The sequence below is a fragment of the Triticum aestivum genome, chromosome 2D, assembly GCF_018294505.1.
Source record: "Triticum aestivum cultivar Chinese Spring chromosome 2D, IWGSC CS RefSeq v2.1, whole genome shotgun sequence".
NCBI classification, from domain to species: domain Eukaryota; kingdom Viridiplantae; phylum Streptophyta; class Magnoliopsida; order Poales; family Poaceae; genus Triticum; species Triticum aestivum.
Genome location: NC_057799.1, coordinates 655888386 through 655960474, shown reverse-complemented (window position 1 = coordinate 655960474; position 72089 = coordinate 655888386). Strand labels below are relative to the sequence as shown.

Genomic DNA, 72089 nt, shown 5'->3' with positions numbered 1-72089 from the left:
TAATTCATTTTGCATTCTCTGAGACACCCAGTATACATTTTTGTTGGGCTTCATAGTCAAAGGATAGAAATCATAATTAGGGTGCATAAGATACCTAATGTTGAAAATATTCCTTAGAGGCAATAATATTGTATTATTATATTTCTTTTTTCACACTACTAGGAAAAGGACTATAGATGGAATGGCCACTAATGGCGCATCAGACATTTGGTGCGCCATTGCTATGTAGCAGTGGCGCACCATCTGCTGGTGCGCCATTAGTGTGAAATATACACTAATGGCGCACCAGACAAACGGTGCGCCATTAGTAACAAAATTTTTATTTTTTATTTTTCCAGACATACTAATGGCGCACCATGGCACAGTGCGCCATTGCTAGTTCTAACTAGTAATGGCGCACCAGCCACATAGTGCGCCACTATAATATATTTTTTTGTTTTTACTTTTTTGCAAAACTACTAATGGCGCACCTGGGGACAGTGCGCCATTACTAGTTTAAGCTAGTAATGGCGCACTGCTCCCTGGTCCGCCATTAGTGTCTGTTTTTTTTGCAAAACTACTAATGGGGCACCACCAGCAGTTGCGCCATTAGTAACCAGGGTTACTAATGGCGCATTAGGTGGTGGTGTGCCATTAGTAACCTGGGACGAGCTAGATATATTTTGGACAGCCACACCTACCCACTCACTTTCCCCACTTCATTCTCTCCTCCTCCTCCTCCAAGCTTGTCTCGGCTGCCTCCTCCTCCTCACCTCATTTGCACCATAAAATCATCCAAATTAAGTGGTTAAACCCCCTTTTTTTGATAGGTAAGTAAGGGGGAAGCTATCTTTATGTTGTTCACCCTCCAACAACAACGTGCACATGCACTTTTTATGTCCTAGCTAGATCTATGTATGTTTGTGGTGTTGCATATGTTTGTGGTGTTGCATATATGTTTGTGTTTGCAGGTACCGGTATTTGAAATGCGATAGTTGCCAATATTTTGCCGGAATGTTGATTCATTTCCGTTTCGGCGAGAATTTTGGCACTATGCATTCTTTTTGGTCCTATTTTTAGGGAAAGTCATGCCAAATTTTTTCTTGGTTCTAAAATATCGTTTTGCTCTAGCCCGCAGGCGACCATGGTCCGCACGATGACCGAAGGCATCGTGAATAGGTTTTTGAGCTCCGCGAAGGCCGAGATGCTTGAAAAGAACGAGACGGAGATAAGATGTCCGTGTCGAAGATGCAAGCTGAAGAGCCTTATTGCGGACCCTGATTCCGGGCAGGTGCGGGACCACCTGCTCTTGCGTGGTTTCATGGATGACTATCAGTAGCAAGGTGATGAAGATGACTATGAAGTCGTCCATGGGGGTCGGGCAAGAAATGAGGATGGGCAGCAAGACAACCACCGCGGCTCGGGCGGGCGAGAAGACGAAGAATCTCCAGGACATGATCACGACGGTGATGCTGTACACAGTCATCATGTAGAAGATGCCAGACATGATGATGAGGAAGATGCGGGAGCAGACGAAGGGCATGATCATGAAGATGAAGATGCCGGCGGAGCAGACGACGATGGACCATCGATGGGCTGGGTGCAGGACCCTCATATTCAAGAGCTGCTTCTCAAGCAGACGGATAACGCAAGAGCTGCCGCCCGAGAGAAAGCCAAGCTGGATCAACTAGAGATAGAAGCGGTTACTCCATTGTATGAAGGATGCAGGCCCGAGGATACCCGCCTGAAAGTAACGCTCATGGCTCTGGAGATGAAGGTAAAACACAAAATGACTGACGCCTGCTTCGACGAGAACATGTCATTCTGGCACGAACGTCTTCCCAAGGGGAACAAGTGCCCGACCAGTTTCGAGGAGGCGAAGAAAATCGTGTGTCCTCTGGATTTACCGCACGTGAAATACCATGTGTGCATGAACAATTGCATCATTTATGGGACGAGCACGCGGAGTCTACCATATGTCCGGTGTGCGGCATCACTCGATATAAGAAGAGGAAGAAAGCTCCTCGAAAAGTGGTGTGGTACTTTCTGATCACTCCTCGTCTGTAGCGGTATTTCGCGGACCCTAAGGTAGCAAAGCTCCTGCGTTGGCACGCGGATAGGGAGGAGAAGAAACGTACGATATCAACGGCTACACATTCTACACCGAGGACAAGGACATGAAGAGCGATGGTTATCAGAACACCGGGGTAACGATGGAATCCTACACCGATAACGACAAGGACAGATACTACGGAAGGATCGAGGAGATCTAGGAGCTGAGCTAAGCTGGCGAGAAGGTCCCGATGTTCCGTGTCAGATGGGCCAAGAGTGTCATAAAAGAAGACCGGTATTTCACCACCATGGTTATACCCGAAACCAAATCCAAGACCGCAGGCGCGAACGTCACCGCGAAAAATGAGCCATGGGTACTGGCTTCCCAAGTGGACCAATGCTTCTTCATTACCGACCCGCCAAAGCCCAGTCGTATTGTCGTGAGGAGAGGCAAAAGGAAGATCATCGGAATGGATGGAGTCGCCAATGAGCAAACTTCGACAAGTACGGCGACCCAAAGATGGAACATGACGACGACGATGAAGTATCAGCATACACCACAAGAAGAAGCAGGACCACCCTACCCTAAAGGACGTCCGTTCAAGAGAAGAACTCCATTTACGAAAAATAAGGGCAAGAAGATTGTGAACAGATAGCTAGCTAAGATCGATTATATTTAAATTGTAGTCTTCATTTCTCGATTGTATTTCATGGGCACTTTTTGAACTCATGAATGTTTTTAAATTTCATGGACACTCGATCTCGATCCCCCTCCATCTCGATCGCTATCCCACCTCGCCATATCCGGTCCCCCTCGCCGCCGAGCACCCCCCGCACCATCTCCCCCGCTCCACCGGCCGCCGCCGCCGACCCCCCGCATCCTCCCCCACTCCACCGCCGCCGACGACCCACCGCACCCTCCCCCGCTCCACCGCCGCCGAGCACCCCCCACACCCTCCCCGGCCCGCTCCACCGTCACAAATGAATGCAACTAAAATTGCAAAAAAAAAAACTTGATTATATTTTCAAATAACAAATTTGATGATATTTTCAAATAATAAATTTGATGATTTTTTCAAATAATAAATTTGATGATATTTTTAAAAAAATTATTACTGTTTTTATTAAAAAATATTACTGTTATGATTTAAACAAGTTTGAACATATTTAAACACAAATAAATATCAAACAACATTTTAAATGCATAAAAACAAAAATTGGGGAGCCTGGGAATCAAACCCAGGACCTCCTAGTGTGTGTGCTACGTGCTGACCAGTCGGGCTAGTGGGCGTGTTCTGATGGAGATAGGGTTAGGTGGAATATAACCTGACCAGTCGGGCTAGTAATTTCTAATGGCGCACCAGGGTGAGGTGCGCCATTGCTATCGTCGTACTTATGGCGCACCAGGGTGAGGTGCGCCATTGCTATGGTCGTACTTATGGCGCACTTGGGGGAGGTGCGCCATTAAATAGACATCCCGCACTCCACCTATTCCCCTCGCACTGTGGCCTCCCTCCCTCCCTCGCCAGATCCCCCACTCGACCCCAACCGTACGCCGCCGCCCCCTCCGTCCGCCGCGCCTGCACGCCGTCGGCGACGCCGCCGCCGCCGTGGTCTTGCACTGCCTCGACGCCGCCGCCCCGACCCCCGCGGGACTCCACCCCCACCGCCCCCGCGCCCCCCGAACGGGATCAGCCGAGCGCGCGCCGCCCGCTCCTCTCCTCTCCTCCTCCCTCCGACGAGCGAGGGCCTCCTCCGGCCCCTGCAGCAGCCGGCGAGCGCGGCCCCGACGCGCCCATCCCGCCTGCCCCTGCTGTCCTCCGCCACTGGCCCCTGCTCTCCTTCGACCGCGGCGAGCGAGGACCCGGATGAGCTCGGACCCCGACCGCGACCCGTTCGCCGACCCCGACCCCGACCCCTCCGGCGACCAGGTACCTCTCCTCCTTCCTCCTTCCTCCCTCTCTCCACCATTCCCCATTCCCTCCCTCCCTCCCCTCGACCGTGGCAGTGTAGGTCATCTGACCGTTGGCAATTTGTTCCATGTATAACCATTGATTATGCCTTTGAGGCAGTTAGTTAACCTCTCACCTATGTTCATGCAGGGATATTATTCTTGGAAAAGCCACTGTTGGTGACGGAATAGAAAGATAAGCAGGTACCTATCTTCAGTCCCAATCTAACAGGGTAGTCCATGGATTCAAACTAGCTAAAGGAGATTCAAACTACCGAACCTTTAGGGTAGCAACTCAACACAAACCAATCCCTGAAAGCAAAAACTCAACACAAACCAAGTGCATTATTTTTGTGACTATTTTCATGTTTGCAGAACCAATATTTTTGTGCCAACAATCAGTTTACTCCCTCATGCCAACAACCACTCATTTTTCAGTTAACTCCTTACAGTTCAGATCATATTTTGATTGTCAACAATAGTGGACTTTTAAGGCTTTTTTAGAGGCAATACTAGTGGATATTAGGCCTTTTTACAGGCAATAATAGTGGAATTTTAGGCTTTTTCTTGGAGGAGTGTGTTTCATGCTGGCCTACAGTGATGAATTAGTCAGAATTGTGTATGATTGTGCCTAAAGTAGATAATCTAAAGATACAGACAAAATAATTAGGGGAGCATGTGTGAATCTAAAGTATATTGTCAACTTCCAACATTTTCTCTGTTGTCCATGTGGTTGAAGCAATGAAGTTGAGTGTGTCATTCTTGCTATGGTCATGTAAGAGAAATGCTCTGCCTTGCTAATTTTACCATGAGATTTGGGGTAATCAGCTAGTTCTGGTCAAAGCAAGTGGTTTTCCTGAGCTATGCCTTGGTTAGAAAATGATGCATGATGGTTTGTTCAGAAGAGGAATAATCCCAGGATAGCACCTATCATGGGGTCAAACCTGGGACCCCTATTGTAATTTGATTTTGATTATTAATTTTTCTGTGAGCAGATGAATTACAGTGTTTGTGTTGTAATGAAACTTGAGCTGAAATAGAACTTGACAGCCTGTACAGTGAATATATGCAGTGAACAGAAATTGACAGGTTTTCTTGACTGAATTCAGTCCTGTACAGTGAATATATGCAGTCAATATACAGTCATTGTAATTTTTGGGAGTAATTTTTGGTGTCAAATCACTCAAGCAGTAACTGAATTTTCAAACTGAACTTGACACAATACTATTCAGTTAATTTTCTTGGACAGTAGTATGTATGCTCATCACTTTATGTATGGTGTTATGCCCTGTTATCTCTGTTCAGTTGACTAATGAAGCACTAGGCTCATCCATGGTACAAGTTCACCTGTGAACACTTGAAATTAGTCAGGACATCCCGTACTGATAGATGTAAATTGTGTCCAGTAGGCTTTGAAGCACCGGTTTTTCCTGTTTCTACCTCTGAATCTGATATAAACCATACTGTTGGCATAAGTGGTCTTTTGTATATGTGTTGATGCTTTGTTAATATAAAGCTATAGATGATGTTGTACTTGTGATGATGCTACTTGTGATCTTCTGAAATGACCCATTGGCGACTTCATTACGCGGGGATAATGATATTGCAGGTACCCCGAGAGGCCCTTGAGTTTGCCGGAATGTCGATTAACTTCCGTTCCGGCAAATTCGGGTACTCCATATGTCCTATTTTCAGCAAAGGTCATGCTGAAATTTTCCGTGATTTTTAGCATGACTTTGCTAAAAATAGGACATATGGGGTACTTGCGACTAATGCATGGTCCGGGGTATCTTAGTACTTAGTTAAGTAGGATCAACTGCCCCGCCATTCTTGCTGCATTAAACCATAGGTGGCAATAGAGCCCAGTGATTAGTGCCAAGTGATTAGGCCCAACCTAGGGTTCCTCGGCATCGATAAACCCTAAATGATGAAAACATAACTTAGCATTTAGGGTGCCTCGGCGTCGACAAACCCTAAATGATGAAACCTTGGCTTCTATAGGGTGCCTCGGTGTCGATGAGAACCTAAATGATGCACGCTTAGGCTTTTAGGGTGCCTCGACGTCGACAAACCCTAAATGATAAAAGCTTAGCTTTTAGGATGCCTCGGTGTCGACAAACCCTAAATGATCAGACCATGATCTTGTTCCTTGACAATAACCAACTTTTTGACCAAACTTTTTTCCTATTTAGAGCGAAACATGGCCCACAACGATGAGGCCGGCGGTTCGGGCGGCAAGCAATTCTGGGAGCTGTCCCAGGAGATGGAGGAAGAACCTCACCGCTATGAGGACGCCGCGGAAGACACCGATCCTGACTACACAACCCCTAGTGGCATCGGGGATGACACCACTGATGGTGCCGCCGAGGATGCCACCACTGATGATGGCGGCGCACGCACAGATGGCAGCCAACCGAAGAGGCAACGGAAGGACCGGCGCCCGAACGTGCTCGGCACCGTCAAGGAGGAATTTACTGAAGTGAACTCCGACGGGCATCCAACGGCGTCCAAACATGTAGTCAAGGGGTACTCCGTTCAGCTCGGGTGCATTCTCCGGAGCACAGTCTCGATCAACACCGAGAACCTAAGGCATAAGGACCGAGGGAATTTGCGCAACCTCGTCTTCACGAAGCTGCACGAACGATACAAGTTCCCCGCTGAGTTTGCAAACACACACCTCTCAGGGAATAAAGTGAACAGTGCCGCCCTCACGAGGATGAGCACGGCCCTGTCTACATGGAGAAGCACGGTGAAGGCAATGATTGAAAAAGATGATAGTTATGACAAGATCAAGGCGAAATATCATTTTTGATGAGCGAAGATGACTACAAGGAGTTCAAGATCAAGTGCGAGAGCAGCGCAACCTCCGAATCAAGTCAGTGGGGGAAAGAAATGCGGGAGTTGAACTTAGGGGTCCACCAACTCGGTCCCGGCGGTTACAGAGTGGCGGAGCCTATATGGGACAAGGAGGACGCGGAGCGTGCCGACCAAGGCCTACCGCCCCGCTTCGAGAAATTACGTGCCAAGCAGACCAGGAACTTTGTCAGGGCCCGGTACAAGGAGGACCCGGTAACAAAGGAGCTTACCACGGATCCGAAGACCAGGGCGCTTGAGCTTGTTCTGGTAAGGAATACACCCCCGCGTAATTAGCTACATATGGTTGCATTCTAATTAATGAAGCCAAATTTCTAAATGGTTCACATTCCTTCCGCAGGAGGCTGATAGCAGTAGCGCAGGGTCGTCTCAGAGCTCCCCTTTTGACACACCTTTAAATAGGGCGTTGAACGTAATGAAAAACAAGGATAAGCTCAGTAAGCCGCCGTCAGCTGGTCGTGTGGCCGGCAAAGGCTTGTCCACAAAATGGTCGTCATACTATACCGCTGGTGGGCGAAAGGAGAAAAAGACCAGCTCGGAAAGCCAGTCGCGCGAGGTTCAAGAACTCAAGGCACAAGTGGCGCGGATTCCGGAGATTGTCCAAGAGCAAGTGCAACAACAACTGGGAACGACGCTCACCGCCATTGTGCCTACCTTGATTCAGGGGCTGACGACGTGGATTGCGGGCGGCCAACAGGGGCCTCCCCCGGTTCCTAGCTTCACGGCCAGCAACTCGCACAACGCGCAGGCGGCGCCATTGGTGTCTCCGGCGGAGGCGGTATTCGTGTCTCCGGCGCCGGCACGGGCATTGGAGCTTAATGCACCCGGGTGTACGCCGGCCGGCACCTCGCCAGCAAGCGGCCCCTCCGTCAGTTACACGCGCACGCCCACCGTTGGCGGTGCCTCGACATTAGCCGAGCTCGACGGCATCACGGTAACTAAGCCTCTCGTCCGATGACTTCATCTCCTTGCCTTTGACTGGGCATCCCTGACACCCTACATGTTTTCGCAGGGCGCCACCGATGTTCCTTGCACTCTCCTGCACTTCGTGGGCGGCGAGTTGGTCGATGTCGCCAAGGGCAGAATCGTTCAACCGGGCAACCGCGTGTTCCACGGTAATCGATGCCACCCACCTTGTATAGGGTTGAACTGGTTCGGGTGCTACCAGGCTGCGACGAGTTGTTACCTCCGATTCGACCCGCTGGGGCCGACGAAGATGATGTGATGACCCTCGGCGCCTGTGTAAGCTGGCCCCTGCTTTGGCCGAAGAGCCAGATTCGTTTGGGGGCGGGGGACACCACCCCATAGACAAGACCGCCAGTCGTGCCAGCGCCAAGCCATGGTAAGAACACCGCAACGCTACCGGACATGCCGGACATCCCTATGGCACAGGATCCAGACATGCATATGGCACAGGATCCGGACGACGACGACAACGACGGCGGTACATTTTCCAACGTCGATAAGTACTTTGCCGAACATGGCGGTGACGAGTTCTGCGGGCCTCCTTCTCAAGAACCCAACCCTGAAAAGACGACCGCGATCTAGCTGGTACGGTGGAGAAACCCAATTGCAACAGGCGTCGTCTGGCGTTCAGTTCTCAGGAGACGCCTCCAGCTGCCGCCTTCACCGAGCCTCAGATAGCTGAGGTGCCAAATATTATCAGCCCCAACACGCTCAAGAAGGCGGTCTGTGAGCAGAACTCGATCCCATTACAGCAGATCAGGAAGAAGGGACGGAAACGAAAGACTAACAAGGGCGCCAGTGCGAGCCAGCCGGCACCGAGTACGATCCGTGCTCAGGACGGGCCACCTTCACCTAAGGATATCTCGAGGAGGGTGCATGTGGTGGGTAGGCCGATGCTACCGACAAATATGCTCAATGCTGCAACCGGTGCTATGCGGAGTCTCCATGACAGTGTTCTTTCTTTGGAGAAGCGGCGTCTCAGAGAGAATGATGTGGCATACCCGGTTTTCGTGGCCAAGGTGCCAGAGGGCAAGGGCTTTGTGGATAGCGCCGTCGGGGGTACAATCGTCCTGCGGTTTGATGACATCTTTGCTATGCTTAACCTTCATCTGCTGCACTACACCTTCGTTCGGCTGTTCTCGCTGAGTATGGAGATGCGGATCATTAGAGACAAGACCCCGGACATTGTGATAGTCGACCCCTTATACATGCGTGCCAAGATCTTGGGCAGCGCTGGGGACCGGCAAGTCGCGAGTTCACACCTCGAAGGCGTCATTCTGGCAAACCCAGATAAGGATAACTTCCTCGTGCCTTACTTTCCCGAGTAAGTCATCTCCTAACCGCCCCGTAACATATGATTTCTTAGATTTCGATCGTTCTTTTTTTTCTAACATTCCGTGTTCTGTGCAGTGACACACATTGCACACTCATCCTCTTAAGCCCAAAATATTCCATGGCCACGTATTTCGACCCGGACCGTGACTCCAAGATAGACTACACAAATATCAAGAAAGTTCTTGATTATGCTCTCCCCGGCTACGCCGCATCTGGAGGCACCTTTAAGAGGCCAGTTCGTAGGTACGGCAGGCACGTGTTCACCCACAATACGACGTTCCCCTGCGTCAAGCAGCCGCCTGGCGGTCAGAAGAATGCCTACTACGCCGTCCATCACATGCGGGCAATCCAGGACACGGACATCCGACAAGAATTCTTTCGCATCCAGTCGGAGTTTGCAGAAATCATCCATCAAGATGTCCTTCGTACCTCGGGGCAGTTCTACCTCAAATATCAACCGTCCAACAGTGAGATAGACACAACGCTACAAATGCAGGCTGACAACGCCCGCGACTTCATGACCATCACGACAGACGGCGGCTTCATCCACGCTCTGGTCCCGTGAGTCGAGTCGAAAGTAGTGATGCTATGTGTAGTTCTGAAACATTGATTAGCTCATGTTGTAATTAAACTTTAATGAACTTGTATGTCTCTTTGGTTTGGACAGTCGTTCAACTTAGATGTAATCGATGCTATTTGTTAGTAGGACCATGAATCGTGCTATTAATGTCTTGCTTTTCTCTTCCGATCCTTTTGTTGCATACTTATATATTGCTTATGTATTGTCTGTTGTTTGGCTAGTGCATAGAGATGCCGTCGTATGTCGTGTACAAGGGTAAGGTTCCCGGAGTCTACGACGACTGGGAGGAGTGTCGGAGACAGGTTCACCGTTTCAGCGGTAACAGTTACAAAGGGTATACCACTAGGGCGGAGGCGGAATCTAGATACGCGCGCTATCTAGCGGGAGAGAGGAGGGAGCGTTGGAGGAACCGGATGAAGACCAGTTTCATCGCGATGATGCTCATCGTGATGACCGCAGCTCTCTTCTATGTGATGGTAGTTTAGATGATCGATATCGACTTGTAATGTGAAGACAAACTCGCTACTCGCGGTCTCGAGACTTGTAATGTTCTATCTTTGTTCGGTCTTTTGAATTCGGAGACTAATATGATGAATTGTATTCGGAGACTAATCTTCTATTGTATTCGATGAATCTGCTGTTGCTGTGTGGTGTTGCTTATATTCTGTCCAATAATATATTTTGTAATCTGTGCAAAAATCAGAAAAGAAAAATAAATCCCTAATATACATACTAATGGCGCATGCACCATTAGTATGCCAAAGGATACTAATGGCGCATCACACCGCAGTGCGCCATTAGTATGACATAGGATACTAATGGCGCATCACCCAGCAGTGCGCCATTAGTATGCCGAAGGATACTAATGGCGCATCACCCTGCAGTGCGCCATTAGTATGGAAAAGCACATGGCTATATATGGCCCCCTGGGAGGCATACTAATGGCGCACCGTGGCCTATACTAATGGCGCACTGCCTGGTGCGCCATTAGTATACCAGATACTAATGGCGCACCAGCGGTGCGCCATTAGTAAAAAATACTAGTGGCGTGGTGCTAGTGGCGCACCAGTAGTGCGCCATTAGTAGGCAAAACTGGTGCGCCACTAGTAAGCCTTTTTCTAGTAGTGTCATAATAAGAGTTTATATTCTATGTATAACTGCTATGATCCTGGAATATGTGATTCAGTGGAAAACTCATATGCACGTGCGGAATGATAAACGGTAAAATTCCTAGTATCGCCTCTAAGACTGGATGAAGTGTTGTTCGTGATCATGCTTTATGGATCTTGAGATACCGTTAAGTTTAATGATAGTCTCAAAACAACATTGAGGGTATGACGTTAGAAGAACAATCATATTGAATCGACCCAAACTTCTTTGTTATACTTTGACATAATATCGCCAGAAATCAATTGTTATAACACAGAGTGTTAACATGTGTTTTAGTTCCTTATACCATGAGAGCATTGTTGCCACTTCTCACCATAGGATTTACTTTGGGGTTGCTCAAATGCCATTTGTAACACAATGATCATAACGACAACTTACAGGTGCATCGGAAAGTTTGACAATGGACTAGATAGCTCGAGAGTGGAATTTTTCCTCCAGCGATGGAGATATATTGTTAGGGCCCTCTTGGTGTGACAACATCCGTCACCGTCTGGCCAGACATAGGTGACTACCTCACAGGGATTCCACAACACGTCAACGAGAAAGAAGAACAAAACCGGTAATGAGGAGACTGGTATAGTGAGCATGTGTATGACTCAAGAGGATACCGATATATCTCAAGGGATATGGACGTCCACGGTTCTGCTATCGGTCATTCAACGAAGGGGTTTCGTTCATGTCTATGTTTTACCGAACCTACAAGGTCACAAGCTTAAGGTAATCATGATCTGCTGACTATTAGTAGAATGAGAGTATCAATGATTTATTTGTGAAATAATTCAGTTAATATTCGAAATAGTTTCGAGAGGAATCGGAAGCATTTCGGGGTCACGGAAGGGTTTCAGAGTTTATCGGGCAATATCGGGTACTCCCGATAAATAATATATACGTGGAAAATGATTTCGGTGATGTTAAATTAATAATAAAAGGCTCTCGCAATTGTTAGGAGGCTTTTATATTTAATTTAATATCAACGGGCCTTAAAAGGCCAAGTGGTGGAAGGAGAATTGGGCCACCATGCCCCATGTAGAGGAGGTGCCCCCTATTCCGTTGTGGGGAGGCCGAATTGGCAAGGCCGGCGCACCAAGGAGGGGATTTCCCTCCTTGTGTGGCAGCCCCTCCTCCCCCTCCAACCTATATATACTACAGGCATTGGTGCTATTTGGACATATAAGTTTTGGAGCCTCCTCTAGTTCTCTAGTACTAGTTCTAACTAAGATAAATAGAGCTAGTTCTTGTTCCTCTAATCCTCATAATTAGAAGCCCCGTGTGGCTCTAATCTCCTCCTCTAATTCTCTGATGGCGATTAGTTCCGGATGGCGAAGCGCTGCCAAATCGTGAAGACCGTATGTTTGCAATCTGTAGAGAGGCCTTGCTTTCGGTCTTCTGTACGAGGGACTGTTCGTGAGCGATTCATGGGATTGTTCATCTATGGTTCGAGGGACTCCAAGTACCATCTACGCCGACTCGTCTACTTCCGCTGCTACTCGGAGTTGGTAACAATCATGATTGAAACCTCTTATTCATCTTCATATTATTCATGGGTGATCCTAGAGAGAATTTTCTTTTGTTTTGTACTATGTTTCCCAACACCTACAAGCATCACAAAGGGAGATTTCCCCTCTTGTAGATTTTCTCCGTCACTTTATCTTCCCCCTAGAAATATTCCACATTGTTACTCTCCTTGGCCTTTCTCCTTGCCCTTCTATGGTAGCTCCAAAGGCCCATGAGGAGGAGGTGGAGGTATGTCTTGATTTCTCTTTTGAATACATTTTGATGGATTTTTTTGTCCAGCAAACCAATTCCAATCTTCGCATTCCTTTTCCCCCTGGCTTTGTCCATGGTTGTTGGGACTGAAGTCGCCCACAGCATGGAGGACACACTTGAGACACTTTGAGTAGATCAATTTAAGGTGCCTCTATTTGACCCCACCCTAATCAAAGGTTTCTTAAGAGGTTTGAGAGATATTTCTCACAAGCATAGATCTGCACGTACTCTCCCTCTTTTAACCTAAGATTATCGTGCTAGAGCAAGTTCCAAATTTTACCCTTTGATCTTTTTACTGATGGAACTTGGAGATTTATGCACAGTAGGAGTCTTGGTAAGGAACTAATATGCAATTTACCCCTCAAAGTTTGTGAAGGTTTGGAGGCTGCCTCAAGGTCTACCACCAGTGGTACAGAATCGCCTTCATCCTGATATCTCAAGGCGAATAGGGTGAGACTTCGTGGTGTTTTGTGACTTCCTGGTAACACCCAGCCCTTCAACGGTGATTAGCTTTCCTCCAAGGAAGTGAACACTGGGATACATCTTTTTCTTTGTGTTGTTATGTTATTCCTAACACTTGCTCATTTACTTGTGGTTTACTTTGGTCACTTGACCTTACAAGAATCATGTAGGTTGTATATCTCATCGTAGCATTGTTTAATCTCACACCATATATTTGCATAGCCAAAACATGCTAATACTCTATGTAAAATTTGTAGTTGTCCCTATTCATCTCCTGTAGATCCATCTCAATTCAATTGGCACCAGAGCCTTGTGCTTCATCTTGTGGCTTAACCTCCCTAGTACAAGATGACTAAAGAGGGTAATCAAAATCTTATCAAACCCGCAGAGCTTGTTGACCTCAAAATGGGCCGAACCTTGGATATCAATAAGTTGTTGGGAGATCGCATCACAAATATGAAGGAAATTCTTGAATTAAGATGTCTGAAAGATTGGCAAAAGTGAGTTCTAGTGGTTCCTCCATCACTCCAGGAGTGACGGGAGCACCACCGACGACTAGACTTATATTTGCTATTTACCACCCCTCCCCTTCGGGTGGAAATCATGACGAGATTGATTGGAACTACCTAAAATCACTTCCATGAAAACCCAAGCAAAATTATGAAGGCGTCCCTCTTGTTTTCAACGGGAAGTGTATCTCACTTTGAAAGTATGACATGTAGGATCATCTTACAAGTCTGTGGGAATATGGAGGGTTGTGCTTGGAGGTTTCAAGCCCGTTGACCCCAAAAACCTCACTTCACTAGAATATTTTGATGATCAACTCAACTCCTTTGCATGCACCATGACTAGAAAGGGGCTCTCCAATGAAGACAATGGGCCCTACCTTCATATCACTTCTTCCAAGGTGTTGTGGGATAGCTTATTGTTCATAAATGTTGGAACCACTAATCTTGAACTCTCTAGATAAGAAATGGATGAAAGTGAGATGCACTTATTTGTATTGGAACCAAGTGAGAAGCCCCAATCTCTCCTTGCCTAGCCCAGGGATCTTATTGTGAATCTTCAAAGTTTTGAGTGTAACAAGGACAGTGATGGATTCACTATCACGAAGAGGTTTCTTGAGGACAAGTTGTTCATTGCTCTTGCTCCCCACTCTAGAGACATGGTTTTTGACATAAGACACGACAACATTTTCGGAGATGAATCCCAAAGATGTTTGGACTACCTTCGTGTAACATGAGGAATAGATAACCAATGGGAAGCATTTCATGGTAGTGACAAGGTGTTTGACATAGAAAAATCTAGCATTGAAGGCCAAGCATGTTTGTGTGGTGGAATAAGAAGAAGAAGAACATGATGATGTCTTTGATGAATAATGGCCAAATGATTTCAATGAAGATCTAGCACTCCTTGTGAAAATATATGGTAATATTTCTTTCGATAAAAAGGGCAAGTTTGTCATGAAGAAGAGTGGTTTTCTTGGTCTTGAAGACCACGTCATCCATATGCCTCTGCGTTGTTCCGATCTGTGACTGCAGACACATTTGGATCATTCGTTGGTATCTGGCTCCTACACTCTTTGACCCGAAAGGCATTATGATGAAGCAGAAGGCGCCGTAGGGTATATTAAATGTGGCGGCCACTTGATCGGCCACCTTCATCTTAATCTGGTGGTACCTAGAGTACGCGTCCATAAAACATAGGAGGTTGTGACTCGCCATTGTGTCGACGATCTGGTCGATGTGTGGCAGAGAAAACAAGTCATTTCAGCACACCTTGTTGACGTCCTTGAAGTTGACACAAAAATGCAAAGATCGGTCCTTTTTTGGCACCATGAGCAGGTTTGAAAACCAGTCCGGGTGCTTGACTTCCCAGATAAAGATGGCCCCCACAAGCTTAGCCAGTTTCTCGGCCATAGCTTTATACTTGGGTTCCAAGAACCTTTGCAAGGCCTGTTTCACCGGCTTAGAGCTGGGAAGGATATTCAGGCTGTCCTTCGCATACTCCCTTGGGATCTCGGACATATCGATTGGATGTCAGGCCAAGATGTCCCAATTTTCTCGGAGGAAGTTGATACGTCAATTTTTGGTGACTCGTATTTTTGGTCTGGTGTGATGGCGGTAAAGAAATATCTTTTACGCTTTGGATCTTTCGCGATAAAGGACGTATTTGACATACATTTCTGGGAGGACAAGTGGCTAGGAAATGCCACTCTCTGAGAACAGTAACCAGTCTTGTACCGCATTGTCCGCGATAAAAAATGATACTCCTGAACATGTGCTCAGCTCCTCCCCGCCGAATGTATCATTTAGGAGGGATTTGATTGCCCCCCCCCCCCCCCCCCCCCCCCCCCGCCTTGTGTCATGGCAACATCTTCTATCCCGTTTGGGTTCGATTAACTTGACACAAGGGCGGGATGTGTTGCATTGAAATCTAACTACATCTGGGTCCTTCGTAAAAAAAAGCATGAACACTATGATTGGCGAATGCTTTCCCTATTTAGTAATTAAACTAAATTTATTGCTGCCTGCCTATTGAAATATCCAATAATTTTACGAGGGTGGCCGTGTAGCCCATCCCTGCCTTCTGATTCGGTGCAGCACGTGTCGTTCCGGCCAGCTGCATCTCGTCTTTCGCGGCCGAGGGGAAGGCCCCCTGCCGCCGCTCCTCTGGTGCCTTGCCTGCGATTCATGAGGTGTCTATGTACCTTTGTTTCAAGAAGGTGAACAACAACCCTCAAAAAAAAGAAAAAAAAAAAGAAGGTGAACAACACAAAGTAAGTAGTTTGGGGAAAAGAATGAAGTTGGACTACTAAAATTAAAGAAAACACTCCATGAATTTTGTCACCTTGTCTCTGGAACAACTTGTAAAATGGTGCACTGCCATCTTGTCTCTAGAACAGCTTGTAAATGGTGTGCACAGGTTTCTTAGTTCTTCTACTGCACCCCATTTTTTTTAGAAATTGAAACTATTCCAGTGTCCAGTGTTAGGTAAGAGCTAAGATGAGTACAAGAATTTTCTGTAGAGACTATTGCAAGGAGACATCTCTGTTTTTGGTCTCAACATTGGTCTATCTATGCATTGCTCTCACATTTTTATTTTCAGAACATTTGAGTACTCTTGAAATATGCATACACTGCATATTTGCAGTGGTAGTCTGAAAATATGCATACACTGTACAGAGCCACAAATCCACTTCCTTTGCCCGCTTGCCCTGCTTCCATCTTGTCTGTTGCAGGAAAGATCTTATCATTTTCCTTTGTTTTGCTGCAATGATGGTGTGGTACCTAGGAAAATAAAAGGAAAAGGAAAAACATTAACAAAGAAGTGAAAAAGGAAGTAAACATTAAAAAGGAAAAATAAATGATAAATAAAAGGGAAAAAATCAGGTAATGAAGAAAAAAGAATAAGTACATACATAAAAAAGAAAATGACAAAACAAACAAACAAGCTAAAAATAAAAGAAAATAATAAATAGAAAACATACAAGCTACGTTTGAGAATTTTCTTGACATGCATCAACATTGTTTTAATTTTAATGACATCTTTAATATTCATGAACATTTTTTACATATCTTTGAACATTTTGTGAAATATATCAACCTTTAAAAACTGAGAACAATTTTATTGTAAAAAGGGACTTTTTTTAAATGTGAACATTATATTGTTTATAATCATTTTGAATAATTTTTAAAGTTGACGATTATTTTGAAAAATTCCCATTGTTATAAATTACGTGAATATATTGTTTGTCAACATATTTTAAAAATTTGACCACTTTTAAAAGTCGGCGAACACTAGAAGCAACTATTTTCTGTAAAAGTTTGAAAAGAACCGAAGAAAAAGAGAAAACCAAAATCTGTCCATAACACACATCTGCATCAGTGGCCACGGAGCCCATGTAGTGTAGATTTGGGACAAGAGAGGAGAGTGAGGTTTAGAGGCAGGCCTGCGAGTTATAGCGAACTTTTTTTAGAGAAAAGACCTTAGCTCGACTTTAAATTAATAAATCCAAACAGCACCAACACAGAGTTTAGTATCCAATCTATATCTATATCTATACCTACTAATAAAGCAAGGTGCGTTTCGCTAATTTTTTCATCCGTTCACCGTCGAAATTTATATTTTTATCCGAGTCTGTCCGTCTGTTTTTTATTTTACAATCCAGATTTCGACTTGGGCCCAGCCAAGCCAGCCCACTTATTTGCCCGCTCATGAAGCTGCAAAAACTCTATTTGTCGCCTTAAGCGGCAGATAGTCAGAGCTTCGCACAGGGACCCCAAAACTGTGCAAGCCCGTTTTTTTTCTTCCAAATTTATTTTTATTGTTAAATTATTTCGTAATAAAAAATGAAAAAAAAACAGCATTTTTTATTTTTCAAATTTCCGAAAAAATTTACAGTTAAATATTGTGTTCCCGTTTACATGTTCCATTTTCAAAAGTCGGTCACAACTTCAAAAAATGATTGTGTTGTCGTAAAAGGTTCATGTCTTCCGAAAATGATGTTGTTTCAAATTTTGTTCATGTTTTAAAATGGATGAAATATTAAAAATATTTGTTTGTAATATAAAAAATGTTCTATTTTCCAAGAATATTCGGCAATTCATATTTAATTTTTTTTTTAATCTAATGTTGAGGTATGTTCTTAAATATTCACGTCGGCCATTGGTTAGCAGTAGGCATTTGTTGCCATGGCCAACAACATCTGGTCGAGTCTTTAAGGTCATGTGTTCGATCGTTCAACCAGTCGTTTTTCTGGATTATTACTCGTGCCTTGCAAACACAGGTCATATCGGTGCCTGGCCCAGACGCGATCGGTTGTGCCTTCCATGCGCTATTTGACGCAACTAGCATCATATAGTAGCTCACACACAACTGCCCCAAGAAAAAGCAAAAATATACGTATAGATTTTGTTTCACCCATTCCACACGTAGTTTCCCATTTTTATTTATTTATCCCCAACTGGGCCTACCATGCATTTCTTTTTCTATCACACTAACAAGCAGCAAAAAATTAAGGGTGCGAGGGGATTGAACTATGAACCTTCCCTATTGTGCCGACGGACAAACCCAACTCAGCTAGCTTGCCATTATGATAGGAACAATCCCACCTTGGAATTTTATACTAAATCACACAAGTTTTTATATGTCCCTAAGTTGTTAAATAAGAAGGTTGTGTGAGAATATGGAAGTTGTCTCGAGAATCATGTGCAGAACGCGACACTCCACAAATTATTGCCGGAGGTAACTTGCACGTGCCAATAAAAGACAATATGCTGGTTAGCTATAGTCTATAATTAAAAAAATTGTTGGCACGTGCTAATAAAAGAGAATATGTTGGTTTTTTTCTAATTAATAAAAAATTCTGGGCACGTGAACGCAAAAATAGCCGAAGAGAATAAACCCTGATAATGAAGGGACATTCATGCCTGGTTATGCGCTAATTATGCCAGTCAAACAAAATTTATGCGCTGCAAGAGGTGACAATAGGCGAGGCGATAACCGACGACACCCAACCGATGCGGCCATGCACTATTGCTGACTATCTCCTCCCATTATTGACGGCCGCCGCCCACATCATTCCAGAGACCACCACCGATGATGGCAAGAAGGAGGATAAGCGACAATATAGATCAGGCGATGTGTTCACATAAAGGGTGTGGAAGAGTGTGTGTGGGCATGTGGGGAATGCTGAGATATTATTTTTCTTCCGTTACAACGCACGGGCATATTTCCTAGTAGAACGAACAAAAGTTTAGCAACTAATACGTCACCAACAAAGTAACAATCCAAAGGCTGACGCAGCAACAATTACAATGACGGGCACGCATGCCCCTACGTACGAGAGTTTAGCGAACTCACTAGGTAATCCCTTGCAAATGTCACTTCATACCTTCTCACATGATGGCAAGTGGCACACTATAACTTGAGAGTTTTTTTTTCTTTTTGTAGATTATTTTTTTAAATGGTTTATCCCTTAAACCATGTGTCAAAAATAGGTTTCGAGGAACTTGTTTTTTTCAAAAAGAAAACCCAAACAAAAAAAGCAAAAAATACTCGAAAAAAGGAAACCGAGAAAACCGAAAAGAAACCAAAAAAGGGGCAACCGGGAAAAAGGAAAACCAGAAGAAAAGAAGAAGCTCAGAAGGATAATTGTGTTTTTCTGGGAAGCACAGGCTGTGCTTTTTTCCTTTGTTTTGGAGACACATAGGGTTGTGCTTCTCGCGAAAGCACAAGCTGTGCTTTCCATGGCCGCACATGCTATGTTTAGGTTGTGCTTCTTGTTGCTGTGCTTTTTTACTTTGCAGAAAGCATAACTATACTTATTGTCTGTGCTCCTTGTGAAAAAGCACGATCTTTGAAAAAAATAAGGAAAGGAAAAAAAATCAGTCAAAACCAAGGAAAAACCAAAAATAGATCGGAAAAATGAAAACACATGTAAAAAAAATTCATGAGCATACGTCGCGCGTGACACGTGGCAAGCGGTTGGATGCACCATTTCCCAAAAATGATCTTTGCGGAAGTTTAGAGGTTCGTCGGGCCCTTTGAGCCGCTGAGCCTCACTAGTCTACACTCTACACCGGTAAGAGCAACTCCAACGCGTCGACTCAAACGGACGACGTTTTTGTCCACTTTTTATCCATTTGGGTCGGCGCCCGCTCGGCGTCCACTCTTTTTTTATTTGGGTCGGCAGTACGCCCAACGCGTCGACCCATATTTGCCGACGTGGCCGCCCTTTTTCAACAAATATGCATGCAGTTTTGCATTATGTCACAAACAAACATATAGTTCCACAACCAAATAAATAGCATAATTTCACAACCAGATAAATTAAGCATAATTTTACAAGCCGAATAAAAATAAAATAGTCTCACATAGTCTTGCAAGTTGAATAAAAAAGATACATTTATTGGTTGCCAACATGAACCCACATATGCTTAACCAAATCATTTTACAGCTGCATATGAGTTTTCCAATCACGCATGCTATGATGAAATTGGGTGAACTGTACAAACATTGCCGCTCCTCCATGCTCAGGCACAACATTCTCACTCTGAAACTGAAAACCTTGATCGTAAATACGTTCCGGGTGCTCATCTTCAACAATCATGTTGTGCATGATCACACGAGCAGTCATCACCTCCCACAGCTTCTTCGTGCTCCTCCTAGCAGGATACTGAACGAAGCCCATCGAGATTGCATAACACCAAAGGAACGCTCGACGTCCTTCCTAGCACTCTCTTGCTCTTGGGCAAATCTTTTCCTCTTCTCTCCGACAGGGTTGGGGATTGTCTTCACAATAGTGGTCCACTGAGAATAGATACCGTCACCTAGGTAGTATCCTTTGTCGTAGTTGTGGCCATTGATGGTAACACTCACCGGTGGGTTGTTGCCTTCAACAAGCCTAGCAAACACCGGCGAGCGTTGAAGCACGTTGATAACATTGTTTGATCCGGCCATGCCAAAGAAAGAGTGCCAGATCTAGAGATTTTGTGAGGCCGCTGCCTCAAGTATGACAGTGCAAACCCTGACATGGCCCTTATACTGTCCTTGCCAAGCAGAAGGGCAGTTCTTTCACTCCCAATGCATGAAGTCTTGGGAAACCTCTGTTGGCATTCATCGCCAACAAGCGGGTTGTATCTTCAGCAGTCGGCTCTCTTAAGTATTCAGGGCCAAACACAGTAATCACAGCCTTGCAGAACTTGTACATGAAGTCTAGACATATAGACTCGCTCATACGAACGTACTCATCAATAAGATCACCAGGCGCTCCGTATGAAGCATCAAGACGGCTGCAGTGCATTTCTGATAAGATGAGAAGCCAATCTTTCCAACGGCATCCTCTTTGCACTCGAAATAGTCATCGTATCCGACTACCCCCCTGTCTAATACGGTTGAAAAGATGCCTACTCATAAGGAAACGCCGCCGGAATTTCTGATGTTTGAACAGCGGGTTGATTGTGTCAAAGTAGTCCTTCCAAAGAAGGAGATTTCCGCTCTCTCGGTTGCGGTTCAACGCCGGAAGGTGCCCCGGGATGGAGCCACGGAACAACGGCCGCTGGCTATTAAGGTGGTGATGGACCAACACGGCAGCCAAAATATCCTCCTCCTCATCGGATGAGGAATCGTTTGAGTTGCGAAGGAAATTGTGGAAAAATAACTCATCGACGGAGTCCATTTTGTACCTTGGCAAACTGTCGAACAACTTGTGAGTGTTGACAAAGAGCCGGCCGGCGAGGAGACGCACGCCTCCCTTGGACCACGTGGCTTTCCTGGAGGCGTCTGACGAGCATGCCTCCCTTGGACCAGGTGCCTGCCCTGGAGGCGTCCGACAAGCGTGCCAGCGTCAGGCCGAAGAGGCTGGCTGGGGCGGCGAGGCGGATTCCTGCTCGCGTCGGCGTCGGGAGGTGTGGGTGGGAAGCTTCCGTGCCTCGCGGTGAGACGGTGGTGGCGGCAACGTGGGAGGTGGCGGCGTTGGGGGGAGGTGTGTCGGCACCGGCTACTGGTAGAGGCACCGGAAATGGGTGGGGGCGGCGACACGGCGGAGGTGGGCGAGGGTTCGCTGTCGATTTTGGGGTGAGAGAGGATGATCAATGTGCCACCGATTAGCAGGCCAAGGGGAGGATGAGGCGGGCGCCGTGCGCATCCATTTTGTGTCAGCGTCGACGCAAATGGGACTCAAAATTGGGCCGGAAATAGGTCAACAGGCGAACAAAAAGTGGACGCGTGTCCGTTTAGGTCAGCGCATTGGGCTAAATTTTCTGTCCGCGCCGACCCAAACAAACGCGCGGGGACAAAATGGGTCGCCACGTTGGAGTTCCTCTAACGGAAACCCCACCGGCACAAGCGGCGCCCGGCGATCCGGCACAAGCGGCGCCCGGCGATCCGCCAACTGTGTCGGGGCCACCGCCGCTGCCGTTGTGGTCGTCAGGTTGAGTTTCCCGGCAGGCCAGTGGAGACCATAGATGCTCCGCCGTGTGTTTCACTTGTTTTTTTAGAAAAGGAGGATGACCCCCGGCCTCTGCATCTGGGCGATGCATACGGCCACTTTATTAATTATACTCACAAGACCTTACAAAGTCATACAACAGTAAGACTAAGCTGCCGTCTAAACAACAAACTGTCGCTACACCTATCCAGTTGATGAAGGGGCGCAGATAGCCTGGACCTTATACCAAACAGACATCGCAGCCAATCCTAACATCTAAGATCTGAGACCCCAACCTAGCCACTTGCTGGGTCTGGGGCACACACTGGTCCCGCGTGCTCTCAGAGGCCGCCGCCGCCAACTGCCACCGCTCCATCTTCAGAACTGTATTGATGCATCAACCTTGCTCGGTCCAGCTATCATCGACGCCACCACGGCGCCCAACAACACATCCTCCCTGCGCGCAAACAGCTGAACACGTCGCGGTCGCCACTGATACACCTTAGCGCCATGCTGCCAAGTACCACCAGCCGACACAGCTGCTTGAAGCCCTTGGAGGATCTGTCGTGCGTAGCACCTGCCGACCAGGCATGACCAAGCGTAGCACCTGTCGGTCAGGCATGACTTGACATCTCCACCGAAGCTCCGTGCAAGACGAAGCCGCTCCACCTCCCGCCTCTGACTTCCAGCGCTGCTCCACAAAACGATGCTCCCAAGAGAGGAACGACACCGCAGTGCCGCCATAGTCCGGTCTGGAACACCAGATCCTAGGGTTTCCCCCGGAGCAATACGAGTGGGTCGACGGTACTCACATGACGATGCCTTCATCAAGGTAACGACGTGGAACGCCGCCATCGCCCGCCGTCGGCTCGGTTTTCACCGGCAACTACGTCTCCCCGACTCGCGGCTGGTGCCAGATGACGGATCCCGAGATCCGAACACCCAGCCTCAGGCCGACCACCTCTGACGGAAGAGATGACCACCGCCGGTTGCACCGGTCAGAACAGATCTGATCGGAGGTGCCACCGACGAGACCATCAGGCCCTCCACGCCGCCGTCGCCGATCTGAAGGCGGCATGCACGCCACCGCAGCCAAGCCGGCTGCCGCCGACCGCAGCCGCCACCGCCGCCCAAAGGGCCATCCGCAGCGCCCGCAGCCCTGGCCTCCGCCGCGCCAAGCCGTCGCCGTCCGAGGACGGGCCGGCCTCCCACTGCCTGCAGCCATCTGTCGCGCCGCAGATCCCAGACCGTTCGCGCCACCACACGCCTTGGGGTCAGCCCCACCCCGGAGACGCGCGAGAGAGGAGATCCCCCGCCACCGCCGTCGGCCCCCGGGCTTAGCCCGGCGGCGGCGGAGGGAGAGGAGGAGGGAGTTTGCGGCGGCGGCGGCTAGGTTTCTGGCCGCCCGAGTCGCCCTAGGGGGAGGACGACGCGGGGGTGGACGTGGTAAGTACCTACAAAACCGGAATACAGAAATATAATTTGAGGTGGGGCCGTGTGTTTCACTTGTGCGTTGTTTCTTTCTGCTATTGCACATAGACGGATTTTCAACGGGAGAAAAGTTCGTCGGGAAAGATGGATGCATATACCTTTTTTCTCCCCACAAAAGTCCGTGTTGTGCTTTCAATCTCGATGCAGGAGTAGTTTCGCTGTATTTTCTTCATTGGTAGCTGCCATTTGCTTCCCAGGGTCTGCTGCTGTGTCGACGTCGCCCCGTCGCCATTTCCATCCCTTTCTTTTTCCTCCTCCGTTTCACATCTGCGCGGTTAGAGGTTGGAAGCTTCGTCAGGGATCAGTTTCGTCTTGTGCACAGTGCACCGTATAGTGTCCGTGCATTTTATTTTACATTACTACGGCTGTAGAAATCCTCTAGTGGTTGTGCAAAGATGATTGATTGATGGGACACCTGTTTTGTGAAGGTGGTTAATTATTCAACTGTGCTAACATAGAAAGCTGTTGACAATCAACCTTTACAGAATCCGTCCGCACATTTAATTGTGCTAATAAACTAAGATACCGGGCGGCTGTTACACTAAGAGCATGTTCGGTCTCTCTCCGCTCTTCAACTCCGCTCCGGAGCGGAGCAATATCTAGTTTTAATTTGGGTAGTGGCTGAAAGGACGCTCCGCTCCGTACTGAAGGAGTGAAGGGTTGCTGAACAAGGCCTAAACTTTCACCTTCCCGTGATAAAAAAAGGGGCCAAGCGCTCGGCACCTAATATTGTGTCGATGCCATGGGTGACTCTAGGATTTGAATGTATAACCGCTGATCGGCCAGGATTCCTATCCTAGCGCGGCTCCTAGCGTCTCGAGTTGGAGATGCTCTTAGAGCATCTCCAATGGAAGCCGCTTGTACAGACGCTAATGAAAGAAAAAATAAAGATTAAAAATTTTAAAAGTCATCTAAGCGCCCGGGCTTACAACGGCAGATGCTAATTGCATAGGCTAATCAAACAGCTTGGACGCTTACAGCGGGAAGGAAAAGTGCCTGGCGCTCGATGCACACTTTTGCGTCAACGCTTCACCTGGCACCAGGATTAAAGAAAGCAACCGCTAATTGGCTGGGATTTAGACCCTAGCGCCAGTACTTAAGCGCCCCGTTGGACATGCCCTTAGCGCCTTAATTAGCGGCCAGCATTGCGTAAGGTGGCGCTTATATAATTGTTTAATTTTACGTATTTATTCTTTTGTCTATAAGCATCTGCGCAAGCGCCCTGCGTTGAATATGCCCTGATTGCTCCATAAGGAAAACTGAAGACCGGTATCACTCAGGAATTTTCAACATCGACGAAAAAGGCCGTGCAAGTTGTCGACGGCCATAAGTAGATTTTTCTTATTTATAATTATGAGATGGCAATGTTCAATTAGTTGAAACAGTCCTATCCATGTGTGGATGATTGAGCTCCTTCCGTTCCTATCTCCAACTAGCCAACCAACTTTGATATACATGGTCTCATCATGAATTCTCCTACTACCTATTACTAACTCCTAACTACCTGAACTATATATGCATAGAACCTGCAGCCTAGCCTTCTCCCCATTCTCTCAAAGCTAATTGTATCTCTTTCCCGCAAAAAAAAAAAAGCTAATTGTATCTCTAGTGATGGATCCAATTACCATTGCTGCCGTAGGATGGAGCGTAACCATGGTTGGTTGGGTCGCCTCCACTACCATCTCTAAGCTCCTCACCAAAGGCTTCGATTACCTCGAATATGACACAGCAAAGAAGCTAGCACAACTTGAGCCAAAACTCTTGGTGCTGGAACGGGTCATGGAAGTTGTCGAGACGAGCCCATACAAGCCTCGTCTAGAGCAGCTGTTCAAGGAGCTTAAATCTTCTTACTATGAAGCCGAAGAAATCTTGGATGCTGTCGAGTATCACTGTCCTGAGAGACAGATCAAAGCTGACAAACTACAGATTGGCGGTGTAGCACGTCCACCTAATAGGGATCCTAAGAAGAAGCTCTGGTATGCCATGACCAAGTTCTCCCCCTTGAAGAATAAGGTAATTTCCTTGCTTCCATGTTCTTTCATTTATCTCAGTCCCTTCAATTTTGTTGTTCCATGTACACATAAGTTTGATGGAAACTGCTGTTGTAGTATGCATGTTTTTTTTCAAAAAAAAACATGCATACTACAACAGCAGTTTCCATCAAACTGTTGTTGTTCCATGTTGTTGTAGTATGCATGTTATATGCCCGTACCACAGCTCTTGCCTTAGGGCATATTATTGTGTTATTAGTTTCAGGATTAATAAATCTCTAGCTCCTCAAGTTGAGAAACCACTCCGTCCAAGCAGGGCCTTAAGATTTTCCTCAAAAAGGGAGATTCCGTTGACTCTTACATCGGTTCAACGCGATACAAACATTAATAGTTCATACTTGGCCTCTGCATAACAAGATGCACACAACCCAACCTATAGATCGGGATGAGTTGTTACCAATCAATAAAGCACACCACATGGTCAAATCATAGAGGAAGTATCATCTAGTATTGTCTTAGTTATCTGAGATCGGGCAGTGGCACGTAGAGGAGGTCCAAAACAAGTTCCCATCCATGATAAAGATTTTTTTTCTGAGAAAGGTCGGATTTTATCGGCTTAGAATGAAGCATTAAGAGGATACAAATACAATGAGCACACACCTAGCCTCTGCATAGTTAGGATGCACACAACTAACACCAACACACGCAAAAATATCGCCAGCAAATAGCAAAATCAAATAAGACCAAAGCTATGCATAGACGATAAAAAAGTAAATCAATAAGATCTGCAATCAGCAAGCTATAACAAAGACCATATCCGCACCAACCATTTAATAACACCACACAGACGACGAAGTTCTTCAATAGCAACGCCTTCAGGAAGTGAGCAACGCTTATGCGCCACCTTCACCGGATCCAACCACCAAAGGCAAGAATCTAGGTTTTCACCCTGAAGAACCAGTCCTAGCAATGCCTTCAACAAGGTAACGACTTAATATTGACATTGCCAGGTATAACCAACTCGGGTCGGACCTAGGCTTTCACCTCGGATCTCGAGACCGGCAGCTCGAGTAGCACGACCGTCGATGTCAAACATGTGTTGTGACCACCACTTTTCCGCGATCCCAGCAACGATATGCACCAACGTCACTACACCATCATCCCTCTGCGTCAAGCCGTCTTTTATAGTTTGCATCTCACCATCGAAGTAAACCATCGGATCTGAAAGAAGGAACCCTCACAAAGACCTTTCGATGGCCACCGCAATCTGCAGCGAGGCGGCTGCTGTAGGCCGGAGTGGTCACCAAAGGACCAACCAACGGCGAAGCACACCACTGCCAATTACCACCTCGTCAGAGAGAGCCATGCACAGGCTGTCAGCCTAGGGGCCAACATGGCCAGAACCGGGACGCAAAAAGCAAATCACCATCACCGAAGCTGGCTGGCCAGACAGTGCCGTCACTAGCCGTATGGCGTCGACCATATGAAGGACGCCACAGCAGGATGGATCGAGGCATCAGCTAACCACCACCACAATGAGGATCGCCATCAGGAATCTGCACCGCCCTCAAGAAACCGCACTGCAGCAGACCTGTTCGGATCCGTCATGTTCGATCCCAAGGTCCGTCCATGGCGCTATCCACGCAGCCACACTCATGTCCGCCGTCGCTGCAAAAGAGCCCGTGCTTTGCTATGAGCAAGCCCCATCGAGCCGTAGCCCACACATGCCTAGATCACGCTTTGTAAGCCGCGGAACACAGCCGCCATTGCTACCACCCGCGGCACCTCGCCTCGCGCTGAGCGCAGCAGCACCGGGAAGGACGAGAAGTTCCACGAGTAGCTGTCGATGTGATGCGCGGCATGGCCGCTGCACCGGCTACTGCCATGGATGCCACGCACCCGTCAACAGGGCCGCACCGGGGGAAGATGCCGCAGGCCGCCGGCAGGCCTTGCCTAGCGTAGAAGTCAGTGGCGGCGAGGGGGAGATGCAGAAAAGGAAGTTCCGGCGGCGAAGATCAGGTTCCGCCCGTGCCACCCGTGCGGGCGACGCGGACGTCAGTTACGCGGTCTACCGGCCCGGCCAAGTTTCCATGATAAAGATGTTGTGTTGATCCAACATAACTGGAGATAATTAAGTGACTAGAAACAAATCCATGACAAGTCAAATCCATATGTATTTTGTACCAAGTCATTGGCCAAATTTGATGTGGGCTAAACCTTCACCGAAATGTTGGCAAGCCAAACTTTAAATTTTCTGGCAGATAGTGTTAGAATAACGGTAATGATAACTCCCGAACGTTCGGGAGTTAAGCATGGCAACCTGAACGGGTTTAGATGGCAAGTTTAGTTTGCGTGAGGTTAGGGAAACATGGCAATTTTCTGACAAAAAAACGAAAAAGGACAAAGTTGCCATCCCCTATCAACTAAAGTTGCCATCCCCTATGAACTAAAGTTGCCATCCCCTATGAACTAAAGTTGCCATGTAAAAATGTTCGGGACGAAATGATCAAAATCCGAACGTTCGGGAGTTATTGGATTCCTAGAATAAAGACAAGACGCACAGTCGATCTACCGAAGACCAAGCAATCACACGAGCACGACACCGAGATTTGTTAATGAGGTTCACCATCATGGCTACATCCCGGGGCCTGACTACGCACGCTCCTCCCCATGACACCGCTCTAATACCGCACGCTGGCCGCTCGGGTGCCGGCACAAGCCGCCAGTTCCCCCTGCGTGTCTGTGCTATTATGTTGGCATAGGTTACATCATGTGTTTACCCCCTCATTATATAAGATGCCTAGGATACAAGTGTCCTACTTGGACACGACTCCATATCTAGTCTACACATCATACGACTCCAAGTCCAACTATAACCTACCTTGTACAATAATATTCGACACAACTCTAACAGATGCAAAGTAAGCATTTCGTCATTTGCCACAACGCACGTCAGGCGATGTGTAGTGGTAGAGATGGCTCCCTTCTCTTGCATTTTCCCACTTCATCGGGAGATAGCACAAAAAGGTAACAACACAGTAGTAGAGAATGTTTATTTCTCTTGTATCTAATGATGCTCTCTCTTGTATACCTCAATTCTTGGCCCATGAGCATTTCCTTTGATTTTCCATTGCAAAACAAACTTCTCTCTTCCAAATCAGCAAACTTGCTCATGAGTACGTTCAGATAATGCACAGATGGCGTGAACACGTGTACGTTTGATATGTTTGTGTACTAGTATGTGTGTGGCTGCCCTGTGTTCTATGAAGGACTAGATTGATGGCAAGTCAGAATAGATGCGACGATGGATTTTTAAAAATCTTGTCAATTATTATTTTTCCTTATATTACATTAATCTTCTTTCATCTTTTAGTGTGTGGATAGTTCTTGTAAACAATTCTCTCATCTGTATGGTCACCTATAATTTATTTTTGAAAGATTTCTCAAGTGCTATTTGGTGTCGCAGGAGAGTGGTATGTCAAATAAGATGTTGATAAAGAGCCTAAAGAAGATAGAAGAAGTTATAAATGAAGCACACCAAATTCTGGATGAGCTTAATTTGTCCAGCATAAGTAATGACAACAGAAGACAGAAAATGGTTGCCAATGCTCCTACTACAGCAGTTTCTCCACACAAGGTATTTGGTCGAGGTAATGACCGCGACAAGATCATAGCAATGCTTCATGAAAAGGAAGGTGATCATCCAAGCACCAGCAATGATCTGTGCTTTTCTGTAATTGGCATACATGGAATCAGCGGGTCTGGGAAATCTACCCTTGCACAGTTTGTTTGTGACAACGAAAAGAACAAGAAAGGCCATTTCGATCTTGTTATGTGGGTTAATCTTTCTCAGAATTTTAGCGTGAGCGACATTTTCGAGGAGTTTTATGAGGCAGCATCACAACCCAAGGATACTTCCGAGCCTAAGGTTGCATGCCCTCAATTTCATAACCTGAATCAATGTTTTAAATAGCGGGCTATTGCCAAATAGTGGCGGACCTCAAAATCAGCTATAGCGGAGCTATAGCGGGCTATAGGAGGCTATAGCGGGCTATTTGTACATGGGACCATTTAGCGGCACCCTAGTGAAAAGGCTATATAGCGGGCTATAGCGGAGCTATAGCCGGTTATTTAAAACATTGACCTGAATACCCTAGAGAAAGAATTGGAGAGGAAACTAGATGGAAAAAGATTCCTTCTGGTGCTAGATGATGTCTGGTGCGATAAGGATGTCGGTGATCAGAATCTACCACAGTTACTTTCTCCATTTAAGGTTGGTAAGAGAGGAAGCAAGATCCTAGTGACAACTCGAAGTAGATATGCATTATCGGATCTATGTGTTGGTGTGAGATACACTGCCATGCCGATAACTGCGGTTGATGAAACTGCCTTCTTTGAGCTATTCATGCATTATGCACTCGGATGTGGCCAAGACCAGAGCCTGTTCAAGACCATCGGTGAGGAGATTGCAAAAAAACTGAAGGGGTCACCTCTAGCAGCTAGAACATTGGGAGGAAATTTACGTCGACAACAAGAGGTTAACTATTGGAAAAGAGTCAGCGATCAGGACCTTTTCAATAAACGAGCAGGACCTCTGTGGTGGAGCTACTATCAGCTTGATGAGCAGGCTAGGCGTTGCTTTGCATAATGCATCGATTGCATCGTGATGACTTAATTAGACTATGAGTGGCAGAAGGATTCATAAGAAACACAGATGAAGGGAGGGATATTGAAGAGGTTGGTCTGGGGATCTTTAATGACCTATTGTCGATCTCGTTTCTTCAACTAGGAAGCTGGGACTGGAACTACCATCATGGAAAGGAATATTATTTAGTTCATGATCTGCTGCATGATTTAGCAGGGGCGGTAGCTGGAAGTGAGTGCTTCAGAATTGACAATAACATGAGCGGGAAAGCAGAAGGCTGGACAAAAGATGTTCCTAGAGATGTTCGCCATCTTTTTATTCAGAGTTATGATGCAACATTGATTACTAGTAAGATTATTGAATTGGGAAATTTACACACTCTCATCATTTATACCGTTGGAAGGGATACACCAGTTGAGGAAATAGTCATCGAGAGCATACTCAAGGGTTTGCAAAAACTGCGAGTACTAGTAATAGCAATGGCTTTATTTAATCCAGAACATGTTACATTTATTCAGGAACCAAATATATTCTCTGTCCCAGAATCTATGGGTCAATTAAAGCATCTACGCTATCTTGCTTTTCGGACAGGTGGTGGATGCAGGGTAGTTTTACCAAGCACACTAAACCAGCTTTGCCAGATGCAGGTGCTAGATTTTGGTTATTGCAGTGATTTGGTATTTTCCTGTGGTGATCTGATCAACTTGCGGCATGTATTCAGTGGTTCAAAATTGTTCAACAGTTCAAAATCAAAAGTTTACAATTCAAAGAAAGAATCAAGTTTTTTGAACATTAGCAGGCTGGTCTCACTCGAGACATTCCCATATTTCAGGGTAGAGAATGAACAAGGGCATGAGGCAATGCAGTTGAGGTACCTAAACAGGCTCAGCGGCCAACTGATTATGTCTGGTCTTGAAAATGTTAAAAGCAGAGAGGAAGCTCTTGAAGTTAATGTAGGTGCCAAGAAATGTCTGACAGATTTGTCACTGTTGTGGGATGGTGGTGAAGGTGATACAAGGTGCAGTCCAAAAGTTGAAGCAGTGGTACTTGAAGGCCTTTGCCCTCCCGTGGGTCTTGAAGTTAATCTAGGTGCCAAGAAATGTCTGACAGATTTGTCACTGTTGTGGGATGGTGGTGATACAAGGTGCAGTCCAGAAGTTGAAGCAGTGGTACTTGAAGGCCTTTGCCCTCCCGTGGGTCTTGAAAAACTAGACATCTCATACTACGAAGGTTCGACATACCCGAACTGGATGGTGGGTAGGCAAAATGGCGGACCAAAGAACCTGAAAGAACTTTTGCTTTTGAAATGGAGCCAACCAGGACCTGCTCCTGAACTGGATGCTTTCGTTCATCTTCGTTCGCTCCGTTTAACACTAGTAGAAAACAGGGCTTTGGTTCGGCCAGAAAAAAGCATTAATCCCGGTTGCATTACGAACCGGGACTAATGTGAGCATTAGTCCCGATTCGAGCGGCTAGGCCACCGTACAAGCATTAGTCCCGGTTCAAATGGGACCTTTAGTCCCGGTTGGTGCCACGAACCGGGACTAAAGAGTGCAATGCCCATTAGTACCGGTTCATGGCACCAACCGGTACTAAAGGTTAGACCTTTAGTCCCGGTTCGAGCCACCAACCGGTACTAATGGGGTTTGAGGCATTAGTACCGGTTCATGGCACGAACCGGTACTAAAGGTCTCATTTTCAAACTCTACCCCCTCTCCCCCCGTGGAGCGCCTTTTCAGTTTTGTAAAAAGCAAAAAAAAATGATAAAAACTTCAAAAATTAAAATCCTTCCTGATGTAGTTATGTTACTACATGTACTAGTTAGGAAAATTTAAAAACTTAAATTTGGACATGTTTTGCAAAAAGTGTAGGGAAAATGTAAAACGGCTATAACTTTTGCATACGATGTCAGAAAAAAACGTATAATATATCAAAATGTTCAGCACGAAAATCCGTATCCGATTTTGACCGCCTACGGCCTGTTTGCAAATTTTTAGAATCCTCAAATTCTAAAAGGAAAAAAAGTTATGCTCAAATTTCTGTTTTTTTTTGAATTTTTGTTAAATCTGGTCAAACTATGGTCAAACTACTTATTCAAGAAGTATTAGTGTTACTAAATAATTATTCAAGAATATTAGTGTTACTAAATAATTATTTCAGTTTTTTTTGAATTTTTGTCAAATCTGGTCAAACTGTGGTCAAACAATGGTCAAACTAATTATTCAAGAAATATTAGTGTTACTAAATAATTATTTCGGTTTTTTTGAATTTTGGTCAAATCTGGTCAAACTGTGGTCAAACTATGGTCAAACTACTTATTCAAGAAATATTAGTGTTACTAAATAATAATTCAATCTCAAAAACATTTGCACAACAAAACATAGTAGCATGTAAGTTGATCATCTCTCCACGTGCGTCATTGCTTCATCATCATGCACGTATATTTTCCTATCCTGGTCTATGTTACCATCATCATTCTTTCATCATCATGCATGTATATTATCCTATCCTAATCCGTGTTACCACTGATGGTACCTCCGCCCTCCCAGTTTGCCCGCATCAGTGCTTCATTATTGTGCAAGTATCTTAACCTACTCCCATTCATGTTACCATGTTCTCACTACCCACTCATTTGCTTTTGCCTTTAGATCAACAGCTTAACCTAGCATCGCTCTGCCACCCCTATGTGACTTCCCCTACTTTAATTAGTCTATCTTTGATGAGGTTTATGTCGCCTCTTATACCCTCTTCACCTACCTCTGAACTCACCTCATTTTCCCATTGTTGTGATGTTGCACCACTCTAGCATCATCTCAGTCCACCCCACCCTCTCATTACATGTACATCTAATATGGACAATATGCAATGAGGTTTTTGTTGCCTCTTCCATCCTATTTACCCAACTCTGCTTGGGTTTTCTTAGGAACCAACAGGTGCACTTATCATATTGAAGAAGAGAATGAACCATATCTTCAAGCAGGGGGGGAATGGAACATGCCGAAACTCCTAAGGAGCACGACAACTCCTCCTGTATATAAGCTACACTATGGGGCTTTGGGTGGAAAGCCAAACCCCATTAGATGATATCAACAAACTAAAAGTATGCGACCTCCATGGAAAATGCAATGATTCTGGTTCTTCCAGACACAACCATCTAGGTAATTTTATAATGCACAAGAAATAATACAGATCTTGAGATACAAGCATCCATTCATTACTCCCTATATTTTCTTAGGATACATTCATGGTAAGAACGAGAAAAATCTTGATGCTTCTACATCATCCATTTCATGAGTTATTCGGCATGCATTCATGCAAAGAGGCAAAATAGGAGGTGACATCCTACATAGTGCAGCTAAAAATTTAGATAAAAGGAAACGAACAGAAATAAAATACAAGTGCTAGCATAATATGTTTTCAAGCACCTACTGTAAGTATCTGAAACAAGTAAAATAAAGGATATGAAAAATAATATTTTCTTTTTTAAATTTAGAGACCGACATTTGAAGGTATAACACGAAAAATACATGGCATGTCACGATTCTCCAGTAATAAAGAAAATAAGAGAATTCCTCTGTTGTCACCATGGTTAAACTCTATAAATAAATCATTAAAGTAAAAAAATATCAATCTAGAATGAATCGGAGATGTCCATACAGCCAAGTAGTATCATGGTAACTGATATCAATTCATCGAGATTTAAGTGAGCCCTTACATCATGGTCTTAACTAAGACGTTGTTAGAAAACTACTGGGAACGTTACGTATCCCGTGACTTCATGACAACATTACCTTCAATCATGCTTGGAGTAGAAGGTTGCAGCAATGTCGCGAGAACATGGTGCTAGACACAGGCATGGCAGCTGCAGCAATGCGCGGTAAGATGGCCGTCCTCGGCACCATTGGCTTCCTTTGCTGTCCTGATGTCCATACATCGGTTTACCAGGTTTCACTCCGAGACAACGCTGGAGTATTTTTTGAACGCTTCGGGCCTCCAGGATTGTGTCGCGTCATCAAGTACAGTGCGCGCCATCTCCCAGCCTGCCCATGCACGCCCTACTCCTCATATATGACATAATTGATTAAGCTACATAGCCCAACATATGTGCGTAAGTAAAACTGGAGCGACTTAATGGTTTTAGTTGACGTTTTTCAAACCTCATGTCACAACTATACACATCATATATAACATTTGGGTATTAGATAAAACATTAAATCTAAACAATATACCGAAAAAGGCTTTCGCCCCGCTTTATAAATAAAGCAAACCGCCCAGAGCACACATACAAGGTCTAGTACAAAACACACACACCCAAGAAACACACCGAGATCCAAAGGTATTGCTGAGGGCACAGCTCAACAAGCCCAGAAAAAAAACACATAAAAAAAGGCCGAAGCCAAGGCGAGCGCTCGCCAAGCATCTAGTCAGGCTCTGGAGGAGGCGGAGGGGGCGGCGGCGACAGGCGGACGGCCATCGAACGAATGTCGGCGATGAAGGCGGAGATGGCGTCCCGGTCCCGAGGGCGGCTAAGCGGCCGCCAGAGCTGCAAGAAACCAGACAGTTTGAAGAGAGCGTCAGTAAACCGTCGAAGCGGAGTGTGCTGAATCACAAGCTTATTGCGAATCGTCCAGATGGTCCACGCGAGAGCTCCAATCTCCAGCCACCTAATGTGGCGAGTGGGCAGGGGGAGTTCTGGAGTTCGTCGAAGAGGTCAGGGAAGTTGGTGTGGCTCCAGTTACCACCCACCGCCTCTCTAAAGCAACTCCACACAAACTGGGCAGAAACGCAGTTGAAGAAGATATGGTTCGAGTCCTTGGGAGTACTGCAAAGCGGGCAAAGGCCGGAGCCCGGACCATTGCGCTTGCGGACCTCAACCCCAGACGGGAGCCGACCGCGGATCCACTGCCACATGAAGATCCGGATCTTCAGAGGAACGCGAATGGGCCATACAGCTAGGAGGGGGCGATGGCTGAGTAGAGGGACTTGGTGGAGAATTGCCCCGATGGTTCAAGGCACCACCGAACCTCGTCCGGGCCAGCATCGACATCCGGCTCATGGAGGGCGATGCAATCAAGAAGCTCCTGCCAAGCGGCAGCTTCCGGAGGCCCAAATGGCCTCCGGAACGCGAGGCGCCTAAGTCAATAAGGGCCCGTTCGACGGAGATCGTCGGGATGATAGCAATGGAAAAGAGATCGGGGAACCGAGCTGCGAAGGGGGAGTCACCCACCCAGCGGTCAAACCAGAACATGGTCGCAGAGCCCGATCCAACCGCTATGGAGGTCCCAATACGGAGGATGGGAAGCAACTAGATGACAGACTGCCAAAATTGGGATCCCCCAGACCGCTAACAGAAGGCCAAAGGCTGGCCACGCAGGTATTTATTCCGGATGATGTCTAGCCACAGCCCACCATGACCTTGCGAGATGCGCCAAAGCCAGCGGGAAAGGAGCGCGATATTCATGCGCTTCGAGCACATGATACCGAGGCCACCTTGCTCCCGAGGCTTACAGATGTCGGGCCAACTAACCATATGGTATTTCTGCTTGTTATTGTCCCCGGCCCAATAGAAGCGGAATTGGACCTTGGCGATCTCGTGGTGAAGGGTCTCATGAAGGCTGTAGAAGCTCATGAGGAACAAGAGGAGACTGGAGAGCGAAGAGTTGATGAGAATCGTCCGGGCCGCCTTTGATAACCACCGACCCTGCCAACGCTCAATGCGCGTCTGCAACTTGGCAACCGCCGGACGCAGATCAGCAATAGTAAGCCGAGAGTCACTAATGGGCGTTCCCAGGTAAGTGGTGGGAAGGGACCCAAGGCGGCAATTCAGGCGGTTGGCAATGTCCCGGGCCTCGGCCGGAGAGTAGCCCATCACCATCACATCACTCTCGTCGAAGTTGATCTTGAGGCCAGACACATGTTGGAAGCAGAGGAGGAACTTAAGGTTAGCGATGTCTGCGGCCGACCCTTCGACCATGATGATGGTGTCGTCAGCGTACTGGAGCAGGGAGATGCCGGTACCATCGGCCAAGTGGGGCGCGAGCCCCTGAATATGGCCTGCCGCCTTCGCCTTGTCCAGGATGGCAGCCAGTGCGTCCACCACCATATTGAACAGGAACGGGGAGAAAGGGTTGCCCTGCCTCACCCCACATAGAGTGGGGAAGTAGGGGCCAATCTCACCATTGATGTTCACGGCAGTGCGACCACAGGAGACCATCTGAATAACCCTAGAGATCCACCAGTCATCAAAGCCTTTCCGAAGGAGAACTTCCCGAAGGAAGGGCCAGCTAACAGTGTCGTAAGCCTTATGAAAATCGATCTTCAGGAAGACAGCCCCTGCCAAGAACAATATAGAAGACGAAATATAGAAATATCGGATATCTAAATAACAACTGATGCAGATTCTCAGTTATTAGTATTACCTTTTGTACAAAAGTTATGATCAAGCATCCCCTGCCAAGAACATAAACGAGAGCAAGCTTGCAAAAGAAACAAAATATATGTTCAGTACACAGTCCACTGTCTTGCAGATGGTAGGGCATATCATCTTAGCTTATATTTTTTATGGACCACACTACACATGTGACAAAATCCTGCATGTAGAGGTATATTCAGTTGGATGAAACATGTAAAAGGGGGGCACCATACCATATAACTGAATTCATGTAATGATAATTGATAAAGATATATATTCTGGAAGATGATAATAAGGGCAAACCTAGGAAACTAAACTTTGAAAACATGAAAGTAGAAGAGTTCCAATTAGTCTCGTTAGTAGGCAAAAACATCAAGGAATAAATGACTATCAGGACACTAATTGGGAGGGTCACTATGATTGATCAAAAACATATATGATGTCATTGGCAGTCGCTCAACAACCCCTGGCCTCCTCCAATGTTGCTGCTCTGTTAACATGTTCTCCTTCGTGATATATATTGTGTAGCACTAAGCTGTCCGTCAGCCTCGTCATGAATCGACTGCCGAGTGGTTTAATGGGAGGATGGCCGTAGTTTCCTTTCGATGCAAGCCATCCTATATTTGTGCGTACAAACTTTCATCAGTGCAGCTGCTCCCGTGCTGCATCAATAATTATTGGAATTAATAAGCCTACGAAATAAAAAGGGACTGTCTATTTAACATTTGACTGTTTTTCAATTGGATATCATTCAAATTTTCTGAGCAATGTTCTGTTGACATCTGTATTTGCCCAAAACCACTGATGCTTCTCGTTCCCACTAAACGGGTCGGGCTAAAAAAAGAAGACCCAGTTGTCAACTAAACCAAAAGAACAAGAAAACCCCACGTGATCCCTCCAAGCAGCTTCCCTGTACCACACCTAACAACAAAAGGTAGAAGCAAAAGAGCCGTTAAACATCTCTGCTTGAACTTGCCTCCCAAGAAACAAAATGGATCTCACTTCCCTGGAATATCATCAAATCTCAGACTTTGTACTGGGGATAGCAGATTGAATAGAAACACTCTTATTGCCTGTAAAATCACAGAAAAAAACCAGCAGTCAATTGAATTATGAACAAACCAAAAGAAAAAATAAACAGGGAAATAAAATGAAAGCTAAAGTAAAAAAAGATGAAACTAACCAAATGAGAACTTGCTCAGTGAATGATTCTCACTGCCAAAAACTTCCAGGGAAGCATGAATGTTTGCAAGAAAAGAAGATTGCAACACACAATTCAATACATCAACAATGAGAGACTCTGACCATTCAACAAAAATCTTAGGCTTCTCTTGATGTCTGGCCTGAACAAGATCCACAAGTTCATGAGCAAACTGTAAAAAAGAAAGAAAGAATAAAAGGAGTTAGAATACCACTAGATAACATATAATCAGTACGAATAAAAATAGTAGGAATTACAGTAGGACTACTACAGCAACAAACAATAACTAGGAAGAGCAATTACCTCATAGCCAAAATGACCACCAAAATTTGACTGAACTCTTGTAGCAAATGGAACATCAGATGGATCAAAATCCATACTCTTACTTGCTGAAGATATTTGAACAGAACCCTGAAACAATAGAGTAGTACATGAGAAATATAAAACTGAACCACACAGCACAAAGAAAAAAAACAAGCAAAACAAACTAATCTGAAAACTAAATGAAGTACAAGCTCGCTTCAATGGCCTCTTTCCATAAGAGCGGCTATTGTTTCTGTCAAGCTCTGAAAACTGTTTAACTTTGTTACCTCTCCACGCAAGAATCCGAGGTTTCACATCAGAAAATTGAGTGAAGACCAAAATTAAGTGGCCATTGAAGCGGGGAAATAGAACAAACTGGAAATCAGTACACAGCTTCATTTTCTACAAAAACAAAAAGAGAAATGCATTACAAATACAGGACTGTAATAGTGCATTGGAGAAAATTTGGCAACCAATAGAGAAGATAACAAAATAAAGTGTAGAGAGAGATCAATATCAAAAAAGGACTAACCATGTTTCTTCTTCCAGCACATGATAACTTCCTCTTCAAACATTTCACTTTCTGAAAAAATTAGGATGACAACAATTTATAAGCCATCAGAAAAAAAACACTTAAAGTTAAACCAACAAAAACAAAAACACATACATGATCCATATAGAAGTCAAATAGAGATTTGTCAAGCCCTCCTAGAGACTTCCTGAAATAAAGTTAAAGTGAACATACACATAAATTTAAAAATGAAAAGAAATAGTTCAAATTAATTAAAACTAGGGAAGAAAAAGAAATAAATACCAAAGACATAGGATTAGAACCATCATCGCAAAATCATTAGGCACAAATGGATCATTCAGAGAATCTGCACTATCAAGAGAGAGACTAGTGGTACATCCTTGTGAGAAACTTTCCGCAGCCACCCCATTGAAGCAAACCTAAAATCACAAAGGCAAAACAAATTAGGCAAATGAAGCAGAACCAACACAAACACTACAACCAACAATCCCCAAACCTAGATCTAGAAGCTACAAAACCACAAACCAGACAGCTGAATATTAAACGCATGTACAAAACTTGAGACTGCAAGCCCTGCCTGTCATACTTTAATTACAGTCTTCAACCACAAAAATTACAGTGAAATACTCGAAGAAAATACACTGTAAAACTCTGGAGAAATACATTGTAAGTCACACTGTAATTACAGTCCTCAAGCACACAAATTACAGTGTAATACTCTAGGGAAAATACAGTGTAAAAGTCTGGTGAATTACATTGTAAGTCATACTTTAATTACAGTCCTCAAGCACACAAATTACAGTGTAATACTCTAGGGAAATACAGTGTAAAAGTATGATGAATTACATTGTAAGTCATATTGAAATTACAGTCCTCAAGCACACAAATTACAGTGTAATACTCTAGGGAAAATACAGTGTAAAATTCTGATGAATTACACTGTAAGTCACACTGAAATTACAGTCCTCAGACATACAAATTTACAGTGTAACTCTAGGGAAATAGAGTGTAACACTCTGATGAATTACATTGTAAGTCATACAAAAATTACAGTCCTCCAACCATACAACTTACAGTGAAAAACTCTAGGGAATTACATTGTAACCATACAAATTACAGTGTAAAACTATATGGAAATACACTGTAAAACTCTGGTGATTTTCAGTGCAAGCCCTATGGTTACAGTGTAAAACTATAGGGAAATACACTGTAAAACTATAGCGATTTACAGTGTAAGCCCTACCACAATTACAGTCCTCAAACTAGGTTAATTACAGTATAAAACTCTAGGGAAATACACTGAAAAACTCCGGTGATTTACATTGCAAGTGAATTACTCAACCATGCTAATTACATTATAAAACTCTAGAGAATTACAGTGCAAAGCAAGGATGAATTACAGTGTAAGCCCTACCACAAATACAATAAATCAGCCATACAAATGTAAGTCAAACATACTATAGTGAACTTCAGAGATACATTACAGTATTCATCGGGCATAAAGAACAACACTGAAACTAGGGGAAATACAGTCTAAATCAGGGATACATCAAATAGAAATTCAGAAAGAAAAAAATTACAGTGTAGAACAGGGGGTATTACAATGTGAATCAGAGAGACAATACAGACTACAAAGCAAGCGAAAATACTGGGGGATTACAGTTTAATTCATGGGGTTGAGTACCGTAATTGGGGGGAGGGGGGGTATTACAGTGATAATACATGGGGCACGACAATACAATACCGCAAAAACTGGACCAAGCAATCAACAATAACCCTAAGCTACAAAACCAGACAAGTACACCTAACAGCGCCAACGAGACCTAAAACATAAACCTAACACCGGAGCACAAGGGATCTGTGGCGAACTGAAGCAAGTACAGGGGACCCGCGACAATCTGACGCGAGCAGAGGGTATTCCGCGGCGAACTGACACCAACAGAGGGGAATTTCAGCGGGGAACTGACGCCAACAGAGGGAATCCGCGGCGAACTCCATAGATGAGCATCGGCTAACAACAAACTACACTAACCAACAGCTAATAATCATCAAAAAGCAACAGGATCCACAACAAGAACAACAAATCGACCGCGAGACCTAGATCTGGAAGCTACAGGACCAAAATCGAAGCAAATCTCATGGGGGAAAGGGAGAGCGACAACGGGAACTAACCAGGGAAGCACTAATCGAAGAGAACACACAAGCTCGAGGAGAGAGGGATCTCGCAAACGCCATGAACCTGACACCAATCGCCTTGCCGCCTCCGCCGCTCGAGCGCCACCTATCGCTGCCTCTCTGCCCTTTCGAAACAGTTCTGCCCAAATGAAATGGAGAAGAATTCAAAAGGGGGGCAAAGGAAAAGAAACACGGGCGTCCAGTAAGTCAGTACTCAGTAACGGGCAGACCCAAAAAACCGCGTCCGGTAAATAAAACCAAACCCGAGACAAAGGAAACCAGCCAGAAAACCACAGATCTTAGCGCGAATCACAAAGCACGATCAGACGGCCACAAATTTGAATGACAGCCAATTGAAAATCACTCGACTGAAAAATAGCAAAACCGAATAAAAATGTATTGCAGCATGATCAAAACTTTGAATTAGAGGATTCAAAGCTTATGGAGGAAGGGGTCGGCGAGATGCTGGGTAGGATCTTGGCTTATATTGTCGATAGATCGCGACACCAATAGAGATATGATGTTGAGGACGACATGGAGAGCACACATACCGGCGACCTCCATCTGACCACCCGCTGTCATTGAACTCCTGCCGCACATCCTCCTCTGTTGCTGCCTGGCATAGCTCTCCCCGGCCAATGACGCTAGCAGAAGGAGGGACGGGGGAGAGGATGTCTAGGGCGATGGTGGCATCTTGGGACTCAACATGGCCGCCATGGATCTCCGAAGTGCGCCGCCATGGATCCGTAGAGCGCGCATGTACGGCGACATCTAGCCGCACATCGTCTGCAAAGTATGTGTATTGCAGCATCGGCGGCAGGATCGGGCCCTGGTGCGGCAGCTGCCCTCCCGCTCCCCGGCAGACGCATGGCGGCCCTCATGTCGGCTATGTCTGCAATGGAACGGCCTGGGGTATCACGCTGAGACAAGAAACCTGAACCATAGAGAGAGAGAGAGAGAGAGAGAGAGAGAGAGGAGAGGGACGTATGGGAAAAAGGAGAGATCAGAGATATCTTACCATTGCATGTTTGTGATGCATCATCAGCGGCAAGACCTATGCTTGAGAAATCCATATTCTATCGGCTGCAACAGCACCATATCGATAAGATCTTGCCGCACAAACTGGTCCCCTTCATGTTCCAAGACTATCAGGAGCAATCTGGAAGGAGTATGTACATGAAGGAGGGGATCACGTCCCGAATTTTTTTCCTGGGAATACGTACGTGATGTAGTACTGAGTTTCTCTAATGATTGATATATAATTTGATTCGATTGAGATATGCTAGGGAAGGAATGCCAGGGAATCCGTGGCATGAAAAGCTTTGATTTTGTTGTGATTTGGAAAGGTTTGATTCTGTTGAGATTTGTGGGGAGTAAACTTGCGCCGGTATGGAAAGTTCTGATCTGTTCAGATTTCTTTCGTTGTGTGAGAGGGTGACGCGAAAATAAACCGATGAAGTGGGGGGAGGGGACAAAAAAAATCTACGAAAAAAAACCAGCGAAGGTGGGAGGAGGTACCAAAAAAACCATGGGAGGTGAGACGAAAAAAAACCTGGAAGCGAGACTACCAACTGCTCCATTAAAAGTAGAGATAGGTGGTTTCTGCATCAGGCGATTTATGTGTTGGATTTAGGGCGGCCTAGATGTGGTTTGCAATTGCTTATTTTTTTAGGGTGTGGCGCGACTTGGTGGCAGGGGTGAGGCGATTTAGTATTTTGGACTAGGCGACTAGCTAGGTGAATGGATGGCAGCGACTAGATGTATGGATTACGGCGTCTATAGAGATGGATTGTGGTGTCATATTGTATAGGTGTGTGGCGAAACTTGTGAATTGGATGAAGCGATTTAGTGTGTTGGACTAGGTGAGTGTACGCAACTTAATGGTTTGGATGAGGCCATTTAGTGTGTTGGACTATGCGTCTTATGACCATTTTGTAGGCAATTTAGTGTCGTATTATAGGCAGTAACATCTGTTGTTTGACAATTTTGTTAGGCGACATATGCACACGAAAATACAGTGGACATTGAAAAAAAAGGAACACTGATGTATTGTTGCCTACAGGTTAAAATGTCCCTAAATGTTGTGTTGTTTTCTGTGTCTATGAGATTTACTTCCTAAATATGTCACTTGAAAATTTTATTGTTTTGCCTATGACACTCATGTATATTGTTTGCCCCCACTTGAAATATTATGCTGGCTGCAAAAGTTTGTGTATTGCTTATGACACTCATGTATACTTGCATCTGCATGTGTGTTTGATTCTCATCCTTCTTGCTTTCTTACACAGGCATGTCTGTGTCCGACCTGAACCCTCTCCCCTACTGAACTAGATACCGGAGATGACTACGAGATAGTTGAGGACACAATGGGGCCCATGTACTGCACGCAAAAGCCGTCCAATTTGGCCTCGGATAAGCAAAAGTAGATATTGGATTTTCATGCTTTGTTCCCCATCACCAGGCGTCCGGCACCGACACTGTGGACATTTCCGATGATGAAGCATAGTTAGGCTAGCATGATGTGCATATAGTACTCCCTCCGTTTCTTTTTAGTCTGCATATAAAATTTGGTCAAGTAAAGCTTTGTAAAGTTTGACTAACTTTACATTAGAAAATATCAACATTCACCAGATGCACCATGAAATGTATTTTCATACTAGTTTTAGTATTGTAGATGTTCATATTTTTTTATATGAATTTGGTCAAACTTTGTATAGTTTGACTTCAAACAAATTTTATATGCAGAGTAAAAAGAAACAAGGGAGTACATAGTAATTTTTTTGGATGGTTTGTATGGATCTAGGGGATGAAAGATGAGGTGCTCAGATGCATAGCGCCAGGTATGAGGCGTGACCGGTCAGTGCCCGCGGACGCGCCCGGTTGCGTCCGCAGGTGATTGAGAGGCCGGATTTGTCAAGTCCGGCTGTAGATGCTCTTGGAAGATGCATGTCCAAACATCATTTCCCCAGTTCTCCATTGTACCATACTGCTATACTTGTGTTCACGGTCGTGGATGGAACTGTTTAATTTGTGGTCCACCCCTGCTTTAGGGTCCTAAACATTCTTTGCCCCGCTTTTGAGGAGGCTATCAGTACAAGATCTGGGATGTGAAAATTAGAGTCTTTCAGTTAAGTTGCTATGCTTGCAGTTACTATTATTTTGTTGGTTGATTCACATTAAGTGCATGTTATACTATGACCTGCAGAAAAATGTGCATGTTACACCATTTGCCTGATACTTTCAGTTTATAACTACACTTGTTTAGTTCTCAGGATCACTCAAGGCTGACAACATTGTTTTCAAGGTCAATGTGTGAACATAACGCAATTTCTAAAAATAAAAAAACTTCTCTTTAAAAATCAACAGATCAGACCATGAACCACTGTCGTCGTCCAGACATTCGAACAGCGGCCCAAAATTTTTGGAAACACAAACAAGCTCTCGGTGCTAGAAAGAACATATAAACAGTATGGCAAAGAGTTTACTCCCTCCCCTTTCATAAGCAAATTGCATTTTATCTATTGTCATGACCTCTAAAATACATACTTGATGCTACTACCTCCGTCCCTCCGTCCCATAGTATAAGAACATTTTTCAAACTAGCAAAGCTTAAAAAGTTCTTATAGAAGGGAGTATTTTTACAATATATGTATCTGCTACAAAAGCTTACTCTGGCGCGACTAGTTAAATGCATTTGAAGGATCATGGCATTTGTATCCGTCATGCTCAAATTTGTAGTGTTGAATTGACGTACATTTCAAGTTATTATCAAGGCCCTATCCGTGTGCCCCCATTCGTGCCTTTGTAGTGTAAATGCATGGCTGGCGCCCTACCCATTCATGTTTCTCTTCTATAAATTCATGTCAATTACTCCTTCCGTCCCATAATATAAAAAGTTTTTGCAAGCTAATATAGTGGGGCGGAGGAAGAATCAAAGTTGTTCCAAACCACGAGGGTCCGGATGAAATCAAAAGTCACCTGTCAGCCCACTAGTAGGCGAGGTTTAACACATGGAAGGGGCCATATATAGCAAAGCCATAACAGGAGAGGACAATGTATCCTTTGAAAAGAACAAAGATCATGAAGGATCTGCAGCCTGCTGGAAAGTAAAGAATGGGCGAAAAAGAAAAGAAAAGGTTGATGCTCTGCCTGCAGATAACGTAATGAGGACACCTCGATGCCCCTACTTTCAGAAATATGTTCTTTTACTTTTACTTCATTGGCGCAGTTCAACCGTGGCAAGGTTTTAGATCTAGACGGCAATTATATATGTGGACATGAACTAGTGACAACAAGGCCATCTCAGAAAAATCACGAAAAAAAGCCCCCGCGGCGCCCTTCACATCGGGCGACTCGGGCGGCCGCGGAGCCCTCCCTCCCGTCTCCTCCGCCCCTTCTCCTTTGCGCCGCCGCCGCTGGCCGGAGCAAAGCCCCAAGCGGTGGCCGGTGGTGGTGGCCGGATCAAAGCACCATGCTTGACTCCTGCTTGGAGCAGATTTTTGAAGTGTATCTCACCCATTGCTTCTCTTAATAAAACCGCCCTAGCTATTAGGTGGTAGTTCCTGTATTTAAAAACATTCATTCGAATATGGAAAATAGTAAGAACGAAAAACTGGATGGCAATCAAAACGGTTCTTCTCTCCAGAGAAAGGGTGGAAGGATCATGCTAATCAAGACTGGATGCCATTGTTTAGCAAAAAAACAACTCAAAGAAGATCATAACTATGTACAGTTTTTTTTAGAACTATATCTATGTATAATCATTCGACCTCTTAACTGTGTGGTGTTTATATAGACAAATAGAAATACAGGCGAACCCCTTTGTTCTATGAGGCTACTCGTTGTCAGACTAGTGTTCCTAGGGACACTATATCATGTGATGTGTGAGTGCAATTTGAAGATGTTTATCCATTAGAACTACTATTCTTTAGCAAGCTCATCAATGTTACTACTGTAATTGTCCCAAGGTGCATGCTTAATAGTGCAGCCTCTTGGATGCCTTCCAGGAGCGAAATGGAAGCAAAAGAGAAAGAAACACAGATGCTCTCTCCTTTCCAAGGACCAAGGATCGAATGAAATCAAACTCACTTGGCAGCAAAGCAATCGAGTTGCCGACAAGTTTATCACACGAAAAGGACCAGAGGAAAATCATAACAGAGGAGAGGATCACTTGTCAGCAACGCAATTGAGTTGCCGACAAGTTTATCACACGGAAGGGACCATAGGAAAATCCTAACAGAGGAGAGGATCACTTGTCAGCAAAGCAATTGAGTTGCCGACAAGTTTATCACACGAAAGGGACCGTAGGAAAATCGTAACAGAGGAGAGGATGAGGAATCAATTAACGATCGATGTATCCTTCGAGAAGATCAAAGACAAAATGAGAAATCATGATGAAGGATCTGGAGCCTACTCAAAAGTAAAGAATATATAGGGAGAAGCGAAAAGGAAGAAGTTGGGTAATGTGCTGATGATGCTCCACCTGGAGACAGCGGAAAATCGCATTCCCGAGGTCCCCTACACTTTGTAGGTTCACCATGAAGTCTCTGCAACCTGCTGAAAGAAGTAAATGATGGAGAGAAAAGAAAAGAAGAAGCTGCTTTGCTTGGGCTCACGTAGAATACAGCAAAGGGGTCCTTTTGCTGGTTACCCACGGCACACACACACGCGCAGGTAGACGAGCGAATGCAATGCAAGGCCACACAGCCGCATGCATGCTAGCCTAGCCTGCTTCCCCAACCAACCAAACTCTTGAGACAGCATAACACATACCAGGGCCAGGCCGCCGGCGGAGGGGGAAATCTATGGCGGAGCTGGCGACGGGCGCCGTGACCACGCTACTGGGGGTGATCAGCCATGAGGCAGTGAGGCTCGGCCGCGTCCGACGCGACGTGCAGTTCATCCAAGAGGAGATGGAGAGCATGGGCAGCTTCCTGGCCAACCTGTCCGGGAGCAGCCGCGAGCACGACGAGCAGGTCCGCACCTGGATGAATCAGGTTCGGATCCTCGCCAACGATTGCAACAACTGCATCGACCTCTACCTCTACCGTGGCGACCCCGGATTCCACCGGCCCAGGGGGGGCCTTCGCCTCTACCTCTGGTGGGCTCCCTGGCTGCTGCGCAAGCTGCTCGCGCAGCACCGAGCAGCCGGCCATCTGAGGGAGCTCAAGGACCGGGCACAAGACATTGGAAATCGCCGATTGAGGTATGGCGTCGAGGTCAAAACGGCGGAGTTGTCATCATCTTCGGGTGCTGGTGTTGGGCTCACGGAGCCATTGTTGCTGCCGGCCACACAAGACCATGAAGAAGACGACGACGACCAAGACGGAGTGGATCCACTCAAGGTGGCCTTGTCCATGACTACTATGAGTATGACAATGGACATGGATGAGTACTTTAGGACGAGGTTAGACCACTGGATCGGATCGGTGGTGCAGGCGGAGGCAGGGGCGGTGGCGGCGGAGGAAGACATAATGCCAGAATCGTCGACCGGATCAAACCCATTACTACCATGCATCGTCTTTGTGGTAACCAAACCCGAGGATGCTGACGCTCTTGGGCGTAAAGCCCTGGCCGTGGCAGAAGCCCATTTGAAGCGGGTAGAGGACGCCCATGATAAGGTGGTTGTCCCACCGGATGGCGCCCTTGCGCATGAAGTTAAGGCTGTTGTGCCATCGGAGACCAACGACTCCGACCCTCTTGTGCATCAAGATAAGGCGGCAGGACCATCGGAGACCAAGGACGTCTGTGCTCTTGCAAATGAAGATAATGAGGTTGTGCCATCGGAGACCAAGGACACTGGCACTCTCCGCACAAAGACAAGGCAATGCCATTGGAGACCAAGGACGTCGGCGCTCTTGCGCACGAAGATAAGGCGTTTGTGCCACCCAAGACCAAGGACAATAGCACTCTTGTGCATCAAAATAAGGCGGCTATGCCACCGGAGGCCAAGGACGGCAGTGCCACCGGAGACCAAGGACGTTAGTGCTCCTATGGATGAAGCTGAGGTGGATGTGCCACCGGAGACCAAGGACCAAGAGAAGACAGTTGTGCCACCAATGACCAAGGACGCGGGCGCCTATGCGCCTGGAGATAAGGCTATGCCACTGGAGAACAAGGATGTCAGCACTCTTGTGCACCAAGATAAGGTTATGCCACCAGAGACCAAGCACACTACCGACCTTGCCCATGAAGATAAGGTTGTGCCACCGGAGATCAACGATCCCAGCGCCGTTGTGCATGAAGATAAGGTTGTGCCACCGGAGACCAGGGATGCCGACGCTATAGCACAGGTTGTAGCACCGCGGAATGTCCTTGTCTTGGTCGACATCTCGGCGGTGCATTTCGACTTTGTACCGCTACGGCCCTACAGGATTCTCTGCTACATCCTGCGTCAACTCAACCGGCAGCAAGGCACGACTCCTCCTACAACAAAATGGGGTACTTATGATTACATAAAGAGGATGCTTCGTGCCATCAAGGACGAGATAAAAGAAATCAAGGTCGACAAAACAATTGAAGACATCAATTGCAACCTTGTGGATGGTAAAGACCTGATAAAACCAAAGGAGGATGGAAAGGATCTTGAAAAAAAAGTCACCAATAAACCATTGGGGCAACTCCTCTCGCTGCTCATCTACTGCTCAACGACGACTGCAGCTGAAAAGGAAGACAAAAAGAAGAAAGCCATGATAGCAGAAGTGTACGATGTCATCATCAAGCAAACAGCCAAGAAGCTTAAAAGGAAAATAGAAGCAGGCGGCTCAAATACAAAGCAACTCAAGGAGCCCGAATATGAAGACATCCTATGGAAGGTGTTCCCAAGGCCAAGCAGCATCAGAACCATCGCTACAAATGGTACTCCTGGCACACTGGTCGAGGATGAAATCAAAGATATAGTCAAAGAGGTTAAAGGAATGTTGCATGAGCTGCGGGAATTAGACAAATCTGAGAAGAACCAAGAGACAGGCAGTGAACCAGCTCAAACTGAGGAAGATTATTTCAAAAAAACCATAAAGAACAAGAAAGAAGAAATCGAATGGAAGATTACGAAGCAACTGATGGTTAAAAGGATCGTGGAAAAGATTCAAGAATGTTTGGGAGATGATCAAAGGAGGATTTTGGTCATTCTCAAAGTTGATTACAAGTATGTACCCAAATGGGAGAAGACCAGAAAAACTTTGGGCCTGTTGGAGTGCCCCATCACCGGTGCTGTGATTGTGGCCACAAAAACCACTCAACAGGACACCAAGCAATATTTTCACTGTCCAGAGAAGGATCTTGTAGAATATTCTCTTGTTGGCCTCTACCTTGATACTGTGCTCCAGCATACAAGCCATCATATGAATGATGACAAGATCCGCAAGATTGTTCACAACATTTTATGCGAGTGCAAGTCAGATGAATTCTGCATGAAGATATTTGCTCATGCATTGTACGCTAAACCCAAGAGGGGCAGTGAAGAGTTGAGCAAGTTGCATGGATCCTTGCAAGCCAGTGCCGCACAAAAATCATTGCCCAGTAGGATGTTCAAGTTCTCCTACAGGGATCTACCTAAAGAGTATAGGTCTTGTTTGTTGTACCTCGCTATCTTCCCTCCAGGAAAACCCATCAGGCGGTCAACCTTGATCGGACGATGGGTTGCAGAAGGGCTGATTACCACCAAAGAATGGCACTGGTCCTCTTCAGTGGAGGAAGCCGATAAATGTTTTGATACACTAGTTGCCCGGTGCCTCGTTTGTCCTGCTGGCATTGGTGCTACTGGAACGATCAAGAGCTGCACGGTTCATAAGACAGTTTATGGATTCATTACCAAGATCGCCATGAAGCAGCACATTCTGGAGACACGGCTGTCACATCAGTTGGCTCACCACTTCTCTATTTTCAGCGATGTTCGTCTCCGCAGCTCTCAAAAGATCGAAAATTTCTTGGAAAAGTCATCTCAGTTCTCCAAGCTCAAGGTGCTAGATCTAGAGGGCTGTGATTGCTTCCCGGAGTACCAGCACTACTTGAGGAACATATGCAGGAAGATGCTAATGCTCAAGTATCTCTGCCTAAGGCGAACCAATGTTACCGAGCTGCCCAGTGAAATAAACAATCTTCTTGAGCTGGAGGTATTGGATATACGGCAGACCAATATTCCTGCGTCTGCAACAAGACATGTCCTGCTCAGAAAGCTGAAACGTCTGTTAGCTGGTAATGTTGATTCAAGCCCTGTTGACTTCCCTGAGAAGATCAAAAAGTTCAATGTCAAGCCGCAGAATCGTCTGAAGCTTCTGTTGGCCGGTCATGTTGGTTCAAGTACGAGCAGTCGTGCTGACTTCTCCAGTGTTCAGATCCCTGAGAAGATCGAGAAAATGGAGGGAGTGGAGGTACTGTCCAATGTCAAACCGAAGAATAACCAGGACTTGAAAGACATTGGAAGTCTAAATCAGCTCAAGAAGCTCGGTGTGGCTATCAACAAGGAGAGTGACCTCCAGCCGTTGCTTGAAGCAATCAGTGACCTCCTAACCCAGTCCCTCCGTTTTCTGTCAATTACTCTAGACATACCTAGACACAAGGGCACTCCAGCAGCTCTCTGTCTGAAAGAAGACTGCCCCAATGTTCTTGAGAGACTAAGTATCAATGAAAGCACTGGCGCACAAAAGGGGCAGCTTCTTAAGATATTTTCCGAAAATGGAAAGCAACTTGCCAAGGTAACTCTAACTGGCACTTTGCTGAGCCAGGAAGATCTGAAGGTCCTTGCCGAGCTTGAGAACTTACTGTGTCTCAAGCTTCGACACAATGCATACACTGATAGTAAGCTTGTCTTCAACAAGGGTAAATTCAAAAATCTTAAGAACTTCCATGTTGAGGGAACCAGCATAACTGAAATCAGATTTGATAATGGGGCTGCTAGTAAGCTCGAGAGGATCATCTGGTCATTCACCAAAATTGATTCTCTGTCTGGAATCGACAAACTTCCTGCATTAAAGGAGCTGGAGTTGAATGGTGACACTGTCCCTAATGCGGTGAAAGAAGACATCAAAAGACTAAAGAGTAGATCAGCACAACCGAAGGCCTTCCCTTTACTTCCTCGGTGCATCATCAATTCCTCCCATGATTTGGGTTTGTGAGTGCCCGTGTGGTTTGCCATCGTGTGTTTCTGTCTACCATTTATGCCGATTGAGTGGTGTGTAGGTGGGTGGGTGTCTCCAGTTACTTGTTCTGCAATGAGTGCCTTGTGATTGTGGTTGAGCAAAATGGTTGTGCCTATGCTCATGTGTCTGGATCTGTGTGGCTTTCCTCCGGACAATATGGTTTCATGTAATAAGTGCCTTCTATGCACATTTGACTTCTTACCGATATATTATTGTGTGCTATATAAAATATAATGTGCTTTGGCTGGGTTCTGCAATAATATAATGAGCTTGTGTATGTGATATATGTATACATATATAACGCAGCTACCAGATGTAATATCAAGAAGAGTTAATTATTAGCCCTTGAAGTGGAGTTTTATGCAGATCGATAATATAATGAGCTAGTGCAGTACTCAAGTGTTTCATTGAAGTCATCATTGATCTATTGAAGCATTATAGAAAGCCAACAAAAGGTTTCAGCGAGTGAAAAACAAAAGGTCAGTAAAGTCATTGGTCAAACAAACAAAAGCAAGTGTATCCGTGTTGGGATCCCTGCATGCAGATGCAGGAACGAACAAGTGATGGACGTTAAAGTTTCACCTCGCTCCACTGTACACATATATTCCTCTTGACAGAACAATTTAGTAACAGGCGCAGAAATGCAGGAAGTTCGCAGATACAAGTTGGGAAGCGCTAACTTGTTTGTGTATGTGCAGAATGCCAGTGAACAAAGTTCCAACAAGACCAGCCACCTGTGTTGAGTACCTACACATTCAGATTCTACTACGTATTAAACCAACAAGGCCATCCAGTTCCTTCCAGTATGCCCATAACTTTGTTAGATCTTCTTTTGGGAGTTACACCACTATTCGGTTCTCTAATCTCAGAAGTAGACTAATTACAGCTAGCATAATAAGTGCCGTCACCGTCAGAATATAATTTTTAGAGAAGCAAGCTCTTCTTGAGGAACAAGCTCACGTGTGTGTATATATATATTTTTTTCGAAAGGGGATCTCCCCGGCCTCTGCATCAGCGTGATGCATACGACCCTTTTATTAATGAAAAAAAAAACAAGTTCCAACATGGTTCCAAAGTCTCCGACTGAAAAGAAATAAAAAGACAGCTCACTCAGAGCTAAAGAGGCTAGACACACAGACTAGCCAAGATACGACGCCACAACCGGCTGGCTATAGATAAATAGGTAAACTAATTGCCTATCCTATTACATGACCGCCATCCAAACCGGTTGAAGATATCCCGAGCTACCATCTCCCAGCGGATAGATCCAGTAACCAAATGCTCCCTGGCCTCCATCGGAGTGAGTAGCGACCATGAACGGATCACAGCCGTGGCCCGGAAAATAACCTGCAAAAAGTGAATACGTGATGTTCTGTTAAAAACCAAATCATTTCTGCAAGTCCAGATAATCCACAACAAAGCACAAACTCCAACGCAAATATGTCTCGCTAATTCCGACTCAATCCCAGTGAGCCATGTCCCAAATAACATAGTGACAGAATTAGGTGGAGTAATATTAAAAGCAATGTGAACCATCCTCCAAAGTACTCTGGCAAACGGGCAATCAAAAAAGAGATGTTTGATCGTCTCGTCCCGATCACAGAAGCTACACCTCGTAGGTCCTGTCCAATTACGCTTAATCAAGTTATCCTTGGTTAAAATAACATGTTTATGGACAAACCACATAAACACCTTTATTTTCAAAGGAACTTTGACAGCCCAAACATGTATATATATATATATATATATATATATATATATATGTATATATATATATATGCATTTCTCACTACTTGGTGATCAGAAGGTTTAGGTAGTATAGGCATATACTCCCTCTATGCCTAAGTATAAGGTTTTCTCTCATCAGCATGCAATCATATATAACCTGGATATTACTCTCTAGTGGCATTTACGTACGTACCTCAAGACCATTTGTGGAAGTCAGTACGTACGTCGCATATCCATTTGTAGCGATGCTGCGGATCTTGAGGGTATGGTTGCTCGGCGTTGCGACATTGTTGGCTACGCAAACAAGCGATGGCAGTCAGGTAGTGCTCTCGGGTGGCTATGGGATCAAGCGCCAGAGCAGGGGAACGAGCACGAGATGAAGGTGAAGAAGCAGAGGGGCTCGGGCATGTCTCCTCGGCGAAGGGAATAAGCACGGGGGGCGATTTGGAGGCGCTAAGGAGGAGGTGGCGACCTCAGGCGCGTGTGCTACCACGACTCATCCTCCTCGCGAGGGGTTGAAGATGACCATACCCCTCGCTGGGCTGGACTGGGCCATTTACTGTAGCTGGGCTAGCAGTGGTATGTTTCTGTGTTCTTTTTTTTTACGAAGGGTAGGGGTAAAACTGTCCACGGAACGTCTCGATGACAGTCAAACCCGACGAAAACGGCACGGAAGGGTATTTTCGTAAAGGCACTAAACGGTAGATGGGCAAAGTTGAGCATAGGTAAAGATGAGACTAGACGCAAATTAGGGTGAAAAATGGAATTCGCAAACATTTTTTGATATTGTAAAGAAATTGATCATTTTTAAAATTTCATGAACATTGTATGAATTTGTGAACAATTTTGAATATTTGGGAATTTTTTTGACTACGTGCTTATTGTTTTAAAAACATGAAAAAAGTAATCTCCTGAATATATTTTTTCCAAATCTTGTACATTTTTGAATATGTGAACAATTTTTCAAAATCACAAATATTCTCTAAATTCGCAAACATTTTTAAAGTCATGGACATTCTCTAAATTCATAAAAAAATATGATTCCTCGAACTTATTTTTCCATATTTGCAATTTTTTAAATGTGAATGTTTTTTGAAATCCCGAATTAAGGAACAACAAAAAAAGAAAACAGAAAATAAAAAAGAAAAAATAAATGAAAAAAGCAGGAGGCATCACAGCCCGCACATGGGATGGTCCAAGGACGTGCACGCGCGGGTGGGGTGGGGGGGGGGGGGGTAGGTGTAGACTTTCTCTCTATTCAGCGTGTAGGTCGCCGAAGGAGCTCCCTCGATAATGTAGCGATATTATACCATCTTGGAAGAAAATGTTTTCCGTTGTGTTTGAATTTATTTAAATAAACACTAATATTTGCTTTTATCAAATGAAAAATTCTGTAGAAAGTTAACATTTGTTGAAAATTCCAAACATTTTTCTAAAAAATGTACGAAAAATTAACGTGAACACTGTTAAAAACATTCAAAAAAATAATACGAAAATTTTCTAAAAACGCATTGTAATTTGAAATATGTTTGCTACAAATTTCCAACACTTTGAAATTTTCAGAACATTTTAAGAAAATACGACCATTTTTGTGAAAGTCTGAACAATATTAAATCATGAGTTTTTCTAAAAAAAAGCAAACGTTTTTAAAAAAATTCTGACAATATTTTAATGTTTGGAAAACCTGAATTTTTTTATTTAAAAACAACACCAAAAAAGGGAACAATCTTGAAGGAAATAACAAAAATAAATAAATAGGAAAAACAGGCCAGGACCTTTTAGAAGGTTCCCAAAGCCATTTAAAACCAAACAAGAACCTGCTAGCTATTTCCTAAAACCAAGATCGGGAGCAACTAGTTAACGAGCGCTCCTTCGGGAGCCTCGCAACGATCAGCGCCACTTGGCGCGCTCTCAGCCATTCGCCATGTGTCGCGCTCTGGACGCTCCCTTCGGATTTTGTTTTTTTTATTATTTTCGCATGCGTTTTCGGCTTTTTAAACGGGTTTTTTCCGACGTTTTGGTTTTCCCCCGGTCTTTTTTAGCTTTTCGATCAAAAAAAATTCAAAAAAAAATTTTTTTGCGCGAAAAAACGCGTTCTCTTTTTTTTCCCTTTCGCGGAAGTCACGGTTTTTCTTCCGCAAGAGGCACGGTTGTGCTTTATCGAGAGTCACGGCCGTGCCTTTCGGAAACGAAAAAAACGCTTTTTCTGTTTTTTTTTCTTTCGCGAGAGTCACGGTTTTGCTTCCGCGAGAGGCACGGTTGTGCTTTCGCGAGAGTCACGGCCGTGCCTCTCGGAAAGGGAAAAACAAAACACGTTTTCTGTTTCTTTTTTCTTTCGTGAGAGTCGCGGTTTTGCTTCCGCGAGAGGCGCGGTTGTGCTTACGCGAAAGTCACGGCCGTGCCTCTCGAAAAGGAAAAAAATACCTGTTTTTTGTTTTTTTTTTTCTTTCGCGAGAGTCACGGTTTTGCTTTCGCGAGAGGCACGGTTGTGCTTTCGCGGAGTCACGGCCATGCCTCTCGGAAACGGAAAAAAACATGTTTTCTGTTTTTTTTCCTTCGACGAGAGTCACGGTTTTGCTTCCACGAGAGGCACGGTTGTGATTTCGCGGGAGGCACGGACGTGCCTCTTTCGGAAAGGGAAAAAAAACCGTGCTCCCAGTTCGGTTTTTTCGCCCGGTTTTTTTCGTGAAAAAAAAAGTTCATCAAAACCTATCAACATGGGATCTAGTTTTGAAGATCTCGACGCGAGGAATCCAATGGTGAAAACGGTTCGAGATTTGGACGCACGGTTTAAGAGATAAAACGTTTTGAATAAACAGATCTACGAAAAAAGGGAAAACTACCAGGTTGCGACAAGTGGCGTGCTGCATGTGCTTGCCACTTGTCGTGACCTGGAAAAGTAGAGTGTTATTTGCAACGAGTACTCCTTAATTAGTGATTTTGACCAAGATCAATTATAACATGTGTGAGTAAATGGGCCGGTCAAAAAGGGAATCTGATAGTTTGAGACACAGCGTGAAATAGGGACTACCAGTTGCCCGCTTGGGTTATCGCAAACAATCAATTTAGCTGGTTCCTACACACATGGGCCACAGGCCCGCCAACGCGTGCAATGTGCAATAAAGCCCATAGCGGGCCGGTCGATTTTTAAGTTGCTAACCTAATTATATGAATTCATAGCCATGTCAATAATTAATTAAATATGTTGGTTTTCATGCGTAGTTCTATATGATTCAAGGTTTTTAAATTCCAGTCAACACCCGCTGATGTTGCCTTGTCCGCTCCATATTCGCTTCGTATCCGTTTCTATTTGTATATGTTTTCGTATACATTTTCAGGGTTTCTGTATTCGTTTTCGCTTCTGCACAAAAGATATTTAAAACAAATATGGCAACATCCTGTTCCGTCCATTTTCATCTTTTTCAGGGTTCCCGTATTCGTTTTCGCTTCTGCAGAAAAATATTAAAAACAAATGTGGCAACACCCTGTTCCGTCCATTTTCATGTCTACTAACCAGCGACTTGCGCGCCAAATAGGATTGACCTCAGATAGGGAATATAGGTTGCCCCTTTCGCCTATTGCAAGCAATTGAAAACAAACACCCTTGAGACGTACAAATCGTCCAGGATCCAGGCTCCAACCTGTGAGCGACTCTTCATTTGCGATGATCGCTAATCACAATTCAAACTAGTAGGTGGAGTGGAAATAGCCAATCCTATGGGATGCAAAACCAGAGGAATGGATAACAAAAAGCCTTTGGCTGCATCCATGTCATGAAATATATCCTTGTGCGATTGATTGCACACGGCTACCTGGATCATCTGCATTGCAACAAACTTAAATTACAAGACTGTACTAAAAAACCCATAGTAATATGCAGTAGCATGTATGTGCAGTACACACACAGCCACAACAACGTACAACAACGCGTCCATGCATCTCTCAATCTCTCACATTTTCTCTCTTGACAGAGAGCGAGCATACACCATCTCTCAGTTTCTGAATCTCTCTCTTGGCATACAACACATGACATAAGGGAAGCATGCATCCACGGCGCGACCCAGCTAGCACGCACATCGCTCAGGCATGGCAACCACACACAACAGTGAGAAGCACACACGACGTGGTCCTTGGGCTGGCAGCTTTCACTGGCCAGGCGGCCACCACCGAGGAAGGAGGGCCAGAGTCCCTGAGAGCGAGGTGGACTAAAAATAAGATTTTTCTAATCAAACAAATCTTTTTTTGTATATTAATGTTGGACCAAAACATCTGAAAGCTCTATCCCAGATTCTAGTTAGAAAGCTTTGCTGTCCTGCAAAAGTTTAAAGTTCAAAACATGTTCTATATGAGAGAAATAAAAGCGAAATATGTATTTGCACGTATCTCGATGCTGAGAATGAATGGCTGGCTGGCTGGCTAGATAAGAGGCCCATGTCATGTGGAATCAAACGTGGACAAGGATGGCCCAGACATGAACAAGGATGAGATGCAGCCCATGTCAGGTGGTGTCGACCTGGACAAGGACGGGATGCATTCGGTGCCCAAGGACGCTGACATGGACAAGGAAAGGATTCAGCCCATGTCCGACGGCGCCAATACCAACATGGAAGGGATCCAGCCCGTGTTCCATTTTGAATATGCACTCAGTTAAGTTACTGATTTCATTAATGAATTTGCACACTGAGTTCAGAGGGCGATCGTTCATTATTCCTTTTTAATACGAAGTGGCACTTTTTTTTAATTCAACCATTGTCTCTATTTTGATGTAAAAAAGCCATTATCTCTATTTACTCAAGACCACAAACTTCTTCTACATGTCTCCAACGAAGTCGAAAGGGTCATCTAAACTACTTAAACCAACCAATCAAGATTACGTCTCCACGACGGTTTCACACCCATGCGTAAGACCAGATGCTGGTAGCGGTCATGGGCTCACAATAGGTGAAGAGGATGGTCGTGGCACGTGGCGCGGTGTGTGAGCACCCCGATGAGCACGAGCATGTGAAAGATATGGTGCTATGGCCGACGCTGTGGAAAAACCCAGAGTGCCTCCGATCCAGCACACGCGATGTAGAACTCGGTGCCGGCGACATACACTAGTGCCATGGCTAGCTCAAGCGACAACGCCAGATAGCACTACGGGTGGCCCCACTTGACGACCTTGGCCTGGAGTTGGCCTCGATGCATGGAGACAACCGGCAACCTCAGTGCTGCCATGTAAGGGCGGAAGGTGATGGCCTTGGCGCATCCACGCACGGGAGGAAGACGGCGGCCGTCGGCCTGGCGAGAGATGACTCATGAACACATACAGCTATGAGTTCTACATCCTATGCGTGGATTTGGTTTCCTCCAAATTCTCAAGAGAATAGCTAACTAAATTAGCGGCTAGCTCTATCGTGTTGATAGTTTGAGACCATAGATGTGATATTCGGAAGTAAAACATGTTGTATATATAGATATATGTGTGGATTTGCACACCACCTAGGGCCTTTTCTCATCCTTTGTATGTGATTGTGAAATTGGAAGGAGAATCAAAGGCATGATAGCTCACAACAATTCAGCTTGGAACCTCAGTATTAGCGTGAGCACAATTTTCTTGCTGCCCCGTGATTCATGTGAGCAGGCCTGCATGTGAACAGTTTTTTATTCCAAGATATGGCTTGTCATGTTGTCTTATAGGAATGTCAACGTGGTGCACAACTTGGGTGAGAAAGTGTGTATGAGGCAAATGTATGCGTTCTCCGTTTCTTCTTTGTTGATGTATGGGAATGGTAGTGGTACTTAATAAACAAAAGTTAGCATTTGGAGACACTTAATAAACTGCATTTTACGATGTCAATGAACTTGCGTCCTATTTTTTTTAGTAAACATCCAACCTTATTGAAATTTTCTGACCACTTACCAGTCATTACAGTTGTTGACAGGCTACTGCTCATGCCCGGTTTACTTCACCACAAAACAGTTAATTTTTCCATGTTCCCACCCCTATTTTGCTTCGGCTGTTTTTCCGTTCAGTTGTGGTCGATTTTCGTTTGTACTCAGGCTGAAGGATCTGCCATCAGCGTTCTTTTACAAAGTCAGTGATCTGCCATCAGCGTTCTATAAAACATTTCACAATAAATGCTACCCTCTGATACAGAAAAATAATACATGCTCTCAGGTCGGAGCAATGTATAAAATGAATAAGGTGAGGGGGAAATAATACATCAGGGGAACATATCTGCACCTCAGGTATGAGATGATGTTTTTAACCATTTGACATAGTCTCATAATTTTTTTATCCAATACCTAAGGAAAATCGGGGGAAAACCGGAAAAAAACATCTAAAGGCTGACAACGCGTACAGATAAAAAAATGGAGGGAGCACCCAGCAGGTGGCGCGCTCCCGGGCCATCAAAAATGACCCTTGGGGGGGGGGGGGGGGGCACCCCAAGGAGTACTCGCTGATTAGTTGCTCTCGACAAAGTCGCGAGTGAGGGAAAACCCCCTCTCTGAGCTGGGCCAGCCCATTACCTTTTCTTTCTGTTTTTAAATTAAAAAAAAGGTGCACGGGACGGATTTGAAATCAAGATTTCTACGTTCCAATCGCAACACTTGTGCCTAGATACTACGTTTTTAAAGTTATCCTTTCCCCGGTTCATGAAACCCTGCTTTTGGGAAGCTTCCAACTGGGTTTTGTTTCATTTGTTGTTGCATTTTTTTTCTAGATCGATTTTCGTTTGTTTTTTCTACCTTTTCAATTTCTTTTCCTGAATCTTTTTTTTTTCAAATTCTCTAATATATTTATTAATTAATTTTTCTTTTTATCAAAATGCATGATTTTTTTAAAGTCAATGATCTTTTTCGAGTATTAATGATCTTTTTTCCAATAGGATAAACATTTAGCAAATTTGACTAAATTTCTTGAAATTCAATGAATTTCTTTTTGTAAAATCAATGATATGTTTTCAAATTGAATGAACTTTTTTCAAATTTGATAAAATTTATCAAAATTCATTCTACTTTTTTCCAAAATCGAAGATTTTTTTTAGTTTCAATGAAAATTTTCAAATCCGATGTACTTCTATTTTAAATTTGATGAATTTTTTTCAATCTGATGATTATTTAAAATAATGAATTACTTTTTTTGAAAATGGTTAAACTTTTTTTGCAAATTTGATGAATCCTTTTTCAATTTTGGTTATTTTTTCAAATTCAATGAACTCTTTTCAGAATCTTGATTTTTTTGTGCAATTTGTGAACTTTTTGAAGTTTTCTGAACTGTTTTTGAAATTCGTGAACATTTTGAAATTCATGAACTTTTTTATTTTTTGTGTATTTTTTTGTTCTTATTCGGAATCAACGGCTGGCCGGTCAATAATTTAACCTCTACTGGTCCAATGCGACTGAGCAACCAGAGGGGAAAACCGGTGAGATGTGATCGAGCAATCTTCTACATGGGTTGGCCCATGATCGTTTGCGCGTTAGAGCTAGTATCGACAAACGACGCTTAGAGCGCCGATTAGGAGCTACCGCACTGGATTACGGGCAGCCCTTTGTTTGGCCTATTGCGGCTCAGGGTGGGCCACTGAAAAGGAACGTTCCCATAACTGTGTTAACGGGCCGGGCTGCCGAAAAGGAATGAGCCACGCGCTAAATGTGACAAATAGCCGTGACGTGGTCGAGTGAGAAGAAATGTGTTACATCCTGGGCCCGTCCAATTAGATGCTCCTCATCCGTTTTGGGAAAGTTCTCACATACCGACTTTCCTTTTTTTTTTTGTGTTTCTTTTTGTTTCTCTTTATTTATATTTTTTGTTTCCCCTATTAAATTCAAGAATATTTTTTGAGTTTTCAAACATTTTCTGAGTTTAAGAAAATTCTTTACATTCAAATATATTTTTGGAAATGATGAAGGTATCTTCAATTTGAGAATATATTTTCAATTCATAGGCATTTTTTCAAATTCACGTAAAATATTCAAATCCCAAAATATTTTTTGAGTAAGCAATTTTTCGACTTTGCAAACCGTTTTCTGAATTCATGAGCATATTTTGGATATGAAAGTATTTTATAAAAACCATAATTTTTTTGAATTTGTGAATATTTTTTAATTAATGAAAGTTGTTTTATTTCGTGAACATTTTTTTAGTATATGATCAGTTTTTAATGTGGATTTATTGAAGAAATTGCAAACATTTTCCGTTTTTGTGAACGTTTTTGTATTCATGATAGGTATTTAATTCATGAGACATTCAATGAATTGGTGAACTGTTTTTGAATTCAAAATTAATTTTGGAAATCATGAACATTTTTTAAATTCATGAAAACTCTTTGGTGGGCCCCCTGTCGTCTAGCCCTAACGTTTCTTCTTGGGGCCACCCCGTGTTACTTTTAGTCCTTGTTTGTGTTGGAGTAGGTCATAGGATAATGGGAAACCCAGAGACAGGCCTACTCCTAGTTGGAGTTGGGTCGGCGGCACGAAAGGGGGGATTCGCACTAAAGCCCTAAACCTACTCAGACCACCCTAGTTGGGACTTCTGTGTCAAATGATCCAGCGAAAATGACAGGACAGGACATATTATGTGCCTGTCGGCGATCGTTGTCATTTGATCCAGCTCCTCTGCTGGCAGATAGCATGGAGCAACTGGGTGTCTAGACCGGAACCCGTTAATTCTTCATGAAACAAAGAACCAGAAATTATAGCCATTACTCTATCCTGCCATCCCTCTTTTTTAGGTAATAATCCCTGGGCCGGAGGTACACGATCGATGTCATTTGGCGAAGCACGATCGTGTCTCCGGACGGCATGTTTGCAGGTGCACAAGACAAGATGATGTCGTGTGGCTGCACTAAGAGCGGGCGTCAAGGGATACCGGCGAACGTACCTGGTCAGCTGTCCCACGACACTCCGGCGTGAGGTGCCGGCGAGTCGACGACATTGTCCGATCCAAACGAGCTTGGTGAAGCCATGATGCATTGAGAGGCGCCGTTGTCGGGACTGTCTTGAATTGGTCAGATAAGCTAATGGAAAAAATTGGGTCTAATTCAAGGACGTCCAGAAACAACATGCATCCTTGAAATCCTTGAATTGGACCCAATTTTTTCCATCGCTTGGACCCAATTTTTTTTCAAACACCCTCTGTTCAACATGGCCAGACCTGAACGCCCTACTTTTGTACATCCTTGAGATGACCCCAACTTTTGCAACAAGCTGGGCATGCCCATGGTAAGCATATATTTTAAATGATTTACGACACCGTATGCAAGTTGGGACACATCCGGCCCATTTATCACCGTTTTGATCGAGAAAACTTCAGAAAATGCGAAATTTGTAGAAAACCAAAACAACTAGGGATGGCGTCTTTAATTGGTCATACAAGGTCATGATAAAAAATTGGGTACACTTCAAGAATGTCGCAAAATAAGGTGCTCTTAGACGGAGCCTTGTGGCCTACCCGGACACTCTCCGTTTACATGGTCTAGTTTTGGCCATTCTTGAATTGAACCCAACTTTTCCAAGCAGGTAAGCATGCCCATGGAAGACATCGATGCCAAGTTTGAACAATTTCATACGTCGTATGCAAGTTGCGACACACAGGGCCATTTATCGGCCTTTTTTGACCAAGAAAACTCCAGAAAATCCGAAATTTGTCAAAAACGAAAACAAGTTGGCATGAAGCCTTGAATTGGTTAGACGAGGCCATGGAAAATAGTAGGGATTAAAGAATGTCAAAAAACAACATCATCTCAGACTGAGTCTTATGGCCTTGTGGCCTACCCGAATACCCTCCATTGGACATGTTATACTTTTGCATATTTTAAATGACCCCGACTTTTGCGAGAAGGTGGGATGCCTATGATAATCATCCATGTCAGGATTGAATGATTTTTGACATGGTAGGCCATTTATCTGTCTTTTTTTTACCAAGAAACCGTAGAAAATGAAATTTTTGTTTAAAACCGAAACAACTTGGCATAGTACTTTGAATTGGTCATATAAGGTCATGGAAAAAAACTGGGTCGATTTCAAGGATGTCGAGAAACAACGCGCTCTCACACAGAGCCATATGTTCAACATGGTCTATTTTTGTACAAGGCAGGCGTAGGGAGTAATCTCCCCGGACGGTGGAGCGAGCCATGGCTGGCGCTGCACCTCTATTGACGGAGATGGTCGCAGTGGCGGTAGAGCTCGGCTTCTCTGTCCGACCTGGCTTTTGATTCCACCCCACGGACCAGGAGGTCGTCAACTTCTTCCTCGGGCACAAGGTCCTCCTGTGACACGGAGGATTCATCCCCGAGGTGAACGCCAGGTTCGAGCCCCACGAGCTACCAGGTACGCAGGTCTGCGCGCACTCCTGCACAACATGAGTACAACCTCAAAACAAATTTTGCCCCACTTAATAAATAAAGAACCATCTAGTCTACACAAAAAGTTCAAGTGCAGCAAAGGAACAAAATAGACTGCTGAGGCATCAACACAAACACGTCCACCCAGTTGAATTTACACATGCATGAACCCATACAAAAAATAGTTGCACTATGAATTGGCTTGATATCCGTTTCATTTTTCATACTATAGCTAGGTGCTGGTTTAGGTTGATTCTTCTTTCCCATTGAAGTTGTAGTATATATGTCAATTGGCTTGATGCATATTCCATGTGTTTGCACCTGCGCGCAGCCAAGTCTTTCTCGCCGAGCACAGCCGACCCCGGGGCCAAAGTGGAGTGGTACTTTTTCGCTCCAAGGGGCCGAAAGTACCCAACTGGGCATCGCATGGAGCGGGCCAGACTGAATGTGTTTTGGAAGTCCACCGGGAAGGACTGCCCCATCATGCACAACAGCACCATCATCGGCATGAAGAAGACGCTCGTGTTCCACATAGAGCACAGCTTTCTCTCTTCACTCTTAGAGCACAGTAAGTCTTCTCTGTGGCCTTTCCCACACCAATTCTCAATCAAACTCTCTAGCGGCGAGCCGAAGGAGCACCACCGGCATCGCCCCTCACTCGCCGGAGCACGCAAAACTTGTTTTAGTAGGCCATCGGAAATGTATTTTTTGTTCCTTCTTTCTTTGTCGAAGACGGGGAATCAAAGCCACCTTCAACCTTGCAGGACCACACTGGATTGGACTGCCTATATAAGGAGGTGCACATAGCTATTTTTTTTAATAAAAAATCAAAAGTCTAAAAACTAAATTCTCTTTTGGGGAAGTAACAAATATATTACCCTGTTGTTGCCATCGCCAACGAAGAGAGGGTCTTCATTGCCATCGCAGACGAAGATCAAGTCTTGGTTGTCCTCATAAACGAAGTGCATGGTCTTCACATAACAGCTGCAATGACAAGAGCCTCTCGTATATAAGGGAAACGAAAATGCACTCTTCATTGGCCTGGGCGACACAGTTATGCTGGTCAATCGACAAAGTTTGTATGTGGGATGCAGCTACGTATAGTTGAGATCCCGGCTGTCAAAGATGTGTGCAAAGACATGATGGTGGAGGAAGTGTGCAAAGACATCGTGATCATGTGGGATATGGTTCCTGCCATTGCCAATTTCTACTAATGAAGGTCGGGCCTAGAGTTTAGTTATTGGCAGATTGGCCAACCGGGGCATCGCAGCATTAGATCCGATGCTTAACTTGACGATGTTGTTTTCCTTCTGAAGGTGGCTGGAGATGGTCCCTTGGGTCATCATGAATGTCTATATGGTCGCTTGGAGCTAACATAGAGGGAGTGACGAAACTCCTGTTACGTTATGGTATCGGTACATGCCAGCCAGGCCTGATGCCAGCCTTTCATTTGTGACTGCATGTGTCGTATCTATAAATTGTGTGTCATAAAATTTTGGAAGACGCTAACAATCAGCCAGTGGATCGCTCAGCCGCATCTGCCGCCTGCTCCACTTGCCACGTGCCTTCCTTGGGCGCACCCACAATTCGCCGCCGTGAAGTGTTTTGCAACAAGTATTGTGTTGCGATGAGATTCTGCAACAGGACCTCCGTTGCAAAAAATATGTTCAAAATAATAATGATTCTGCAACAAGACTCTTTTTCCCTTATTTATCTCTTATGTCTCTTCATCATTCATCATTAAACACACATACTAGATTGCTATTCTCTCTTATTCCAAACACACATGCATATGCATGTTATTTGGTGCAGTAATGTCCCTTTCATGTTTCCTTCAGCCACAGCATAGTATGAACATGAAGTGGTCCAATGTGCCTGCAATTTGCTGACGAGTACTTGCATCCTTACTTCTATCTTGCAGGTTTCGGCATTCCTGCCTGTATTGTTCTTCCTTTGCCGTTTAATCAAAAGACTGTTAGTGGTTGCGCCAAAGACACTTCTCACTCATTGGACCAAGGAACTTTCAGTTGTTGGCCTCAAACATAAGATTAGGGAGTAATATCCGCTGTTACATATTATTGTTCCTGAACTTGCTTGATGTCAAATCTTGTCAATGGGCACTAATTTTTTCATTCTCCTATCCATAGTTACTCTGGTCCCAGTGTAAATGTTCGCAACTCTGAGCTTCAGTATGCATTGAAGGTCAGCTTTCCTACTCTTAACATAATCATTCTTACCTCGCTTTCTGCTCATTTTGAAATTTGCAATATCTGGGAATCGGCAGATATTCATTTTCGCATTACCTATTTTTTTAAGGTCACCAGAGGGGGGGGGGGGGGGGGGGGGGGCAAATCTCCCCTACTGAGCATTACCTATTTAGAAGAATATCTTATCATTTAACATATTTTAATGAGTCATGGCAGCTATTTTAACTCATCTCTTCTACAGGAAGGTGGTACCTACTAACTACATATGACGTTGTCCGTAACAATTAGAAGTTGATCAGAGGTGGCTTCTACAATGGCAATGTGGAAGGCAAGTATGACAAGCTGCTACACTACTATCTAGTACACCTAAGTTCCACGACAACGCCCTCAAGAGGAGCAACAACAAAGAGCGTTGCCGATGCCGAGTCCAGAACAGACATATGTCTTCACCCGGAGCCCTGGCACGGAGAAACGAAACTTGATGATGTCCTCAAGAAGAGCACGACACCCATGGGTGTCGCCATCATCAGCGCCAAGGCACGGAGCATTCTCTCGACAACTTACACGTGCCGCCACGAGGTCACCAAGATGAGTGCTATGGGGTCAGATCCCTAGATCCGGATTAGGGGCGACGCCACTGAGAGGATAGACAACATGACCAAGCCACCCAGTGCGCTATGGGGTCAGATCCCTAGATCCGGATCAGGGGCGACGCCACTGAGAGGATAGAGAGCATGACCGAGCCACCCAGTGCTACACCTCCCGTCACCCATGCAACCAATGAGGAGAGCCACTAACGCCGCACTGGTGCTCGCCGACGAGCAAACCATGCGGACCGCCATCTAGGGCTGCCGCCCCGGCATCCCTGTCGCGAGACACCGTCCATCACTCACTTCACAGCACACTCGGCCATGGTAGGAAGAGTAGAGGCTCGCCCCTACTCCTAGCTCAGCATCAGTCACCGAGTATGGGTAGGTGCCTCCACCGTAGGAGGCACCCATGCTTGCGTCCCTAGCCAATCCCGATGGATTGGGGGGAACACGTACGACTCTATGACAACCGACGACGACCATCGACGAGAAGCCGCCATGTCCATGGTCACAGGCGCCGATCCGCCCAGCAATGGAACGGTATCACGACCATGACCCCAACCACCGCACCTGTGAGGAGAACAAGAGCACCACCACGAGCACACCCCTAACCGAACCCCACCTCACCTACGCGGAGGAAGATCTCCGATTCGTCTGTCGCCCAGATCAGGTCCGCCCGAGCACGGTGTTGATCCAGCAGATGCCGTTCGCGGCGAGGGCGGTGAGCAGGAACAGGTGCCAGCACTTGAGCCCGGGGCTGTCGAAGAAGAGGTACTGGACACCATAGCCGGCGAGGCCGAAAGAGGCGCCGACGAAGGCGACGAGCGAGAGCGGCACGTAGAGCGCAGCCACGCCGGAGAACCAGCCCAAGAGCTTGCCAGCGTCGGAGGCGAAGGCGAGGAAGTTGAGCTGCACCTGGGAGATGTGCTTGAGCTGCGACGAGTAGACGGTGGGAAGTCGGAGTTGGGGCCGTTGATGGTGTGCAGCCAGATGGTCCCGACGAGGCTCAGCCAATGGGCCGAGTAAGGTGACGACATCGCCGACCGATCGTGTGGTTGTATTCCCATGGGGATATCATATGCCATATCTTATAGAAAATCTGCTCACAATTTACTCATCGGGCAGCAAGACAAATGTGCAAATGCTAATGGTGAGGTTGCAAGCAAGGAACCATCGATTTGTTCGGAGCTATCATCCTTTTGCTTCTCCTTTTAATTTCTCAAGCACATAAAAAGCATGAGAAAAAGGCCCCTGCGAAGATTCTAGTCCAGTCCAGCCATCTATCTATATATACACATGTTTTCCTTCCCAATATAACACCAGTGGTCTTAATTAAATTCTTAATAAGATAGGGCTGGCTAATAATTTAATTAATTAGCTTTTGTCATGAGAATTTGGAGGAAACCAAATCCATGCATAGGATGCAGAGCTCCTAGTTCCTGGCCGTCGCCTTCCCTCCCGAGGCCGTTGCCTTCCACTTGTGCATTGGTTGTCTCCGTGTAATGAGGCTGACACCAGGCGTCCGGGCTCCGGGGTGGTGGTGGTGTTGGATTGGAGGCACTTGGAGCTCTGATAGTAATAGTAACTATTATGGCCTGGCCGCTGGGTATTTATGCACCGCCGGAGGTAAAGGTAAACCAACCGCCGACTCCTCGTCCAAGTCGGACGGTTGTGGCTGTAAATTGTTTGAGTTGAATTCTATCTCTCTCCCGTAGCGGTTTTTGTTGACAACTCATGCGGTTGTAACAACCGACCGGGCGTGGCGAGAGATGCAACGCTGGAAAAAAAATTGGGTGGAGATGCCTGATTGAACTTCCGTCTGCACGACGGCGAGTCATCTGGGCCGCTGGCACTTCCGTCTGCACGACGGCGAAGCAGCCTCCTCCCTCGTCTCGATCCTCGCTATGCTGCTGTGAAATTCCACCATTGTGAGATGCTTATGTACAGGGCGAAAAATTCCAACACACGCGGGCATACAATTTACAGGTTCACATAACAATATCTGCTCAAATTGGAAGATGAATAGTTTTATGATCATTGACGTAGGGGTTTTCTCACAGCTAATTTGTCTTTCACATGCTCATATCTTGATTTTGTTGCAAACAGGAAAGCACTGTTAGGTTGATCTCCACCGTGTGGGCCCTTAGATCTGCGCCCTCATCGGGGGTGCTCAACCCACTATGGTGGATGGGCCCCTGTGACCCGTGCTATATAAACAAAAGTGGGTGCCGGGGCATGACTTACGAGGTTAATCGCTTCCACAATCCCCAACGACAAGCCCTACAGATCTAGGGTTAGTGAGGTGCTCACGGGAAGCTCCACCGCCGCCATCCACTCTCTGCCATCACCGGCCACTACTTCGCCATGGCCGGCACCGGCTCGAGTTCATCAACCCAAGGAGAAGGTAGGTTTACCGGATCTAATCTAGCCTAGTGATCCAAGAGTCTATCACTATCCATCCACACTTTTCACCGGAAATGGTCCACAAATTTCAGTGTGAATGATTTCTAGGGTGCCTGTGCTATGAATTACACTCTTCACGTTGTAGAAAAGAGTTATTTAAAAACAGCCGTGCACCATTGCTATTTTTCGCATATGTAGCTACTATTAAAGCTAGTAATACAGTATAAAACCATTTTCAGGTTGTAAGTACAACCATTTAATCTAGCAATACATTGACCTCTTTCGGATTGTATTATATGTACTCCCTCCGTCCAAAAATACTTGTCATCAAAATGGATAAAAAAAGATGTATCTAGAACTAAAATACGTTTAGATGCATGCCCTTTTATCCATTTTGATGACAAGTATTTCCGGACGGAGAGAGTACTTAACTTTAAGCTAACGGGTCGTCGTACATTATTGGCATTTTTCTCCAAGACACTGGATTTTATATTAATCTTTTCTTCCTTGTACCATCTTAATAATTGTTTTCGCTCCCATAAATGGAGTCACAGTATAAGGCATGTATCTAAATTCGGAAAGTACAAACTTTGAATATTTAATCAATAGACGGAAAAGTAGTATTATATGTTTTCTATAAAAAATGTTGCAATAATTGTCCATATACAAAAAATTAAGAGATTATGCTGGTTCATATCGGCCGCGGGCGGGCAGCGGAGTGGGCACACGTGAAGTTGGGCGGAGGGGATTCGGTGGAGGGGCAGCGGAGAGGATTGGAGAGGTTGGATTTTTACACTGTGGCCACGAGGAGGAGTAAATATAGGACCCCGATAAATCCCAAACGGTCGGTATTTGATCATGGGAAACGAACATTTTCCATGGCAATTGTAGTGAAGCAAGGATGGCAAGTTTAGTTGGCAACATGGCTAATTCGTGCTCAGTGTGCGAGTCAACTAAACTTGACATCCTCTTGACACTAAAATTGCTATAAAAAAGTTTGATTGGTCATGGTAAAATCCCGAATGTTCGTGATTTATCATTTTTGTCAATGTAAGGCTCACGCGCCACACGGTTTAAAAGTTTACTCCTCCTTTTTAGGCTTTGGTTAGGTGCCGATTAGAGCAGAGAAACGAATTCTTTTTCTCTAACCGGTTTCAGAGGATCGTCTAGAGTTGTTCTTAAGTAGCTCATCGCAAGACACGGACAAGGCTACAGGGTACCACCCTATATGTATGTATGCAGGCTTTCTCCTCTGATCCGATCCTCCCAGGCAAGTTCACACAAGAGTGGTTGACTTGACCTGTCCCATTTTCTTTGGTCAACAAAACTATGTATGTATGTAAGTACGTACTATGTGAGTATGTTTCTCAAATCAGACAACAAATACAACAAAGCCAAGATATATGGTGAAAGTAAAGCTACTCCAGTCATAGACATGGGCGCCATTGCACATGTGGTGAAAGAATCATTACCTCATGCGGCAGCTCAACTTCATCCCGAGGTGTAAAGTTTGAGCCACGAAAACTACCAAGATCGTAAACTCTCACATGTTTCTTCAGATATATCAATGATGAACCTCGCGTCAATTGAATTGATGATCGATGTACAAAAGATGGACGCGAACTAGGACAATGATGGGATGCAGTAGCGAAGGCAGGTAGCGGCGGTAGACTAGGTTGAAGTAACCGCACGGTTAACGTGCACGCATGACTAATGAAGTCCTAATAGTAACACTAATTAATTGCAGGGACTCCTATATAAGGGATGGATCAGAGCACACGCAGCCCAGCTCTGTGTCTCTGCTGTCGCTCGCCGCCCCATCCTCATCAGGGACATCTCCGCTTCAATTCTGCTGTGGGATAGATGGGGCGGCTAGCGACAGCAGATTTTTTTTTTGAACGATGTTCATGTTCAAAAAATAATAATCTGCTGTCGCTCGCCGCCCCATCGATCCCATGTCTGTCTCTCCCTCTCTCTCCTCCCTCCCTCATCAGGGACATCAGCTCAGCTCGAATCCACTGATGCGTTACATTCCTGCGCGCTCACGCCAAACCTAACTTAACTTGTCTTCTCGCAGTCGGTCGTCACAAGGAGTCCAGGTCGACAGCCATGGCCGGCGTTGCGGACCAGATGCAGGCTGTGCCCGACGGTGGCAGCGTAGATGATGAGGACAACGCCTGGATGCAGTTCATCTCCAACGGCGCCTGTTACACCAGTGCCGTCGCAGGAGAGGATAATGAATGGATGCAGTTTACCTCTGACGTCGCCTGGTGTACCAACGTCGACGTGGACAAGGATGATTCCATCCAGCAGTTCATCTTCGACGACACCTGGTACCGCAACGCCGACCGACAGGGAACAACAGACAAGAGTAAATAATAGAGTCAGAAGACTCCCGGTCCATTGTGTATATATTGATTCTTAAGTCATATATGTTGCTGTATTATCTTTATACTTGAATAATACATTCTAGAGTCTTCTTTTGTATATGTGTGAATGTTGAGGTCTCTTAACCTCAAGAAATGTTTTTCGAGAGTATTCGCACTATCAATAGAAATTGAGATATGAAGGCTTCACAAAACTTATATATATAAAGGTCATAACCAGTCTAGTCTGTAAACCCGAGCTCAAAAGAGCCCGGGTGACCACTAAATTCGAAAAGTATTTTCAAAATGTTCAAAAAAATCTGAAATATTTTTATGGCAAACTCTGGTAAATGTTCTAAGAGCTCGCAAAGTTTCATCATGAAATCACATTCGTGTAAGTCATGACAAAAAAACAAAATCAAAACTCTAAAAATGCTACTTTCAACAGCATTTTGGAACACGAATATTCTTTTTGCCATGACTTCCACAGACGTGATTTCGTACTAAAACTTTGTAAGCTCTTAGAACATTTGTTAAAGTTCGCCGTAAAAAATTCAGACTTTTTTGAACATATTTTTTCTTTCAAAATTACTGATCACCCAAGCTCATTTGAGCTCGGGTGTAGAAGGGCACTTTTCAATAAGCACCTGCTACTTTTGATAAAGCATAGTACCTTTTAACTTATTCTCTCACATTTTCTACGACGGCACTCTTTTGGAAGTTGGGACTACTAGCTAGGAAGCAAGGAAAGCAAGCGAGGCGATGCCAATGCCAATGCCGATGCCAATGCTTTAGATCGAGAGGTAGAAGATGCCCTAACCTCTAAGCGACTAATTAAGGGCATGTACAATGGTGCTATCTTAGGAGTTCCGCGTAGGATAAATGATGAGGTGAAGGAGAGACAACTCGTAAGAAAAGGCTTGTCTTCTGTTATTTAAGAGAAGACAAGAGATTGTCTCTTAGATATCTTGTCACCATATTTTTACGAATAGCTAGTTATTAAAGATAAGACTAAAAAATGACCCATTCTAGACAATTTTGTTTGTCATCTTTAAATTACATGCAAGACTTAAGATAATACCGTCTTATCAACCATTGTACATGCCCTAAAGAAAGGAGGCAAGTACACATGCTAATCAATAGGCAGAACATAATACACTTTATCATGGCAATAACAGAGTCAAACTCATTGATTAGTCTATATGTGTGAATGTTGGTAGAGTTAACACCCACCTAGCCCTTAAAACTCCTCAAAACTCTTACCAAAACTTCTTGATCAAATTTTTACAGCCATCTCTATATTATGTGGTAGAGTTAAGATACAATTATTATCTTAATGTCAGAAACAATTTTTTAAGTATACACCATTTTTAGAAAATTACGAGAATAATTTTTTACATTGTACAAACTTTTTCTATAATTGTCATGAACATATTTCTGGAAAGCACGATTATTTTTTTCATAATAAACTTTTTATACTCCATCAGTGGACATCGTCGTTTGCAGCAAC

The 72089-nt window shown here is 45.0% G+C and overlaps 2 protein-coding genes and 1 pseudogene across 2 annotated transcripts; all 3 read left to right on the top strand.

The window, feature by feature from the left end:
* Positions 1–25207: 25207 nt before the first annotated feature.
* Positions 25208–29700, top strand: LOC123050879 (uncharacterized). The gene is made up of 2 exons (XM_044473602.1): positions 25208–25572; positions 29017–29700. The coding sequence occupies exons 1-2, from the start codon at positions 25213–25215 to the stop codon at positions 29521–29523; spliced, it is 867 nt and encodes a 288-aa protein (XP_044329537.1). The 5' UTR covers positions 25208–25212; the 3' UTR covers positions 29524–29700.
* On the top strand, positions 29689–33489 carry LOC123056227 (putative disease resistance RPP13-like protein 1; annotated as a pseudogene).
* Positions 33490–46357: 12868 nt separating this feature from the next.
* Positions 46358–51164, top strand: LOC123050878 (uncharacterized). The gene has a single exon (XM_044473601.1). The coding sequence runs from the start codon at positions 46623–46625 to the stop codon at positions 50931–50933; it is 4311 nt and encodes a 1436-aa protein (XP_044329536.1). The 5' UTR covers positions 46358–46622; the 3' UTR covers positions 50934–51164.
* Positions 51165–72089: the final 20925 nt, after the last annotated feature.

What these genes read in the sequence shown, in the direction of transcription:
- LOC123050879 (XM_044473602.1), top strand. Translation starts at nt 25,213, where the DNA reads ATGGTTGGTTGGGTCGCCTCCACTACCATCTCTAAGCTCCTCACCAAA. An exon ending in TCTCCCCCTTGAAGAATAAG is followed by an intron (nt 25,573 to 29,016) that starts GTAATTTCCTTG and finishes TTGGTGTCGCAG; the next exon opens with GAGAGTGGTATGTCAAATAA.
- LOC123050878 (XM_044473601.1), top strand. Translation starts at nt 46,623, where the DNA reads ATGGCGGAGCTGGCGACGGGCGCCGTGACCACGCTACTGGGGGTGATC.